Source organism: Zingiber officinale, chromosome 3B (genome assembly GCF_018446385.1).
Source record: "Zingiber officinale cultivar Zhangliang chromosome 3B, Zo_v1.1, whole genome shotgun sequence".
NCBI classification, from domain to species: domain Eukaryota; kingdom Viridiplantae; phylum Streptophyta; class Magnoliopsida; order Zingiberales; family Zingiberaceae; genus Zingiber; species Zingiber officinale.
Genome location: NC_055991.1, coordinates 1,242,738 through 1,314,826, shown reverse-complemented (window position 1 = coordinate 1,314,826; position 72,089 = coordinate 1,242,738). Strand labels below are relative to the sequence as shown.

The 72,089-nt window shown below is 42.2% G+C and overlaps 3 protein-coding genes and 1 pseudogene across 3 annotated transcripts; 3 read left to right on the top strand and 1 right to left on the bottom strand.

Annotated features, from left to right (window-relative positions):
• The first annotated feature begins 10,958 nt into the window (after window positions 1-10,958).
• LOC122055410 (L-type lectin-domain containing receptor kinase IX.1-like) lies at window positions 10,959-13,262 on the top strand. Its single transcript, XM_042616840.1, has one exon. It carries the CDS (start codon window positions 10,972-10,974, stop codon window positions 13,003-13,005), a length of 2,034 nt encoding a protein of 677 aa, XP_042472774.1. The 5' UTR covers window positions 10,959-10,971; the 3' UTR covers window positions 13,006-13,262.
• Window positions 13,263-19,308: 6,046 nt separating this feature from the next.
• Window positions 19,309-21,395, top strand: LOC121967994 (L-type lectin-domain containing receptor kinase IX.1-like). Its single transcript, XM_042518522.1, has one exon. The coding sequence runs from the start codon at window positions 19,333-19,335 to the stop codon at window positions 21,325-21,327; it is 1,995 nt and encodes a 664-aa protein (XP_042374456.1). The 5' UTR covers window positions 19,309-19,332; the 3' UTR covers window positions 21,328-21,395.
• Window positions 21,396-24,599: 3,204 nt separating this feature from the next.
• On the top strand, window positions 24,600-25,103 carry LOC121967940 (agglutinin-2-like). Its single transcript, XM_042518478.1, has one exon. The coding sequence runs from the start codon at window positions 24,600-24,602 to the stop codon at window positions 25,101-25,103; it is 504 nt and encodes a 167-aa protein (XP_042374412.1).
• A 3,727-nt stretch (window positions 25,104-28,830) lies between these two features.
• LOC121967939 lies at window positions 28,831-30,832 on the bottom strand (annotated as a pseudogene).
• Between the last annotated feature and the right edge of the window lie 41,257 nt (window positions 30,833-72,089).

Genomic DNA, 72,089 nt, shown 5'->3' with positions numbered 1-72,089 from the left:
CTTTTTCTCTCCTCCTTGTAGCGTTTCTATTCCTTTTTTTTTCTCTCTGTCGCTTTATTTCCTCTGCCACCGATGCCAAACAATAAGGGTTATTCATTGCCATAGAAGATTTAATTGGTCTTATAATCAAAGAAGATATTAAATTTATCTTAGAGTTGGACATATTGATATTCAACGTCTTAAAAGATTTGACTCAAATTTTATTGGTGGTATTGCAACATTAGAACAACTAACTATTTCACAAAAAGAACCTGCATCTTCAAATTGACCATCACCTTCTTGGTAATCTACAACTCAATCATCTTATTCTAAAACATTCTCACTTTTTTATCTCTTTTAATTTAGTTTCAACGACTCCTGAGAACTCAGGATGATATCCGAATTCTGGAGCAACTCATTATGTTACACCGGAGTATGATATTCTCACAGACGCTTCATTTTATCATGGCCCAATATGGTACAAATAGGTAATAGCTCAAGTTTACATATTACTCACTTTGAAAACACATTCTTCCACTCATGTGGTTAAAATTTTCGTATGCTCAACACTCTTTATGTTCCTTCTATCACCAAAAATTTTGTAAAATACCAGAAATAGGCGAATATTAATAAAGGAATTTTTCGGAATTTTTGGAAATTTTTCAGGAATTTTTCGGAGCTCGTACGAAGGAGTTAACGCGGATGAAAACGGGGCCCGAGAAAAGCCTGTTTAGGCGACCCATTTAAGCGAGGAAATGTTTATAATTACATTTCTTTTTTCTTTTAATTTCTTTATTTGTTTTCTTTTTTTCTTTCCCCGCCGAAGCCCGCGTGCCATTCTCCTCTGTGCGATTCTGTGCCCTAACCGGCGCCGCACGAGTCCTTCTTCCTCCTCTCCCGAGCCTCTTCTCTTCTCCTCCGGCCCTGCCCAAGCGCCGGCGAGCGCAAGCCATTGCCGGAGATCCATCCTCTGCCCTAGACTCACTCCGCACCGCCGCCGAGCCCTAGCATCTCCGCCGACGCCGAGCAGTGCCGGCGACTCATCCTCTGCCTGGACTCACTCAGCACCGCCGGCCTTCTCTACACGCCGAGCTCTGCACAGAGCCACCGCCGACCGAGCCCATTCCTGTCCTCTCCTCCGCGCTGGCTGCGCCCCTTACTCCTCTGCCCTAGAACTCGAGCCGCTGCTGTCGATTGAGACTGTTCTGCCCTAGCGCCGGTTGCCACCACCTCTGTGCCAGCCATTGAGCGCCGACGTCTCTGGACCTAGCACCGAGTTTGCTTCGCCGACGCTGTGCCCTAGCACTGTCGCCGGCCACAGGTTCGATCCATCACAGAGTGTAGGCTCTGTACCCTAGCTTTGATTGAAGTTGGGGTTGTATGATCCGTGATCTTCATTGCTTGAGCTTCTGTTTGATCAGTTTTGTTCCAGCAGCAATTTATCTTTGTTGGCCATAAACAACCCTAGTTGGACAACAAACTTTGTGACTTCCAGTAGCGGCTGACTTGAGGTAAGTTTGGGATTGTTGATTTTGTTAGGAAGAGATGTTTTTGAAGGTTGATTAGGATCTTACCCTAGTGGTCGTTGAGATTTTATTTAGCTATTCATTTAGTTCTAGCTAAATAAATGTATGTGTATCGACTGACGCAGGACTTTGACGCGAGACGAGCATCTCGACGTCGGATTGGACCTTTCTATTTTCGGAGGCGGGTACTTTGACTTATGTCTTTTGATATGCATGATAAAGTGTTTAACATATAGCAAGAATTGTGTTTCCATTTGATTCGGTTGGTCACTACATGATCTGTTACATGTTGTTTGTTTATTTATTATGCACTGCATGTTATTATTTATCTGACCATACATGCTTTCTGTAGTGACCCAACCATGTGATACATCATGTTCAGGACCTAGGGTTTATATGATACCCTATCTGTTTGTGTACCTTCCATCCGATACATTGACTTGTGGTACACCTTTTATTTATGTATGGATCTTGCTATGCTATTCATGAGATTGCCATGCTTAGTATCATGCATCATGTTTGCATGCTGTGCGATTGTCGGTTCCACTATGGTTGAGCCCATCGCCAGTTACATGTACTGCACACACCACCACCACCCATGGGTTAGTGGTATATCAGACAGTGTGTGGCGATTCTTATTGCTCCGTTAGTCCGAGGACTCGCGTGGTAGCCGTGATCGATTCCTCTGTTTGGCTCCGTTGGCATTTAGTGTAGCGGCGTAGGCAGATGGTGGACTCTGTTGGCTCCGTTGGTCGAGACTAGCACGTCGAGATTTTTCCTCCCGTCATTGTGTATGGGAGATGAGAGCATTGAGCTCCCCATTTATGATTTGGGGCCGAGGAGAGTACTCACAAGATTTCCGTCCACTCGACCACCGCTGAGCAGTGATGTCGAGTGCACGGTCACCATATCATTCTGCATTTTATTGTTGTGATTCTGCACTTATATCTGCATTTGTATGGATGCATTTGATTGACATGCATCAGGATTATGATTTCTTGATCCGACGACTGTTACCTTTGTACCTTGATCCTGGTTAGTACAGTTTCGTTTCAGTTGCATTTATTTCTTCTCGTATTCAGGAGTGCGCATGATTAGTGTTGTCTGTATTTGTTTTATTATGCATATCGGTTGTACTGCTGAGTGTTGGACTCACCCGCCTCCATTGTTGATATTTTCGGGTTGAGGCTGTCCGGAGCAGTTCCCATCGCACGTAAAGCCAGTTCTCTACTAGTTCGTTATTTGTTTTATTTTGGCCTTTTTCTATATCAGACTTTGTTTTAGTATTGTCTTTGGATTTTTCCTATGGATATTGTATGGAGTGATACCTTTTGATGGATTTTTGATATGATATTGGATTTCATTCTACTACGTGCCTGCCTGGACGGCAGAAGAGGTGAGTTCGTTGGATTTGAGCTTTACGAGTGTAGTGGAGTAGGGTGGATTTCGAGTCAGAGTCCTATTGTTATTGATTACTATTATTAACTGCGTGGTTGTGACAGCCAGAGGCTGAATATCTTTATAAACTGCGTGGTGTTTGTTTTTTTATTTTTGTTATCATTCCAGCCGCCTGTGGCTGATGTATATGTGATATGTAGAAAGTTCCATATTGTTCGCCGTACAGGGGAGATGCTGCCGAAATTTCTTCGGACAGAGACTCCTCTGGGGCGTGACAAATTTACTTTCTATGCATCAATTTGCTCTTGATAATAATATGTTCTTTAAATTTCATCCGCATCATTATTTCGTGAAAGATCTCACAATAGGAACTATTTTACTCCGAGGAAGCATTAAAGACGATCTCTATCGTCTTCAACTCACTTATACTAATGCTTTTTATTAGAGAACACATTGAAAAATTCTCTTGGCACGCACATCTTGGTCATCCGTCTCTACGTCCTGTTCAAAATATCATTAATTAGTATAGTTTATCAATTTCTTTAATCTCTTCATCTCATTTATGTGAAACTTGCATGAAAGTAAAATCTCATAAATTACCTTTTGTGTTTTCTACTCACACCTCTAGTTTTCCTTTAGAAATTATTCATTCTGATATATGGGGTCCTGCTCCTATTATATCTAATCAAGGTTTTCTTTATTATGTTATTTTTATTAACAATTTTAGCAAGTTTATTTGGATTTTTCCTATGAAAAGAAAGTCTGATCTCTTCGATATTTTTTTGTCATTTTCAAAACCATATTAAGTGTTATTTTGATCGTAAAATATTCTCTTTTCATTCTGATTGGGGAGGAGAGTATCAAGCCCATCACCATTATCTTACCTCCTCTAGCATCCTTCATCGAGTCTCTTGTCCCTATACTTCTGAACAAAATGGATTCGTTGAGAGAAAACATCATCATATAATTGAAACTGTCTTAGCCCTTCTTAATTATTTGCCAAACCTCAATATATCTTATCAATCATTTGCCAACTCAACTACTTCAAAACAAAAGCCTCTTAGAAAGACTTTATAATCGCTCTTCAAATTACTCATAATATGTATCTTTGGTTGCACATGTTATCCTTGTTGGGATATGTCCGATGCGGTGTGTGTTAAAACATATTTCATAAATACGCGCAGCGGAAAATAAAATAATAATAATTTCTAAATTATTACATCACACACACCACACGCATACAAGGATACAACATGCTAAACATGATCGTATAATTAAATTTTTACGAAAGTAAATTTACGCTAAGTGTACCTTACGGATGACCTGTAACGAAAAGGGCATCAACCGTAGTGACGTTATTGAAACTTGCCTCTATTCGTATCCACGCAGAGCTCCTCAAGACAACTCCTTGAGTACAAGCATCTCCTTCGGAAGTTACTAGCCACGAGCGAAGAAGAAGGATCAAGAGGAAAAGGAAGAGAAGCACACAAGGGTGGTGGTCACGGTAATAAGGGGAAAGACTTTCCCTTGTTGGCAGCGGCAAAGAGAGAGGGGAGAGGAAGAGGAGAAGAGAAATTGGGTTAAGATTTTTTAAAAACCTTACAAGCTAATTAATAATCTCATGTGTATAATCTTCTCTTAATCATATCAATATATAGCCCTCATTAATGAGTTGGATTAGAAAGCCAAATCCAACCTATTATCCCTTAACCAAAAATTAGTCCATTAACCACTTGGTTTGGTTCACAACTAAACCAAGTTGGTTCATGACTAATTCATGATTAAATCAAATATGGTCCAACTCTTCCATAAGAGATGTGGCACATCCGCGTTTCCATTGCGATAAATATTCCCATATTTATTTTATGTATGGTCCAACCAAATATTTATCTCTTGATCTAAGAATTCTATTCTTTAACTTATTTTACATATTTTAGAAACTCGTTAGTGCGTGTGACTCAAAAGATTCTCGATTTATCTTGGCCATCCATAATTAACTATTTAATTATAGAACGATCATGAGTGACACCTGGTAGTACATCATGATCTTTAATTAGCCAAAAAATCATAGTTGATCTTAGAATTAATTCTAAACTCTTCGGCAACTACAGTGAGTTGTGTCTCATTCCTTTCACTCGTCTTATACCCATTTGGTTGAGGACATAGTATATGTGCCTTGTCCCCACTAGGCTGATTACGTCACACCTAGCTCAAGTAATACATCCTCGTCCTGCGGATTCAAATTACTCATACATATGTACAAGAATCTAACACTCTTAACATATGATGCTTTGGCCAAAGACTTTGAGTAATAATCCTAACAAGTGGTCATAGGATATACGTATCTTCGCAAGGAGCGGTGAATCCTCTATGGACTATCTAAACACCTTCGGGCACTTCGACTTATACCTAATCATCCCGGGTCCACACCTCAATGAGATGGTTGTTTAAGATGTCAAAGTATAAGTCTCCATGACCAAGATGACTTGTATACCTCAAGTCGAAGGAAATCTGCACTCATGCTGTAGTAAAAACTTCACAGACATATCTATATATGTAGAGAACCATATGAAGTCTTACAGCGAGTCACTCCAATGAACTAGTTACTATAACCAGCATCCACGTTTAACTCTCGACATTCCAATGTCTCCAACCAGTGAGAAAATAGTTGCTTAGCCGAACCAAGGAGTATAACCTGTGATAGTCTTACAGAATTGATGGTGTCTGAATACATCAATTCGACGACTAGAGAAATTTTAATATATTCATAATTACACATGTAGAGATAATCACTGGTTGCGATCCAATCACAAATTTTCTCATGCTATAAATTATATTACAGACATTCAGTAAATAAGTTTAAGACAATCAAACATATAATATGCACTCAAATAGTGAATCTATACTTATCAAATAAATAGAAAAAATCGTAAGACGATTGCCTTAGGACATCCCTCAAATTCTAACAATCCTTGGTTGCGACCTTGCTCTAAACACAAGTTAAACTCTTGGTCTCAATAATGTATTTTCCTTAGTTATAGTAATTTACATCATAGGTATCATTGCGTATATATATCAACTGGGCAGATATATATTTCTCGACATGTTACTTTTGATGAGTCTCTCTTTCCATTTGCAGTTGTTCTCTTAGACACTCCCTTAGATAATCAAGGCACCTTTCTGATTTCCCATAATAGTAAATCAAAACTCTCACAGGTTGATCCATCAAGACATACTCAAAGTTCAAGGGAAGATAGAATTTTAGGCTCTGCTCCATCTCCAACAAATCTTGTAGACTCAACATCTAGCAATGCTCCACTCTCTAGTCTTGATTCCCATCAATCTGACCACTTATCTCTGAGTAGTTCCGACGATGATACTTCTCATTGTATGCTTCCTCTAAGTGAGATTTATGCTTGATGTCTATTAATTTCCACTAATTATCCTCTTCCATGGGCTTTACACAGGCAGTAAAAGACTCGAATTAGCGTGCTGCAATGGTTACAGAGTTTGATGCTCTTCTTTGTAATGAAACATGGACCTTAGTTCCTAATACTCCGTCTATGAATATTGTGGGATCTAAATGGATTTACCGAATCAAGTAAAGCCGTCAATTTGGGTTGGGCCCGTCGGGTTGACCCGCCCCGCCAAATAATTTAAGCGGGTTGGGTTGGAATTTTATCAACCCAAGTCCGCCATGGGCCGACCCGCCTAGGCCCGCGACCCGCGCGGGTCGGCCCGCTCGGGCTTGGGTTGGCCCGCGGGTTGAAAAACACATGTAAGCTAAGTTTTAGGCCAATTTATTATCTTTCTTTGTTATAATTTTGAAATAAAAATAGTACTTTTCATCCAACATAAGTACTCGTTTGTGTTTATTTATATTTAAAAATACATGTTTATGTATACATTTAATTGTAGAAAAATTTTTCGAAGTAAAATGTTGAAGATATGAAATATTTTTTAATTTTTTTAAAAATTTTTATGGGCCCGCGGGTTGGCCCGCCAAACCCGCAACCCGCCTTAGAATGGGTTGAGTTGGAAATTTCCCAACCCGCCAAGTTGGCGGGTTGGCCCGCCCCGTCAAATGATTTGCCCACCACGGGCCGACCCGCCCCGCCACGGGTTGACCTGTCTGACAGCTCTAATCAAGTACCACGCAGATGGATCCATTGAATGCTACAAATCTCGCCCTGTTGTAAAAAGTTTTAGTCAATAGTCAGGTATTAAGTTAACTTCAATGATACCTTTAGTCCAATCGTTAAAATTACAATCATCAGGTTGCTACTATCTATAGCTATTGGCTCCAATTGGCCGATACAATAATTAGATATTTCCAATGCTTTCCTTCACAGTCAACTTGAAGAAACTGTATTCATGGAACAACTACCATATTTCATCCACCCGCAACTTTCAACACATGTTTGTAAACTTCAAAAATCTATACATAGTTTTCGACAAGCACCTCGTGCATGGTTTTATTGTTTATCTAATAGGCTTCACATTCAGATTTTTTGGGTTAAAAATCGACTCTTCATTATTCTATAAATGCAATGAAAAATTTATCATATTTTTTCTAATTTATATGGATGATATTTTAATAATTAACAATGATCAAGAAGACATCACTTCTTTCCTCCATCTTCTTAATCAAGAGTTTTTAATTCAGTACCTCGACAAGACTCATTTTTTCCTTAGCATTGAGTTTTTTTTCACATGCTGAAGGTTGTCTTCTCTCTCAAAGCAAATATATCACTGGATTTCTTCAACGAGCTAAAATGGATGGCATGCGTCCTATCTCCATACCAATCATTGAAGAAGGTTTTAATGCTCCTTTCTTCTCCTTTAATGGACGATCACCAAATCTATTGAAGTATTATTGATGCCCTATAATATGTCATCATTATACGACCTAATATTGCTTTCGTAGTTAATCGTGCCTGTCAATTTATACATTCTCTCACTGATTATCATTGGGAAGGTGTTAAGAGAATTCTTCGTTATCTTAAAAGAATAATTTTATATGGTGTTTTCTTTTATATCGTCAGTCCTCACTCGAGTTGAATGCCTATGGTGATGCAGATGGGACCAGATCTCTTCAAGACGTACACTCGACTAGTGGGTATATGCAATATTTCTTAGACGAAATCTTATTTCTTGGCTCTCAAAGAAGCAACCTATAGTTTCTCGCTCAAGCACTAACGCTGAATACAAAGCTATTGGTAATCCGAAATTTTTGGCTACAATCTCTTCTTTCGGAATTATATTTTCCCCCATCTGCTATGCCCAAAATTTAGTGTGATAATATAGGAGAAACTTATCTTGCGGCAAATCTAGTCTTTCATGCTCATACTAAGCATGTGGAGATTGATTTTCATTTTGTTCGTGAACGTGTGATAACTCAATAACTCTCGGTTTCTTACGTCTTTACAGAAGATCAAATTACTGATATATTCACCAAGATATTATATAGATAATATTTTACCAAGTTAGCAATTAAACTCAATGTTCAGGCACTTCCATTGAGTTTGTCGAGGGTAATGACAACAAAAAAAGCAGTTATGGAAAATAATCTCGAATTGATTTTAATCAATAGAGATTTATCACATTTGACATCATAATCAAATATCAATAGCAAAAGAAAATATTTTCAAGTTTTTTATATTCATTGCTAGATTATTATTATTATTATTATTATTATTGTATATCATATTTAATATTTCTATTATTAGTTAGACAATTTATAAAAATAAACTATTTGACTTCATCAATAAGATCATCTAGAAATAATTATTTTCTATTTTCTTTATTTCTATACGAAGCTCCCCTCTTTTTTTCCTATTACTATCTTTTTATACATTTCCTCCTAGATCTTTTACTTTCCTATTTGACCTTAGTTTTCCGAGGTTTTTCGATTCCTAGTTGCATGCTCCTTTTGCTGACGTGTCGGGCATGGAACATTACTCAGGAATCATCGATTCCCTAAACCAAACAGGGTTTTTGTTGATAACCTTGGATGGATAACCAAGGTTATCAAGGATAACCCCCAATCAAACACACCCTTAATAATATTGTTTTTATCACAAGAGATTTTGTTTTGTCTTCTTTCGAATTTTTATTGAAGCTATTAATGAAATCAAGACAAATGAAAAAGACTATTATGCTAAGCATTTAATGCAAATGATGTCGGTTTATTTGCCTTGACTAGGTAAGATTTTGCATTTTTATATGCCTGAGTGACATCTAGGATAATTTGACCGGTGCTACGACTACCCCAATCAGTACCTCATATTCCTAGGTGGGGTCCTAGATCTTTACCCTATATTCCCAAGCGAGGACCTAGCGCTTTACCAATATTCTATATGATCGAACAGTGGTTGTCGCCTCTCCCGCTATACTGCTCTCTTTATGCCACATGACACTTATTGCAAATCGCCACATCATTGACAATCAAACTCAATGCTCAATATATTCCATTGAATTTATCGAGGGTAATGACAACAAAGATAATAGTTCAGTAGAACCTCTCCGGGCGACTGGAAGCTGATGTGCACCTTTCAATCAAGACATGCCACCTCATCTGGACACGGATTGGATTTTAAGCCATTAGGGCGTTTGGATTCACTTGGAGTGCCTAGACCTCCGGTCGCCTAGATCCTCTTCGAACACTCAAAGTTTTTTGTTTACGACCAACTTTCATTTATAGCTTCTTGCATCATAGTGTTAGCACAAGAAAATAATATCATGATCGACAACTTTCCAACTGTCTAATATGAACTTCAGGTCTCCCACCATCACAGTCGTGCCCGACATTTCTCCCCCTTGTCTCTATCTTCCTCCGTTGATCTCCTATGCATCACTGAAGAGGCGGCGATCAAATTCTTAATCTCTTTTTGCGGCAAAGTTTGGGCCTTGTGGCGAGAGATCTACTACCTATTGGCACAAATTGGGGCCCAACATGTCTTCCCTATAGAAAATTCAAAATCGATTGAAAATATGAGAAAATAAAATTAAAAATTATATCAATTATTTTTTTTTTGCATGGGCATAAACATCAAAATAGATATTAAATATGCTAATATGAGATTTTTTTAAAAAATATTTTTCTAATTTTAGATAATTTTTTTAATTTTTAAGTATTATTAAGCGTTTTCAATATAATAAATGTCCCAAACTCGAAGGCGATTTTTTAATTGAATAACACGGTCACAGGAAACTCAAGGGATTTATCATTTTCAAAACATTAATTCATTCATATTTTCCACAGTAGCGTCAACTGGTTCAGATGTACGATAGCTCGAAGAAATATATAGTCAAATGGTCATAGGACGTCCACTGGCACAACTTGGCAACAAATTGGGGCCCAACATTTCTTCACCGTAAAGAATACGTCAGTCTATCTCTCCTCTATCGAGAAATCTTTTAACAATTTATTTATAAGTCCCACGTTTTTTAAATCTCCATATCATATATCTCTTTTCTAATTAGTATTATATTTAAATTAAAAAATTTATATTTAAATTAAAAAAAGTGAAGAAGTCCTTGTTTGTTTTTTAATAAATATTTAAATAATATTTTAATATAAAATAAATAAAAGGTTAAGAATTGGCTCCATAATGAGAGGGGGGTTTTTCAGTCAATTCACAATGGGAGCTCGATGCTCTAAGTAAAATAAGGAAAAATTAAATTAAAAATTATATCAATTATTATTTTTCAATATAACTTTGGGCATCAAACATCAAAATAAATATTACATATGCTCATCTGAATTTTTTTAAAAACATTTTTCTAATTTTATACAATTTTTTTAATTTCTTTATAGGTATTATTAAATATTTTTAATTGAATATTCTTGGAGCAATTAAGTTGTTGACGTGATCAGATTTAAGTCAAGGGATTTATCATTTTCAAAATAGTGACTCATTCTTATTCTTCTCCGTGACAATGCCTAGTCCATATCGAGTCGCGCAGGTAATAACATAGTTAGTTGACTGACGTAGTTGACGGAAAACATTCCTGTTATTATCCAAGGCATCACTTGGCACAGATTTACTTAAACTGCACCTTCGTTATGTTGTCATTCATCATTTTTCCTCCTCTGCAAATCCTTGGGTCTGCAAAGATGCTTCGGTCTGCAAGGATTTTGATCTCCAGTGCTACATTCGTGATATGTTTCTTAGCTGGCGTCCCTTCCTCAATCTCTCTCTCCTTCAACTTCTCTACCTTCCCAAACGATGTCTTTGTGTCCGATATCCTTCTCCAAGGCGATGCGTTTAACCGCGATGGTGGCATCGAGCTCACCAAGGACACCATAAGCGGAACGGTCACCAGGAGTACGGGCAGAGCGAGCTACAAGAAGGAGCTCTTCCTCCTATGGGACGCGCAAACCAAACAGCTATCAGATTTCACCACCCGTTTTGTCTTCGACATCAGGTCTCAGGTTTATGCCGGCGATGGCCTCGCTTTCTTCTTGTCGGCGCCGATCTTCACTGTTCCCAACAATTCCTTTGGCGGAAGCCTGGGCCTCTTTTCTTGGCCGCCTCATCCTACCAAGTCGCCGGAGAACACAACGGTGGCGGTCGAGTTCGACACGTTTCCAAATCCTGCTTACAATGATCCGGATGGAAACCACGTCGGAATCGACATCAACTCGGTGAACTCGACGGTGACGGCAAGTTGGAGCAATTTTACCGAAAAGACGACCTCGTGGGTCACTTACAATTCCACCACTTATACTTTAAGTGTTTTCTTATCTAGCGGAGATAACCAGCTGGAGCTCAGCGATGCAGTTCTGATCCTCAACTACACCATCGATTTGAGCACTAGGCTGCCGGAAAAAGTAGAAATTGGCTTCTCGGCAGCCACCGGTGCTGGCATCGAAGCACATACTATACTCTCATGGTCGTTCCACTCGACTCTGCAGCTAGGAAAGAAGTTCGAGAGGGCGGTTATTGCCATTTCCATCGCCGGGGCAGTAGTCTTAATCCTGGTGGCTGCTTCGGGCTCGCTATGGTTCCTTAAACGAAGGCGTAGGACGAACGGAAAAGACGAAGACGCCGATTGGATCATGGATGAAGCCATGGATAGTGAGTTTGAAAGAGGGAGTGGACCGAAGAGGTTCCCTTACCTGGAACTTGCCCGCGCCACCGGGGATTTCTCCGACGAGGGCAAGCTTGGAGAAGGAGGGTTCGGGTCGGTCTACAGAGGCGTGTTGAAAGAGGCCAAACTCGAAGTCGCCATCAAAAGGGTCTCCAAGGGTTCAAAACAGGGGAGGAAGGAGTACATGTCGGAGGTCAAAATTATCAGCCGGCTGCGCCACCGCAACTTGGTGCAGCTCGTAGGCTGGTGCCATGACCGCCAGGAATTCCTCCTCGTCTACGAGTTGGTTCCCAATGGCAACCTCGATTCCTACCTCCATGGTGGCTCCACGACAACTTTGGAATGGGAAGTGCGGCTCAGGGTGACGCTGGGCTTGGCCTCGGCTCTGCTTTATCTGCACGAGGAGTGGGAGCAGTGCGTGGTGCACCGGGATGTCAAGCCGAGCAACGTCATGCTGGACTCGGCGTTCAATGCCAAGCTGGGGGACTTCGGTCTCGCGAAACTCCTCGACCACGACGGTGGGCCGCAAACGACGACGGTGTTGGCCGGCACGAGAGGGTACATGGCGCCGGAGTACGTATTCACCGGCAAGGCAAGTAAAGAATCGGACATCTATAGCTTCGGGGTCGTAGTGCTAGAGATAGCATCCGGTAGAAAGTCATTAATGGTAGAGATGAATGGCATGGCCGAACTGGTTCGATTGGTTTGGGAGCTTTACGGGAGGAAGATGATTCTTGAGGCAGCAGATGCGAGGCTACAGGGTGAATTTGATGAGAGACAAATGGAATGCTTAATGGTTGTGGGGTTATGGTGCGCTCATCCTGATCCAAAGGCGCGACCGTCCATGAAGCAAGTTATCAGTGCGCTCAACTTTGAGGCTCCGTTGCCGGAGCTTCCTCCGACGATGCCGGTGCCTACCTTTAGTCCCACGTTGCCGGGACTGTCTTCGGATGCTCAAATGAATTCTATAAATGATACTAGGTTTAGCCTTTCAGGAGGAAGATGATTCTCGAGGCAATAGATACGCTCTCCCTTAATGCTTTCAACAGTTCGGAAAACTTTGATGCTAAACAAACTCGCTACAGTCTACTTTACAAATCTTGTTGTCTACTAGATTGCTTTGTTGGAGTCGGTAGAGTACGTGGAAGAACAATTCTTGAATCCTCAGTGTGTTGTTCCTTTGGAACCTGTTCTGGTGTGTATCTTCTAGGAACGAAACGAACGAGAGAGGGGTGGGTGAATCTTGTTTTACAAATTATTCTTTTTAGTTTTAAAAAACTCGTCTGAAAACTAAATACGCAGTAGAAAAATTAAGTAAGAAAAGCACAACATAAAGTAAGTACACGAGTTGATTTTACTTAGTTCAAAATCTTCGATGACTCATGCTCCAAAGCCCACGATCTCTTGGATTGTATCGATTGGCCAATCGACAAAAATCTCTCCTGAAAAACCTTTGTATAAAGAAGTCGAATACAAAAATAAAGAAAATATGACAACCTACACTCTCTTATGCAAGTACAATATTTACCAAATGAAAATATTATTTTTACCGACACAAATTGTAGTTGAAGATTGAAACTCAATGTCGGTGTCAGTCTGATTATAGAAGTTGGACATAGTTAAGTTGTAGCACATCAATTGGGTGTAATTACCACAACATAATCGACTAGAACGCTCGTATTAATGTTATATGTTGAGATCTAGTCTAATGCTCCTTTTTATACTGGGCACCTCTAATGACCTAGGGGCGTCTCCTGTGAATATTATCTGATCTGATGTAATATCGTATATTATCATCTCGATAATTTTTCTGATCCAAAGTGCCTCTATACTACCTAGGGCATATCCAAACCATCCAGGATGCCTCTAGATTACCGAGAGCGCTTCTAGTCCTTTGGTTCAGCACAACAATCTTTTGGAGGCCATAACTTTTGATTCATGACTCAGAATTAAGCTCTGTCAGTGACCACATGTGCAGAATTCGAAAATCTACGTATATCTCTACAATAAAGAGTTAGAAAAATATATGTATGACTAGTTTATATATTTATTAATTAGATTCTATCTAACAGGACTAAGATCTATTCTTTGTCTCAACTTAAAGTTATGAGTCTTTTTTTTATTAGGATTTCTTTCCTTTCTTTATGAGTTAGGAATTGAGATCTATATATTAAGATTTATTTTCGTCTTTGGATATTATGATCTAGAGTCTATATAAACATATATTTAGCTGGTGTGGAATTAATCCTCTATTACTGAATAATTTTTCTTTTCTTTTAGGAAAACCTTGAGGACAATATTATCTTTTCTTGCCTTCTCCTGAAACCGTCCTTCTCATCAAGCCAACAAGAAAATCACTATCCTATCCGACGGTGCACTTATCCTGATCCAAATCCAAAGGCGCAGCCATTAATGGAACAAGCTATCAGTGCACTCAACTTTAAGGCTATGTTACCCAAGCTTCCTCCAGCGATGTTGGTGCAGCCTGCCTATGGTGTTTGTTGTCAATTTCGGTTAGGCATGTTAGATTGACATATCCCACGAAACCATTTAAATAGGTTGGATTGAAATTTTATTAATCCATTTTGACGTGGGTCTAGAAGAGTTGATCAACCTCGACCCGCAACCTACAAGGGTCAATCCGTAGCTCCCACAAATTGAGAAACACATAAAAATTAAGTTTTCTATCAATTTATTATCTTTCTTTATTATAATTTTCAAATAAAAATAACACTTTTAATAAACACTGAGCGCTCGTTTTATGTTTATTTATATTTAAAATGTATATTTGTAGAATATATTTGATTGAGATTATTTTATGAAAATATATTTAGATGGAAATTGATGTTATCTTTGAAGTAAATCTTTCCGAAGTAAAGCCTTTAAGATATAAATCTTTTTTATTATTTTTTTAATTTTTAATGGCTCGTAGGTTGACCTATTTAACCTGTAATCGGGCTTAGATTTAATTAGACTAGGATTTCCTAATTAGCTAAGATAATAGATCTACCTATCCTACCAAATAACTGGCCTGCCACAAATCGATTCGGACAGGATGGAGCGATCCATCTGACATCTCTAGTTATCAAGACGGCCTTCAATTGCTCAACTGAATTCTATAAATGATACAAGCTTTTTCTTTCACTTCCAGTGCATTTCCCTGGAGTAGAATGGGAAGCAACATTGATGCGTATTTACTAATAACTAGTTGATCAAAAAATATTAATTTAATAGATAAGTGAACAATTTTAATAGGGTCGAAAATTAATCGACGTAAATTAAATTTGTCGACCAAAAATTTTTTTAAAATAAATCTACTTTATGATTTATAACACAATAAGAATGAACAACAGATCTAAAGATGACGATCGAGTCCCGGTAAGTCCTCTTGAAATGGTCTAGTGATTAACACATAAAGTATTATCATCATGAGGTCTGGGATTCAAATCTCGATAAAGTTGAGATAAAATACCTCTTTTATGTACTAGTCACTATTCCAAAGGCTAGTAGTCTGGCTAGTAGCTGTCCGTGATTTACCTCCTTTGTGTTAGTCTTGAGACGGATTAGCGGAGGCACTGGGGGTGAACATATTCACCTTTTACCATCACGATCGAGTCCCAATGAATTAACGGATAATTTTTTTTAATAGTTAGTTCATCAAGAACATTTGACTAATGAATTGTCCGCTGTCAGTGTTTTCTAATATACTCTGATAACTACTAAGTAGAAAAGTAGAAAATTTTTATAGAACTGATTAATCTCATAATTAATTAGTGTAAACTGAGTATTTAATGTCAATTAAAAAAAAATCTAAATTGCTTCAATTAAATTTGAGGTTTGCTATTAAAGAAATAACAACAATATTCACGAAGAAAAGAGAAATTATGTTTCACAACTTGTAGAGTTGACATCCTCCTCCGTATCTTGTTTTTTTTTTCCGTGTGTACATTAATCTGGTAGACCAAGTTCATGGGTCAATATAAACAAGACTAAGCGATGGCTATCACTGCTAATGAGTGTCCATGTGGTTATGGTGTTATAATAGGATATTTAAATTATTATCTAGATATTTACGGTTGGAATCTTAGTTATGATGTATTTGTAGAAATTTTTTCTCTAAATGAGGGATATAATCAAAAGAGGCTAGACTTCTAAACTGACCGTTATATGTATTTCCTAATTTATTCTGAAGAATAGTAAAAAATTCCATAGAACTAAACCGATGAGTTCTAAAAATAGTGGGATAAATATTATAATGGACAGGTGAGAAAGAATTAATCCGCGCGAGGTGATCTATACCGGGGGCTGCCCCCGTGCCACACTATAGGTGTATACGTCCGTCAACTTGTCCTTTCGCATGATTGGTGGTTGGCAAAAAATGTCATCCTGAACGACCCCTTTGAACCATATGTCTGGCACCGGAGGCTGCCCCCGTGCCACACTATAGGTGTATGCGTCCATCGGCTTGTCCCTTCGCATGGTTGGTGGTTGACAAAAAATTTCATCCTGAACGACCCCTTTGAGCCATATGCCTGGCACCGGGGGTTGCCCCCGTGCCACACTATAGGTGTATGCGTCCGACGGCTTCTCCCTTCGCATGGTTTGTGGTTGGCAAAAAATGTCATCCTGAATGAGCCATATGCCTGGCACCGGGGGCTGCCCCCGTGCCACACTATAGGTGTATGCGGGTTCCGTCGGCTTTGTCCCTTCGTAAGGTTGGTCGATGACCAAAAATGTTCCGACATCTAGGGTTGCCCTTGTGTCGGTCTATGGTTGTGTGTGCCTTCGGCTTGTCCCTCGGTAAGGTTGGTCGATCTTGAGCGGCCCCCTTTGAACCAACCATATGTTTGGCACTGGGGGTTGCCCCCGTGCCGCGCCATGGTTGTGTTAAAAATTGATGTTGTTGGACCGCTGGACCGGCTAGAAGGGGGGTTGAATAACCTGTAAAAATAAAAGCACAACCCTTCTCGAACTCTCAACAGAACACTTGCATAAATTATAAATTAAACAGAAAAGCAGAAAAGACGAGGCACACCGGGATTTACTTGGTTACAACCAGGGAGGTTGTTAATCCAAGGAAAGCGTTGCACTAGTATCTCCTTCAGACGGAGAAAGCTTTTACAGCGTTGACGCACAAGAAATAGAAGCTTAACTACAGAGAAAGTATACAAGTGTTGAAAGAATGAATTTCTTGAGTTGTTGAAAAAGCTTTTGGACCAAGGCTATAAATATAGCCTTGGTCGCGGCGCCCCGAATGGTTCCGGGCGCCCTAAGGGGATAAAATTTTATCCCCAATGTTCAGATTACAGTTTGACTACGATTTGGTCAAAATCCAGGTCCGGGCACCCCGAGCTGTTCCAGGCGCTCGGACCCATAAAGTCAATTGGTGTTGACTTTTTCATCCGGGACCTCTGCTCCGGTTCAGTTCGTCTCGGTCAGGGTCTTCTGCTCCAGCTCCGCTCGCTTGGGTGATCTCGGCCATCCGGAAAATGGCTCACCCGAACCCAAGTTCCGGTCTTCTCGAGCAGACTTCCGCTCCGGCTTCTCGTCCCTCAGAATCGTCGCGTGCTTCCTTCTCGTCCACCAAGGTACTCATCCGCAGTCTTCGTCCCTCAGTCGCACCCTGTGCCGACCTTCTCGCTAGTTGCGTCTCATGCTCCCCGAGCAGTCTTCCGCTCCGACTTCTAGTCCCTCAGAACCACCGCACACTTTCTTCTCGTCCGCCGGTGTATTCTTTCACAGCGCCTCGTCACTCGGACGCACCGCGTACAGTCCTTCTCGCTAGCTGCGTCTTCCGCTCGAATCCTTATGCTCCTAAGCTCCTGCACACTTAAACACAAGGTTAAAAACACACAGGACTTAACTTGTTGATCAGACTAAAACAACCTTGGGGTTCCAACAGATGTGTGAGTATCTGATTAACTATGAAACAGTCTTACAATTTTTTTTTCGGTTTACACCGAGTTTAAGGCTTGGTCTCACTCCCTGTACACTTGGTAAACTAGGGAAGCATAGTCGCTCTGGAGTCAGTGGTCACGCTCACGAGAAGTTTGATCGCGGATAGGCGCCCAATTGAAATTGAATTATACTTTATGGATTTCATTAGAGGTGTAAATAAACCAAGCGGCTCATGGGCTTTTCGAACTTCGATTCGATAAAAGCATCCGAGTTGGTATGTGGTGGGATGCTTGCCACATGAGGTCGCGGGATCGAAACTCAGGGTAGTCGGGGCGTAAATCCCCGGTCCCTGTGCAACTCACCCCACCTGCCACATGCTAGCTCAGGATGCTGTGATTTACCTCCCTCGTGATGGCCTTGGGTCGGGTGCGGCGGGGGCGCTGGGGGCGAGCGATTTCACCTTTTTGCCACATATAAACAAATATATTAAATTTATTATAAATTTTAATCAGAATATTATAATTTTTTTAAAATATAGAATTTAAATTTTTAATAAATATTTAAATTTATAATTTATATTTATTAAGTTCGTTTATACCCGATAAACGTTAAAATAAACTCGGGAGTCATGAATATATTTGTTAAATAAAATTTAAGCATGACTCGATTATAAATAAAATAAACTCAAATATTTAAAAATTTGATTCTACTCGATTAGATTACACCCCTAAGTTTCACCATCAAACTTTTATCATCTGCACTGTGTCCTAAGGACTGAAGCGTTTTATGGTTGCACCTTAGTCGACAATCTCGCTGGTATTATTCACATGAAATGAAACTTCTGTTTATGAGGCTAACCTCGCTGGATGAAAATCAAATTAAAATTATATCAATTAAATTTTTTTCGCATACCATCTTTATCCTTTCGAGCATTGACTCATTCCTATTCTTCACGCTAGTTCAGATTTATTTATGATAGTTCATAGAAATATATATATATATATATAAATAAAATGAAAGTTGACTATGTTATTTGAAAAACAGCCAAGGGATTAGGTAACTTCCGCTGTCAGAGAAAAGTCAAAGTAATTTAGTCAAATCATTTTAAAAACATTGGCTCATTCCTTCTTCTCCATGGCATCGGCATCGCCTGGCACAGATCTTATTAAATTGTAACCTTCTTATGTTGTCATTAATCGGGAAGAAGGTTCATCTTTTGGGCATTTTAAATCTTAAGGTGCCTTTTATACCCTTTCAAATTTCGAATGCGCCTTTGGTTAAGGATAAAAAAAATAAGATCTTTTGTTTTTGGTGTGCCTTTTAGACCCTTTCAAATTTTCCATGGCATCGACATCGGCCTCGCTTGGCACAGATCTTACTTATTAAATTGCAACTTTCATATGTTGTCATTCATCACTTCTCCTCCTCTGCAAAGATGCTTCGGTCTGCAAGGATTTTGATCTCCAGTGCTACGTTCGTGATATGTTTCTTCGTTGGCGTTCCTTCCTCAAGCTCTCTCTCCTTCAACTTCTCTACCTTCCCAAACGATGTCTTTGTGTCGGATATCCTTCTCCAAGGCGATGCCTTTAAGCGCGATGGCAGCATCGAGCTCACCAACATCTTAGGCGGAACGAACACCTACAATACGGCCAACTTCAATAAGGGCAGAGCGAGCTACTGGAAGGAACTTTTCCTCCTTTGGGATGCGCAAACCAAGCAGCTATCAGATTTCACCACCCGTTTTGTCTTCGAGATCAGGCGTCAGGTGCCGACGTCTCTCGTCGATGGCCTCGCTTTCTTCATGTCGGCGCCGATGTTCCATGTTCCCGACGATTCCTATGGCGGCAAACTGGGCCTCTTTACTAATAATTCTCAGCTTCCCCCATCGCCAACGGTGGCGATCGAGTTCGACACATTTTCAAATCCGGAGTTTAATGACCCGGATAGACCCCACATCGGAATCGACATCAACTCAGTGAACTCGACGGTGACGGCAAGTTGGAGTAATTTTTCGGAAAATGCGACCTGGACCTCGTGGGTTACTTACAATTCCACCACTCATAATTTAAGTGTTTTCCTAGCTAGCGGAGATAACCAGGAGCTCAGCGATGCAGTTCTGATCCTCAATTACAACATCGAGTTGAGCACAGTGCTGCCGGAAAAAGTAGAAATTGGCTTCTCGGCGGCCACCGGTGATGGCAATGAAGAAAATACTATACACTCATGGTCGTTCCACTCGACTCTGCAGCCAAGAAAGAAGTTCAAGATGGCTGTTATTGCCATTTCCACCGCCGGGGCAGTAGTCTTAATCCTGGTGGCTGCTTTGGGCTCGCTTTCGTTCCTTAAACGAAGGCGTAGGACGAACGGAAAAGACGAAGAAGCCGATTGGATCATGGATGAAGCCATGGATAATGAGTTTGAAAGAGGAAGAGGACCGAAGAGGTTCCCTTACCAGGAGCTTGCCCGCGCCACCGGGGATTTCTCCGACGAGGGCAAGCTTGGCGAAGGAGGGTTCGGGTCGGTCTACAGAGGCGTGTTGAAAGAGCCCGAGCTTGAAGTCGCCATCAAAAGGGTCTCCAAGGGCTCAAAACAGGGGAGAAAGGAGTACATGTCGGAGGTCAAGATCATCAGCCGGCTGCGCCACCGCAACTTGGTGCAGCTCGTAGGCTGGTGCCATGACCGCCAGGAACTCCTCCTCGTCTACGAGCTGGTTCCCAATGGATGCCTCGATTCCTACCTCCATGGCAGCTCCGCGATGACTTTGGAATGGGGAGTGCGGCTCAGGGTGACGCTGGGCTTGGCCTCGGCTCTGCTTTATCTCCACGAGGACTGGGGGCAGTGCGTGGTGCACCGGGACGTCAAGCCGAGCAACGTCATGCTGGACTCGGCGTTCAATGCCAAGCTCGGAGACTTCGGGCTCGCGAGACTCCTCGACCACGATGGCGGAGCACAGACGACGACGGTGTTGGCCGGCACGAGAGGGTACATGGCGCCGGAGTACATTTTCACCGGCAAGGCAAGTAAAGAATCGGACGTCTATAGCTTCGGGGTAGTGGCGCTAGAGATAGCATCTGGTAGAAAGCCGTTATTGGTAGCGATGAATGGCATGGCCGAACTGGTTCAATTGGTTTGGGAGCTTTACGGGAAAAAGATGATTCTTGAAGTGGCAGATGCGAGGCTACAGGGTGAGTTTGATTGGAGACAAATGGAATGCTTGCTGGTTGTGGGGTTATGGTGCGCTCATCCTGATCCAAAGGCGCGGCCGTCCATGAAACAAGTTATCAGTGCGCTCAACTTTGAGGCTCCGTTGCCGGAGCTTCCTCCAGCGATGCCGGTGCCTACCTATAGTCCCACGTTGCTGAGGCTGTCTTCGGATGCTCAAATGAATTCTATAAATGATACTAGGTTTAGCCTTTCAGGAGGAAGATGATTCTTGAGGCGGTAGATGTGAGGCTACATGATGAATTTGATCCGAGACGAATGGAATGCTCGATGGTGGTTGGGTTATGATGTTCATCCTTGTGAGCTTCTTTCCCTGATTTTAAATTCTTATTTTCGCTCCATTTCACATTCTAACATAGGAAATACAAACGATCAGTACTACGAATTGAAAATTTTGATACAAAAGCTTAGTACCACGAATTGGAAATAAATCGAAATGAAGTATAAAGATATAAAATCATAAATTAATTGTGATAGAACTTGAAAAATCTAAACCGTATAGATTCTAAACTGTATTATAACACGATTTGGATTTATTTTTTGTCTTAACTTAGAATTATGAGTAGGATTTCTTTTCTTTCTTGATAAGTTAGGAATTGAGATCTATATATTAAGAATTATTTTATTCTTCGGATATTAGGGTCTAGAGTCAACTATGGTGCTTGTTGTCAATTTCGGCTCAGTTAGCAATGCTTCCTCCAGCTATGCTAGTGCTTATCCATGGTGTTTATTGTCAATTTTGATTGGGCATGTCAGATTGACATATCTCACAAAATAATTTAAATAGATTAGATTGAAATTTTATCAATCTATTTTGAGATGGGTCTAGAAGGGCCGACTAGTTTGGGCCCGCAACTCGCACAGATCAGCCCGCGACTCTCACGAATTAAGAAACACATGTAAATCAAATTTTCTGTCAATTTATTATCTTTCTTTATTACAATCTTAAAATAAAAATAATACTTTCAATAAACACGAGTGCTCGCTATTTATATTTAAAATATATATTTTTGGAATACATTTGATTGAGATTATCTTATGGAAAATATATTTAGATGGAAATTGATGTTATCTTGGAAGTAAACCTTTCTGAAGTAAAGCCTTTAAGGTATGAACCTTTTTTATTGTTTTTTTAATTTTTAATAGCGTTGATCTCGTTTAACCTGTAATCTGTCTTAGATTTGATTAGATTAAGGATTTACTAATTAGCTAAGATAACCGATCTATCTATTCTGGTGGCAAAAGACGAATACGTTCGTCCCCAGCGTTCTCATCAACTCGTCCCAAGATCAACATGGAGACAGATCTATCTATCCTACCAAATAACTGGTCTGCCACAAATCGATTCGTGGCAAGATGGAGCAATCCATCTGACATCTCTAGTTATCAAGACGGCCTTGATACTCAACTGAATTATATAAATCATACGAGCATTTTCTTTCACTTCCAGTGCATTTCCCTGGAGTAGAATGGGAAGCAACTGGAAGCAACATTGGTATACTCTAAAAATGCTATTTTTTGGCCCTCGGGTAATAATGTGGTGACAGAGCCTTTTTGTTTTTGTTTTTATTTTTGTTTAGACATGAGTGCTAGTTTCAACGGATTAATAGATGCATATTTCTTAATAACTAGTTGATCTAAAAATATTAATTTAATAGATAAGTGAACAATTTTAATGCGATCATACTGTTCATTCTAAAATTAATCGACCTAAATTAAATTTTTAGTGTCAACTAAAAAAATTATTTTTTAAATAAATCTACTTTATGATTTATAAGACAATAGTTTTTTTAAATAAATTTACTTTATGATTTATAAGACAATAAGAACGAACAACATATCTAAAGATCCCGATCGAGCCTTGGTAAATTAATGAATAAATTTTTTAATGATTGGTTGATCTAGAACATTTGACTGATGGATATTCATTATAAGTATTTTTCAATTTACTTTAATAATTAATAGAAAATTTTCATAGCACTAATCAATTTCATAATTAGTTAGTGTAAGCTGAGTATTTAATTTCAATTAAAAAATTTTTAAATCGCTTTAATTAAATTAATAACAACAATATTAATGAAGAAAAGAGAAATTATGTTTCGCAACTTGTTGCAAAAATAAGAGTTCACATCCTCCGTATCTAGTCTTTTTTCTTTTTTTCCGTATGTACATTAATCCACCAAGTTCATGGGTCAATATATACACAACTAAGCGATGGCTAGGGCGATAAACAAGTTGAGCGGAGTTAAGTTTTAAAATGTTTAAACTTGTTTGATAAGGTAATTAAGTCGATCCGAGCCGAGCTTAAAATGAACCAAGCTTTTGAAATGAGTATTCAAGCTTGACTTGGTTTATTTTTTATAAGCTTAAGTTTGTTTGAAGCTTGACTTGAGCTTGATTCATTTAAATGTTTTCAAACTCTCAATTCAAACTTGGCTTAAGCTTGGTTCGATCTTGACTTGAGCTTGGTTCATTTATATGTTATCAAGCTTTCAATTCAAGCTTGTTTGATTGTTTGAAACTTTTAGTTGTTTGATTGGTTATTGAATTTGATAATTTAAATTTATTTATTTATTTTATTTTATTATTTATTTAGCATATTGAAAAAAATTTTATTAATGATTATGGTTCGTGAACATTATTCACGAACGTTGTTCACGAACGTTGTTCACGAACGTTAACAAGCTAAACACATATGTGTTCAAGCTTGTTTGTTTAGCTTATCGAACTGTTCAAGATTGTTTGTTTAATTAATCTTATGTATATTGAACGAACATAGATAATCTCTTACCAAGTCGAACACCAAATTTGTTCACGAATGTTTGATTCATTTATAGCCCTAGCAATGACTATCACTGCTAATGAATGCCCCTATGATTATGGTTTACAGTATGATATTCAGATTGTCATCTAGGTATTTACAGTTTGAACCCCATCTATGTCATATTTGTAGGAATTTTTTCTCCAAATGAGGGGCGCACTCAAAGGATATTGGGCTTCTAGACTGACCGCTGTGTGCATTTCTCGATTATCCTGATGGTCATAAAAAATTTCGATAGGACTGAATCGATCACTTCTAAAAATAATAAATAAAATTAACTAGGATTATCAATGTTTTTTTATCACTACTACTGAGTACTTAACATATCAAATATTATAATCAACAGGTGAGAAATTAAGTATTAATCCACGCGAGGTGATCTACATATCATACAGTATACATAGTTAAAAATTGATGAGTGAATATTTGATTAACTATGAAAGAGTCTTACAATTGTTTTTCGGTTTACACCGAGTTTAATTAAGGCTTGGCCTCACTCCCCATACACTTGGTAAACTAGGGAAGCATAGTTGCTCTAGAGATTATAATAAATAAGTGGTGGTATCCTCTATTTTCATCGATGAGACCCTATAATACTAGGAGTTTCATCGCCGATAGGGAGAGACGACCGTCGATGCCGGATCCACCCGTCTGCAAAGATGTATAGGTCAAGGATTTTGATCTCCAGTGCTACGTTCGTGATATGTTTCTCAGCTGGTGTTCCTTCCTCAACCTCTCCCTTCTTCAACTTCTCTACCTTCCCAAACGATGTCTTTGTGTCCGATATCATTCTTCAAGGCAATGCATTTAACCGCAATGGTGGCATCGAGCTCACCAAGTACACCTTAAGCGGAATGGCCACTAGGAGTGCGGGCAGAGCGAGCTACAAGGAGCTTTTCCTCCTTTGGGATGCGCAAACCAAGCAGCTGTCAGATTTCACCATCCGTTTTGTCTTCGACATCAGGCCTCAGTGGCAGAATTTTACAGGCGATGGCCTCGCTTTCTTCTTGTCGGCGCCGATGTACACTGTTCCCAACAATTCCTTTGGTGGAAGCCTGGGCCTCTTTACTTGGCCGTCTCATCTTCCCATATCGCCAGAGAACACAGCGGTGGTGGTCGAGTTCGATACATTCCCGAATGTTAAGATCCTTAATGACCTGTGATTTTGTCCGGAGTCTGAGTCGGATGAAGGCCAGATGAAGTGTCGTTAGCGTTGACGGGGAAGAGACTGTGATGCTGTGGTCGCACGGGCTTCAAAGAACGGACCCCCACATGACCCGGAAGAACTGTTGGGTTTGCGCCGACGGTATCAGACCTCTGTACGCACTCATACAAGCACACGGAACGTTAAAGACCAAGAATAAGGGAAAAAGTCCTCGGAACAGTCCCTCCGACACTCAAGTCAGGTACTTTTTCTCCAGAAGAACAATGTACGAAGAAAGAAGAAAAGTAGACAAGTGTGCGAGTGAGCGTACCTGCGCAAGGGAGAGAACACCCCTTTTTATATGACAATACATATCTTTTGAAGACTGATCCCTGTAAGAGGATGTCGGGTGTCAGGACTTGTCGAGTGGTGGAGGACACGTGACTTTTTCCTATAGACTGGAGGAAGGTTCTACATGCAGATAATCCCAACTGCTGGAATATTTCTTGACATACAGCAGATATTCTCTAACAGGTAGTTATGATTCCTTGACCTGTTGTCGCGTAGTGCCTTCTATCCTGCCCGGGTGCATTTGAAACAATCCTGGTTGGTCTGTTGGGTGCTGATGAACAGACAAGTCAGGCCCCTTCTACCGGCCTTTATGATTCCGACCCCACCGAGAGTGATAAGTTTGCTCACGCGCGTAGTCCAGCTTGACAACCCCTGATCGGTAAAGCCATGTCGGGTTAGATTCTGATCGCGCTTCCTGCCGCAGCCCTGGTTTCCCAACCGATAGACCCCTCTCTGGCTTCATACCCCGGATGGCCTCGGGTGGTCCAACTCCATATACCGGCTGTCACATCTCCTTATCTTCTGCATGCCACGTCCCTTGACTTTTGACTATCACGTCTCATTCACTTTTGACTGTCATGTCCTCTTGACTTTTGACTGTCATGTCCCCTTGACTTCTGACTACCATGTCCTCTTGACTTCTGACTGCCACGTCCTCTTGACCTATGACTGTCACATTCTCTTAACTTCTAACTGCCACGTGCTCTTGACTTCTAACTGCCACATCCCCTTGACCAGGCCCTACTACTATGCACCGTATCACAAGTCTCCTCCCCAAATCTAGTCGAAAGAGGCTCGGGTCCGACTGACTATACCAGAATTCGGTTTCACTTGGCCTCGCTATTACGACGTTAACTACTTCTCCCTTTCCCCAGGCCCTTGGGAATTTACCATGCTCTCAGATGCTGCACCATTTCCCAGATGTTTGTGTTGCTGCATCAATCCCCAGATCTTGGGATGCACACCGTGTCCTTGAATGCGATACCATTTCCTATATGTCGTTGCCTGCCCCGAGGATGACCCTTTACTTCTATCTCTTTAAGAAGAGTTGACCTCTCTCATACCCTTATGCTTTCCTTGTACTCCTTCATGCAATGGAATCCAAAGTGGAGCCTGATGAAATATTATCTTTACACCAACAACTCACTCATCTGACTCAGTTACTTGCCCAAAAGGATGATGCCTTATTGGAGATGACACAGAGTAGGGACCTTCAGTTTTCCCTACATCGAGAGATAGAAGAACTTTGGCTAGCCGCTAAGTCCCGAACTAGAGTTGAGGCGGCCTTGAAACACAAGGCTCATGAAGATTTGGAGAGCCAGACTCACTTTATCGTCTATTTGAAGATAAAACATGATGACTCTCCGACCCTTCTCCAAGAAGAAAGTTGGATAAAAGATGAAATTATCGCCCAGCAACATCGTTCCATTCAATGTATCAAGATAGAACTGATCCAGGTACGAGCCCAGTTGGAGCAAGCAGGTCCCTGCTAATTGAAAGGGAAGTTGACACTACTTGCACTCCTAGTGTGATAATATGCATTTTGAAGAATGCCTTCAGAACTTTATCAAATAAATGTAAATCAGGCTATGTTGTGGGTCTTTGTTCATGTTTTTCTCTTGTGTTTCCTTCTTTTCTTTGGCACTTCTCCTTTTGTGTGATCCCTTGAATTGCTGAATATGAAAATATGCTTACTAGTAGTTTACGTTGAGGCAAGAGTCATAAAACCTAATCGAGAGGTCGCTAATCGTGAGAGCATGCTCACTTATAACTTGCATTGGGGCGAGAGTCTGGAGGCGTGAGAGCAAGCTCACTTATAACTCGCACTGGGGCGAGAGTTTGGAATTCTGACCGAGAGGTCGTTGGTCGTGAGAGCATGCTCACTTATAACTCGCACTTATTTTCGTTGCATACTTATTTTCAAAACAAAAGAAATTAGAGTTTTCAAAACTACGTGATTCATCCCTCCCCTCTCACGTGCGCTACGGTACTGCACCATGTTCCAAACCAGATGTCATGCGGGGTGATCTTGAATGAAGTTGCGGGAGGCCTGGAGTAGCTCAAGGTGACCAAATGTGGATGCCCGCAGAGCGGCTCGGAGTAGGCCAGGATGACCAGATACTCGCGGGGAAGCTCGAAGCAGATTAGGGTGACCAGGATGCTCGGGGGAGGCTCGGAGCAAATTAGGGTGACCAGGATGCTCGAGGGAGGCTCGGAGCAGATCAGGGTGACCGGATGCTTACGGGGGATGCGAATGCTTGCGGGGAGACCCGGAGTAGATTGAGGTAAGGCTCAGAGTAAGTCAGGGTGACTGGATATTCGCAAGGAGGCCGGAAAAAATCAAGGTGACCGAATGTTCACGGGGAGGTACAAAGCAGGTCAAGAGTGACCAGATGCTTGCAGGAAGGTCCGAGCCATAAGAGTAATTGTGTTCCTTCGTTTGAGAGGATGATTGTTGGGATACAATAAAAGTCCCACATTGGAAAAATATTGAAAAAAATCATGGATTTAAAAGAATGTAAGATATCTCTATTGACATGAAGGTCTTTTGGGAAGAGTTCAAAAGCAAAATTATGAGAGTCTGAGTCCAAAGTGGGCAATATCATATAATTGTGAAGATATGTGGATATCCTTTGATCGCAACATTTATTTTGGTCTTGACTTGTCAGTCACATAAGCGTTGCAAGTGCTACAATCATGCCAATGCTAGATCTGTAAGCTTGAAGACAACCAACTTTATCTTCATTCATTCCAGAACTTGCTTATAATTGAAGATTTTGAGATCTCCATATCGATCCTCTCGATCATATGCCTCACAATCTTCATGAATTCGCACCATCTCCTTTATGCGTTGGGATAAATCTGAAACTTGCCTCTATAAATCACATCAGATTAAATCTATGACTTATTTATGTAAATCCTCAATCACGTTTTGGGTGCAACAATGCGAGGCTTGCTCAGTTGGAACTTGCTTGGCACGGCCACAAGCATCACGACAACAACCTTCCATTAGATCTATCGCTTAGATCCGTCACTTGGCTTTCTCAATTGGATACTAACAACTCTAATATCAATTGATGCTAGACTGTAATTACCCTGTATATTTGATGAGAAGAATTTGATGAGAATTCAACTACTAAATATATATATGATCTTAATTCCTATTAAATCCCACCCCAAAAAGACTCCTAATAAAAAAAAATGACAATTCTAAAATCCTTAAACAAATTAAAAATATAAAAAATAAAAATTAATCAAAAATACTACCAAAAACATTCAAAATAATAAAAATAAAATCTAAAAATCACAAAGTTAATAAAAATATATAGATCCTGCATCCCAAAACAACCTCGACCAACGGCCATCTTGTAGCCTCACATTTGCCGCCTCAGGAATCATCTTCCTCCCGTGAGGCTAAACCTAGTGTCATTTATAGAATTCATTTGAGCATCCAAAGACAGCACCAACAAGGTGGGACGATAGGTAGGCACTGGCATCGCTGGAGGAAGCTCCGGCAACGGAGCCTCAAAGTTGAGTGCACTGATAGCTTGTCTCATGGACGGCCGTGCCTTTGGATCAGGATGAGCGCACCATAACCCCACAATCATCATGCATTCCATTTGTCTCCGATCAAATTCATCCTGTAACCTCGCATCTGCCGATTCAAGAATCATTTTCCTCCCGTAAAGCTCCCAAACAATCGAATCAGTTCGGCCATGCCATTCATCTCTACCGTTAATGGCTTTTTACCCGATGCTATCTCTAGTACGACGACCCCGAAGCTATAGACGTCCGATTCTTTACTTGCCTTGCCAGTGAAAATGTACTCCGGCGCCATGTACCCTCTCGTGCCGGCCAACATCGTCGTCGTCTGTGTCCCGCCATCGTGGTCGAGGAGTCTCGCGAGCCCGAAGTCCCCGAGCTTGGCATTGAACGCCGAATCCAGCATGACGTTGCTCGGCTTGACGTCACGGTGCACCACGCACTGCTCCCACTCCTCGTGGAGATAAAGCAGAGCCGAGGCCAAGCCCAGCGTCACCCTGAGCCGCACTCCCCATTCCAAGGTCTTCGCGGAGCCGCCATGGAGGTAGGAATTGAGGCTTCCATTGGGAACCAACTCGTAGACGAGGAGGAGTTCCTGGCGGTCGTGGCACCAGCCTACGAGCTGCACCAAGTTGCGGTGGCGCAGCTGGCTGATGATCTTGACCTCCGACATGTACTCCTTCCTCCCCTGTTTCGAGCCCTTGGAGACCTTTTTGATGGCGACTTCAAGCTTGGGCTCTTTCAACACGCCTCTGTAGACTGACCCGAACCCTCCTTCGCCAAGCTTGCCCTCCTCGGAGAAATCCCCGGTGGCGCGAGCAAGTTCGGCGTAAGGGAACCTCTTCGGTCCTCTCCCTATTTCAAACTCATTATCCATGGCTTCATCCATGATCCAATCGGCGTCTTCGTCTTTTCCGTTCGTCCTACGCCTTCGTTTAAGTAACCATAGCGAGCCCGAAGCAGCCGCCAGGATTAAGACTACTGCTCCGGCGATGGAAATGGCAATAACCGCCATCTTGAACTTCTTTCCTAGCTGCAGAGTCGGCTGCAGAGTCGAGTGGAACGACCATGAGAGTATAGTATGCGCTTCAACGGCAACACCGGTGGCTGCCGAGAAGCCAATTTCTACTTTTTCCGGCAGCCTAGTGCTCAAATCGATGGTGTAGTTGAGGATAGAGCTGCATCGCTGAGCTCCAGCTGGTTATCTCCGCTAGATAAGAAAACACTTAAAGTATAAGTGGTCGAATTGTAAGTGACCCACGAGGTCGTCTTTTCGGTAAAATTGCTCCAACTTGCCGTCACCGTCGAGTTCACTGAGTTGATGTCGATTCCGACGTGCTTTCCATCCGGATCATTGGTCTCAGGATTTGGAAACGTGTCGAACTCGACCGCCACCGTTGTGTTCCCCGGTGATTTTGGAAGATGAGGTGACCAAGTAAAGAGTCCTAAGTTGTAACCGAAGGAATCGATGGGAACAGTGAACATCGGCGCCGACAAGAAGAAAGCGAGTCCATCGCCGGTAAAAGTCTGCCCCTGTGGCCTGATGTCGAAGACAAAACGGGTGGTGAAATCTGATAGCTGCTTGGTTTGCGCGTCCCAAAGGAAGAAAAGTTCCTTCTTGTAGCTCGCTCTGCCCACACTGTTGGTGGCCGTTCCGTTTAAGGCGTCGTTGGTGAGCTCGATGCCACCATCGCGGTTGGCCTCCGCATCGCCTTGGAGAAGGATTTCGGAGCCAAATGCATCGTTTGGGAAGGTAGAGAAGTCGAAGGAGAGAGAGCTTGAGGAAGGAACGTCAGCTAAGAAACATATCACGAATGTAGCACTGGAGATCAAAATTCTTGCAGACCGAAGCATCTTTGCAGACCCAAAGATTTGCAGAGGAGGAGAAGTGATGAATAACAATAAACGGAGGTTGCCATTTAAATAAATATGTGCCAAGTGATGCCTTGGAGAAGAACAAGAATATATTGAGTCAATGTTTTGACTATAAATTCCTTTGACTCTCTCTGATAGCGTAATTTAACGAACCCCTGGCTAAGTTTTTCCATTAATTACGATAAGTGACTTTCATTTTTTTTTTTAGCCGACCGCCGGCAATTGATTGTTATATAAATAATTAATGACATCAGTCGATTTTTAAATTATTAGATATACGTCGGGAAGATGCGAAAGAGATCAAATTTAGTGAGACTTTAGTGTCACATACATTAATAATATGAATAAATATATAGAGAGATTCTTTTGTATACGTGAGTATGTAGGGAGGAGTATAAATTTAGAATTCAAATTTTATTGAACCAAGTTAATTCGTGTGTGAATATGACCTCCTTACGTTGAATGTCGGATCAGTCAGGGTAAAATTTGTCTAAATAGAATAATCAATATTTTGCCACATAAACTTTTTACTACTTATTTAAGGGTGTAACATATATATTAAATTAAAGATTAATACAATGAGTTAAATGTTGGCATTTCACAGTAGGCGAATAATGATCATTAAATGATCATTAACGTTGCCCATTGGTATGAGCTCCTATATAAGGAGGCTACGACTACAGACAAAAGATTACACACACAAAAAGTTGAAGCTCTCCACCTACGTTCTCCTCCTCCACTGTGGTGCATCTCTTGCTCGGTGGAGTACCCGTGATAGCAGTCGGGGTACCTCTCAGTTCGTCATGACCACTAGTGTTTGGGGGAATCATGGTTAACAGTTGTATCTGGGAAATAGACGACCCTAGGAAAATCTCGAAGCACAGCCGGAGGTGAGGCGAATATGTTTCAAGGAAACTGCGACCCTCGCAGTTTCAAGGAAATTGCAAATCTATTTCAAGGAATCTGCCACTCAGCTATTGTGCAATCTGCATTCGACACTTGGTCGAAAATCAGTCTCTGCTGGCAGCGTGAGATTATCAGCTCAAGTCATCTCGACAGATAAGTTGAATTTGATTTAGTGTAGTTTAAATTCAACCAATTCCCCAATATCTCCGGTATCAGATTGTTTTGTCCTGTTAGAGTGTATACTAAAAGTCTAGCTTTTGGTATAAACATTTATCTAGAAATAAGAATCACATTGGCCAAATGACTACATTTATGATAATGTAGTTGTTCAATTAATTTATATTGTAGATAACATGGTGTGTGGTGTCACACACAGAAGATCATGTTATCAGTACCTTATAAATTATAAACAGTAGCTCACGACCAAGATGGAAAGGAACAAACCATTGGAAGGTCGTAGTGTAATTAGGTATTAGTTTATCTTAACTATATAATTACACTAGTACACTTAAAGTGTATTGAGTAGGACCATTTGAGGTCGTTCCTTTTATACTGACTTAATAAAGGAACAAAGACCTCAGTTATTATGGAAGCGTGTGCTCTTAATCCTAATATAATAACAAGCACATATATTTGATATTTATTTCTTTAATTTATCAATGGGTGAGATTTAGTTCGATAAATCAATAAGCCCGATAAGTTGGAAAATAATATCACTTATAGTGTGTGTTGTTGATTATAGAAGGAAACTGTGTCCTAGTGATCTAGGTTGAGAATGTCCCCAAGAGGAGCTCATAAGGATTGTCATGTTAAACCCTGCAGGTGGACTTAGTCCGACATGACGATGAAGTTGAGTGGTACTACTCTTGGAGCTAGATATTAATTAAGCGAGTTGTCAGTAACTTACTTAATTAGTGGACATTTGTTATCTTAAACACAGAGAGACTAACACACTCATGATAAGAAGGAGCCCAAAATGTAATTTGGGATTGGTGCGGTAGTTCAATAATAGTTCTCTAGTGGAATGAATTATTATTGATAAAATTAAGTTGTGTGTTCGGGGCGAGCACGGGATGCTTAATTTTATCGGGAGACCAAAACCAATTCCTCCTCTCGGTCCCTATCGTAGCATCTTAATTATAGAGTACTATACCCACCTATACCCACCTTCTTACCCATCCTATAGGGGTCGGCCAAGCTAGCTTGGAGACCAAGCTAGGGCCGACCATGGGTATTGATCCGGATATGAATGGGGCATAAGAGGAATTAAAGTGAGATCAGAGGACATTTTGGTCATTTGGGAGGGTAAAGCTTTAGGGCTTTTGAGTGCTTTGAAGCGCTGGAGCACAGGAGGAGAAAGAAGGGGGGGGGGCGCCAGGGGAGGAAAGAGGAGGGGGTTCGCTGGGTTTGCTGGGTTCGCCACCGCCTCACCTCTTCTTCCTCCCTCCTCGCCGGCGACGGCGCCCTTTCTCCCCTCCTCATGACTCCGCTGCCAGACTTCTCCTTCTCCTCACTCGAGTGCCATGGATTCTTCATGCTATCGCAGCCGTTGCCGGAAGCATATCGTCGCCGTCGCCTCCAGTGGTCACCGCCGGCGACTCCTGCGGCTACCGCCTCCGGGCAATTGCCATAGCCGTCTCCACGCTTTGCCTCCACCCCCACGCGCTGTGGCCAGCGGGCTTCACCGCCAGCGCCGCTGGCTTTATCCTCTTCTCCTCACACATATCGCCGCTCCGTCCAGCGGTTCTCGCAGCCTCGCCACCGCGTCCAGTGGCTACTGCCACCCTCGGACGCCGCCCTCACCGCTGGCCAACTTATGGCTTTCATGATTCGTGTTGTGCTTTGCGTGTTGTGTGCTGGCCATCGCGCCGTTGAGTTATTGATATTGTTCGGGCTGCGGGCCGTTGCAGTGTTCTGTCCTACAGGCCATGTCTGGGATCCACACCACACTACATTCGGAGTCATCGCTCGCATATCTGGCTCCCCGACTGACCCACATTCATCTGCCTTCTCGGGCCGCGACAGCTCTACCAGCCCCGCAGCCAGCTCATCCATCCATTCGAGGGCGCCCCCCTGGGCCAGGGTAAGTTCTCGTACTCGGTATCTGTTCATTTTATTGATATACTATTATGCGGTTACTTATATATCTGTGGGATTCGCCTCGAGCACCGAGGTACCAGAGGCCAGGGCGACCCGGTCGCTGGATGCAGGTACAGTTGACCGGAGGAGGACTTCTGATGATCTGGTCAACGTAGAGGACAGCTCACCACCGGGTCAAGAGGATGCGGTCAACCTTCCAGACACGTCATACCGGTAGGTTCGTCTTCTCAGCTTCCAGACAGGATCAAAATGACGCCGTCTGTGGGAACGCGCCTGATCTGGAACGTGAAGATGGACGATGCCGGAGAGTTCTGCCATTCTCATGACCCCGGTCAGTTTTCCCGTTGTTTATTCTGTCAGTTATATGATTTGTATTAGTTCCTCGGGAGAAGACCCCCGAGCCGATCGGCCAGGCGGATTATATACGAGCCACACGCTCGATGGCGAAGACCCCCGAGCCGATCGGCCGGGAGGATTATATCCGAGCTGCAGGCTCGATGGTGAAGACCCTCGAGCCGATAGGCCGGGAGGATTATATCCAAGCTGCAGGCTCGATGGTGAAGACCCCCGAGCCGATCGGCCGGGAGGATTATATCCGAGCTGCAGGCTCGATGGTGAAGACCCCCGAGCCGATCGGCCGGGAGGATTATATACGAGCCCGTGGCTGCCACGAGCTCGATGGTGAAGACCCCCGAGCCGATCGGCCGGGTTTGAATTAGCCCTCAGGGTCGTCTAGCCCAGACGTTAAACCGTAGAGTCGAACCGGCGACTATAAAAACCCCGGCTTGAAGACCGTCTAGCCCAGACGTTAAACCGTAGAGTCGAACCGGCGACTATAAAAACCCCGGCTTGAAGACCGTCTAGCCCAGACGTTAAACCGTAGAGTCGAACCGGCGACTATAAAAACCCGGGCTTGAAGGCCGTCTAGCCCAGACGTTAAACCGTAGAGTCGAACCGGCGACTATAAAAACCCCGGCTTGAAGACCGTCTAGCCCAGACGTTAAACCGTAGAGTCGAACCGGCGACTATAAAACCACGGCTTGAAGACCGCTACATGGACTAGTTTATCAGATATTCTATCTCCCCCGTTCGGGGTTGAGCGCATCAGTTATTTCATCTCCCCCGTTCGGGGTCGAGGACCAGCTTCAGATATTCTATCTCCCCCGTTCGGGGTCGAACGATTATCACTGGCCTCGAGCCAGCTTATCAGCATATCGTATTTCCTATCTCCCCCGAGCCGATCGGCCGGGAGGTTTATATCCGAGCCACGGGCTCGAAGCCGAAGGCCCCCGAGCCGATCGGCCGGGAGGTTTATATCCGAGCCAGGGGCTCGAAGCCGAAGGCCCCCGAGCCGATCGGCCGGGGGGGTTATATCCGAGTCCAAGGCCCCCGAGCCGATCGGCCGGGAGGTTTATATCCGAGCCAGGGGCTCGAAGCCGAAGGCCCCCGAGCCGATCGGCCGGGAGGTTTATATCCGAGCCAGGGGCTCGAAGCCGAAGGCCCCCGAGTCGATCGGCCGGGAGGTTTATATCCGAGCCAGGGGCTCGAAGCCGAAGGCCCCCGAGCCAATCGGCCGGGAGGTTTATATCCGAGCCAGGGGCTTGAAGCCGAAGGCCCCCGAGCCGATCGGCCGGGAGGTTTATATCCGAGCCAGGGGCTCGAAGCCGAAGGCCCCCGAGCCGATCGGCCGGGAGGTTTATATTCAAGCCAGGGGCTCGAAGCCGAAGGCCCCCGAGCTGATCGGCCGGGAGGTTTATATTCGAGCCGATCATCACTGGTCTCGGACCAGTTCAGCGGACCAGCACATCATATATCTATATCCCCCGTTCGGGGTTGAGCGGCCTTCACTGGTCACAGACCAGTTTCATGATTATCTATCTCCCCCGTTCGGGGTTGAGCAGTCGTTCGTCCGGCATTTATCCGATCGATCGACGTCATTCCGGTCGCACGCGCGGCATCGTCCGTCCGGCATTTATCCGATCGATCGACGTCATTCCGGTCGTACATGCGGCATCGTTCGCCCGGCATTTATCCGATCGATCGACGTCATTCTGGTCGTACGTGCGGCATCGTCCGCCCGACATTTATCCGATCGATCGACGTCATTCCGGTCGCACGCGCGGCATCGTCCGCCCGACATCTATCCGTCCGATCGACATCATTCCGATCGTCCGTTCAGCATCTCCGAAACCATCTGATCAGTATCACTTGGTCGTTTGCTCGATCGTGCCGATCGCTTTGCTCCACGTCGCCCGAGCGTTTACTCGATATCACTCAGTCTTGCTCGGCGCTTGATCGATTTCTTGACATCCGGTTGGAACCATTTTTCACCGCTCGGTCGGCACTCTCGTAGCCATCTGATTGGTACCGCTTGGTCGTCCATTCGGCCGTACTCTTGAACTAGGGCACACGCTTGACATCACTCGGTCGCTCAGCTTGCTCGGCATCTCACCTGACGTTGCATCGCTCAGCGTCAGATCAATTATCGACTTGATCCGCTCGGCATCGTTGCTATCTCATTCGACACCGCTATTATAGCGACCGCTCGCAGGACAGCGTACATTGTGTTCAGCGATGTGACTTTGGTATCGAAAGCGGTTCAATCCTTTGCGATAGACTGTCCAGTCAGTCGGACTCACGCCTCCTTCGACTAGACTTGAAGGTGAGGCTTGTGATCCGGATATGAATGCGGCATAAGAGGAATTAAAGTGAGGTCAGAGGACATTTTGGTCATTTGGGAGGGTAAAGCTTTAGGGCTTTTGAGTGCTTTTAAGCGCTGGAGCACAGGAGGAGAGGGGGAGGGGGTTCGCTGGGTTTGCTGGGTTCGCGGGGTTCGCCACTGCCTCACATCTTCTTCCTCCCTCCTCGCCGGCGACGGCGCCGGCCGTCGGCTGCCGACCTTTCTCCCCTCCTCATGACTCCGCTGCCAGACTTCTCCTTCTCCTCACTCGAGTGCCATGGATTCTTCATGCTATCGCAGCCGCTGCCGGAAGCATATCGTCGCCGTCGCCTCCAGTGGTCACCGCCGGCGACTCCTGCGGCTACCGCCTCCGGGCAATTGCCATAGCCGTCTCCACGCTTTGCCTCCACCCCCACGCGCTGCGGCCAACGGGCTTCACCGCCAGTGCCGCTGGCTTTATCCTCTTCTCCTCACACATATCGCCACTCCGTCCAGCGGTTCTTGCAGCCTCGCCACCGCGTCCAGTGGCTACTGCCACCCTCGGACGCCGCCCTCACCGCTGGCCAACTTATGGCTTTCATGATTCGTGTTGTGCTTTGCGTGTTGTGTGCTGGCCATTGCGCCGTTGAGTTATTGATATTGTTCGGGCTGCGGGCCGTTGCAGTGTTCTATCCTACAGGCCATGTCTGGGATCCACGCCACACTACATTCGGAGTCATCGCTCGCATATCCGGCTCCCCGACTGACCCGCATTCATCTGCCTTCTCGGGCCGCGACAGCTCTACCAGCCCCACAGCCAGCTCATCCATCCATCCGAGGGCGCCCCCCTGGGCCAGGGTAAGTTCTCGTACTCGGTATCTGTTCATTTTATTGCTATACTATTATGCGGTTACTTATATATCTGTGGGATTCGCCTCGAGCACCGAGGTACCAGAGGCCGGGGCGACCCGGTCGCTGGATGTAGGTACAGTTGACCGGAGGAGGACTTCTGATGATCTAGTCAACGTAGAGGACATCTCACCAACGGGTCAAGAGGATGCGGTCAACCTTCCAGACACGTCATACCGGTAGGTTCGTCTTCTCAGCTTCCAGACAGGATCAGGTATGTTCATGGGTGAATTCATGTGGCCGGCCCTATTAAATAAAAAGGAATTTTAAATTTTAAAAATTTTCTTATGTGGATAATTTAATTTAAAAGAGAGTTTAAAAATTTAAATCCTTCCTTTTATAAGATTCTACAAAAGATTAAGAGAAGAGTTAAAATCTCTTTCCTTATTTGTAGATTAAAAGATTGATTTTAATTTTGGTAAAAACTTTCCTTTTAATTATATTCATGATTTAAAAGAAAGTTTAAAAATTAAAAATTCTCTTTTATTAGTTTCTACAAAAGATTAAGAAAAGATTTAATATCTTTCCTTATTTGTAGATTGAAAGGAGATTTTAATTTTTAGAGATAACTTTTCTTTTTGGAAATTATCCACATGTTTAAAAGAAAGATTTTAATTTATAAAATTTCTTTTTATTAACTAATCATGAAGGGATTAAAATTATTGGAGAAATTTTTATAAATTTCTAGAAACAAATTAGGAAGTTTTAATTTTTGTTTTAATTAAAACTCTCCTTGTTATAATTTGAAAAGAGAAAATTATTTTAATTAAATAAATTTTCCTTTTCAATGGCAAAAGAATTAAGGAAGTTTTTATTAAATTTTCCTTATTTGCCAAGGACAAGGATTATAAAAGAGGGGGTAGAGGAGGCTTCAAGGTGAACGACTCTATTCTATTTTTTCTCTCTTTTCTCCTTGGGTGTGGCCGACCCTTTCTTTCCTCTCCTCTCCTTTGTGTGGCCGAAACCTTCTCATGGTGGAGATAGCTTTGGTGGCCGGATCTAAGAAGGAGAAGAAGGAGAGAAAAGAAGCCTCTTTTCTAGCATCCCTTGGAGCATGGTGGTGGTGGCCGAACCTCTTCATCCTAGGAGAAGTTTTGATGGCTGAAACTTGTAAGGAAGAAGAAGATGCTTGGTGGTTCTCATCTCGGAAGATCGTTGCCCACATAACGTCTGAGGTTAGAAGAGGAATACGGTAGAAGATCAAGAGATCTTTCTAAAAGGTATAACTAGTAATTTTTCTTTCCGCATCATACTAGTTATTTTTGGAAATAATACTAAATACAAGAGGCATACGATTCTAGTGTTTCGAATTTGTTTTCGATATAGTGTTTCTTTGTTTTTTTCCTTGTGATTTGATTGTTCTTTTCGGTTGACCTAAAGTTATTTTAGGAAATTAAATATTAGCTTTCTATAAAAGGTTTTGTCTAATCGGTGGTGGTTGCTCCCATATCCAAGAAGGCCGTGTGCCTCGCCACGTCAGTACTGGGAACCAATTATGGAAATTAATATTTAATGGAATTAATAACTTAAGGTGATTTGGGTCGAACGTGTTAAGTTCTGCAGGAGACCCAAGTCAAAACCTAAAAGAACAAATAGATTAAGTTTTGGATCAAACGTGTTAAGTTCCGTAGGCGATCCAAAATTTAATTTAAAAGAACACATGGTAGCTAGGAAAAAGTTCAGACCTTTGTACAAAATTTTTGTACAGTGGAACCTCTAGGTTTTTCGAGTAGCAACCAACAATTGGTATCAGAGCTAGGGTTTTACCTCTGTGTATTTGGTATTAGTTTAATTATGCACATGTCATACATAATTTAGACAGGATAATAGTAGGATGTGCTAACTTTGTGGATGCAGGATCCAACTATTATGGCTTTTAGTTATTATGTGTGTGATTGGACCCTTGGACATGTCAAGGGCATTTATATGTGTGTGCATGATTGTATTATAAAATACAGCAGGAGCTGTATTTAGTTTTATTAGGATTTTATTTTTGATCTAGATACATGTACATTCCTTTTATGGAATATAGGATCAAAATGTAAAATTCTATTTATGTCATGGATCGAATCTTGCAAAGCGTGGAACCTTCAAAGGACCAGAGGCGCAGCGGAACTAGGAGCAAGATGGAGCTAGACCCGGTGGCGGTGGCCAAATATGGCAGCAGCTTGGGATGACAACACACCGAGGATAACTAGAGATAAAAGCCATAATAGTTGAAAATTAGATTTTCTATTTATTGCTTTTATATTGTGCTGTGTGTGCATGTTGGTTTACATATTTAGTAGGCTAGCATAGTTAAAATTCCTCATTTATAATAACTAAGTGGGAGAGGGATTTTTAAGTAAATCCCATGGTCTCCATTACTGGTTTGTAAGTGATGCAAACAAGCTTGTGCGTTGGCTCTGAGTGCCTTCCTCCATAACGGATGAGCTTGTTTGTGGATCACTAGAACAGACTTCCAATTTTGGATGACTATAGGAAGTTAATTAAGAGCGTGTGATCTTCCCCAACGGAAGGGGCATAATCTTATTAATAGACTTAGTGTCAAGTAATGGTATACACTTAGACACATTTAATAGTATCCTCCCCAACGGAGTCACTACTATCACTTGTGTGACCAAAGGGAAATCAACTATTGATTTGTCATAAAACTAGATTGGCAATATAATAAAATTAATAAACCCCTCTTACAAATGTTTGAATTTGTATACGTCCACACTAACGTGACATACAAGATTCATGGTGTTTGAGGTAATTTTATTTGTCAAAAGTTATATTGACAAGATAGTCAATGGGTAAAACCCTCCTCTTACAAATGATGAATTTGTATACGTCTACACTAACATGGCATGCAAAATTCACGGTGTTTGAGGTGTTGGTGAATTTAAATAATATTGTTTGAGGAATCAATGTTATTTTAAATTCAAAGAGTTTTGACCAAATATTTGATCAAAGACAGATCAACTATTAATTTTATTCATAAAGTAAAGTTGACGAGATAATAAAATTAATGAATAAAATCTCCTCTTCGATTTTGTATACACAAAATTCATGGAGATTTTAAGGAGTTGATCTTGACCAAATATTTTTGTGATTCTTAGGATGTTTGTCAATCCCTAGTAGTCATACTATAGAAAAAGACTTAGTAGTTCCAATTGTAATGATTGGAAATAGGACTTGGACATTAAGGTAGACTGTCTTCTTAGAACTAAGAACAATTTAGGTGTATTTAATTCATTAGTTGAAACATGTCTAGTGGTGTTATCTACCAGAACCTGGAGTGTAGATACAAGATGCCATTAATCATGTCTGCAATTCATTGCAGGGTTCCAGGAAACCCGACAACTAAATGAAAGGTAAATCACCGTCCACATGGGCACTACTGTAAAAGTGGTAGCTGTTGCAGTGGGAGATGTTTATTTTTTGATAAGAATAAAATATGGATTTTAAGTAATTGTCTTTACGTACCAAGTTTAGAAAGAACCTGATTTCAGTTTCTAAACTATTATAGATATTGTGTCTATTTTGATAACAAAGTTGTTATCAAGGAAAATAGGGAAGTTATCTATTCTGGTATGATGGTTGACAATTTATAATCCAATAACTCCCATGATGCAACAATGGAAATTAGTAACACATCTTCTAATTTTAAGAGAAAGCAACCTTTAGAAGTGAACCAATTATATCTTTGGCATCTAAAGCTAGGTTATACTTGAGTAGGATTCATTAGTAGCTGATGAACTTTTGGGTTCATTAGTAGTGGAAATCTTTCCAACCTGCGAGTCTTACTTGGAAGAAAAATAACCAAGAAGCTTTTAAGTCTAAGGGGTAAGGAATCAAAGATATATTGGAATTGGTTCATTCTGATTTGTGTGATCCTATGAGCATCCATGCAAGAGGTTGTTTCAAATATTTCATCTATTTTATAGACAACTATTTGAGATACGGATATATTTACTTGATGTGCCGCAAGTCTAAGTGCTTTGATTAGTTCAAAGAATACGAGGCTAATGTGGAGAAACGACAAAGTAAAAGTATCAAGACACTACGGTAAGATCGTAGTGGTAAGTACCTCTTGGGAGAATTTAGGAGTCATTTATCAGAAGTAGGGATTCAATCCCAACTAACTGCACCTGGTACACCCCAACAGAATGGTGTAGGAAAAGGAAGGTATAGGACTCTTATGGAAATAAGTAGATTGATGAGTTATTAAGAATATTATCAAAATCATTTTAAGGATATACTATGGAAACAGGAGTGAATATAGTACCTTCTAAAGTCAGAACTCTCTACTCATATAGAATTGCTGAATAGGCGTAAGCCTATTTCGAAGCATATTCGGGTAGTCCAGCACATATGCAGAAGAGAGACAATGATAAGTTGGACAGGAATTCACTTGTTTGTGGGTTATCCTAGTGAAATGAAAGTAGGTTTATAGTCTTAAAAATCAGAAGGTCATTGTTAGCATCAATGACCGATTTTTAGAAAAGGACTATGTAATAAACCATGTGCCCATAAGAAAATTTGTTCTTAAGGAAGTAATAAAAGGCATGTCTAATCTAGTACCAACTGTACAAGATGAGATACCACAAGGAAACTGCAACACGTATCACAAATGATACACAATTGAAAAAAATGCCTTGTCATAGTGGGAGGGTTGTTAGGCAACCTAAAAAGATTCATGTTTTGGGAGAGTTTTTGGACTCGATCCCTGGAGGACATGAACCTGATCTCCGGACATATGACGAAACACTTCAAGATAAAGATGCAACATCTTGGCAAAGAGTAATGAATAACAGAATTAGAATATATGTATTCTAATAAAATCTGGAAGCTTGTAGAACCACCAAATGGTGTAAAAGCCTTTGGGTGTAAAAAGGTCAATAATAGGAAAAGAGGAATAGAAAGGAAGGTAGTAACTTTCAAAGCAAGGCTTGATGAAAAAGGAAACTTTTTCACTGGTAGCCATGCTTAGGTCTATCCGGATTCTTTTATCTATTTGGCAAGTGGATGTCAAGACAGCATTCTTTAATGGAAGTCTTGATGAAAGCATCCATATAAAGCAACTAGAAGGGTTCATTGCAAAGGGCTAAGAGTATCTTGTGTGCAAGCACAATCAGTCTATGGACTGAGGTAAAGCTTCAAGGTCTTGGAACATCCGGTTTATCAAAGTAATCCAGACCTATGGATTTATTGAGTAAACGGATAAGTCTTGTGTATACAAAAGGTGTGATGGAAGCGTGGTGGTATTTCTTGTATTATACGTAGATAACATTTTTGGTAGTTGGAAACAATATCAAAATGTTGTCAGAAGTAAGGGTATGGTTGTCCAAATAATTCGATATAAAGGACTTGGGAGAATGTATATATTCTTGAGATCAAAGTAATAAGGGATCGCAAGAAAAGAATATTTTACTTATCCCAAGCTTCATACATCGGAAAAATCCTTGCTCGTTTTAAGCATACAAAACTCCAAGAAAGGTTTCTTACCTTTTCAGGATGGAGTAACTTTATCTAAAGATATGTCTCTGTAGACATCAAAGGAGATAAAGGAAATAAAGGCAGTTCTTTATGCTACGGCTGTTGGAAGCCTAATGTATGCTATGCACGAGATCAGAAATCTGTTTTGCCAAGGGCATAGTTAGCAGATATTAAAGTAACCCTGGACAAGGACAGTGGACTGCAGTAAACCATATATTGTAGTACCTTAGAGGCACTAGAGATTATATGCTAGCTTACAAGGCAGTTAATTTAGTCCTTGTGGGTTGCATGGATTTTGACTTCCAATCAGATAGGGACAATAATAAGTCAACCTCGGGGTTTTGTGTTTACTTTAGAGAGGTAAAGTCATAACTATGGAAGAGTGATAAGCATAGGTGTTTTTCTGGACTCCACCATAGAAGCTTAGTATATGGCAAGCCTCTGAGGTAGCCATAAAAGCTGAATGACTCAATAACCTCAAGATAGACTTAGATATGATTTTTGGTTTGTCCAAAAATTATTACAATTTATTGTAATAATGTTGGTGCAGTAGCAAACTCGAAGAAACCATAAGTCTATAAGGCAAGTAAACACAATAGAGCGCAAGTACCACCCAATACGAGGAATCGTATAAACAAGGAGAAGTTGTTGCCGCCTAGATTGCATCAGGTGATGACCTATAGAACCTTTCACTAAGGACCTTAAGGCAAGAGCTTTTGATGGACATGTTGAAGGGATGGGAATCAGATGTATGGCAGCAGATATGGCAGCTTAGTCTTTTAGTATAAGTGGGAGATTGTTAGAGTGTATACTAAAAGCCTAGCTTTTGGTATAAACATTTATCTAGAAATAAGAATCACATTGGTCAAATGACTACATTTATGATAATGTAGTTGTTCAATTAATTTATATTGTAGATAACATGGTGTGTGGTGTCACACACAGAAGATCATGTTATCAGTACCTTATAAATTATAAACAGTAGCTCACGACCAAGATGGAAAGGAACAAACCATTGGAAGGTCGTAGTGTAATTAGGTATTAGTTTATCTTAACTATATAATTACACTAGTACACTTAAAGTGTATTGAGTAGGACCATTTGAGGTCGTTCCTTTTATACTGACTTAATAAAGGAACAAAGACCTAAGTTATTATGGAAGCGTGTGCTCTTAATCCTAATATAATAACAAGCACATATATTTGATATTTATTTCTTTAATTTATCAATGGGTGAGATTTAGTTCGATAAATCAATAAGCCCGATAAGTTGGGAAATGATATCACTTATAGTGTGTGTTGTTGATTATAGAAGGAAACTGTGTCCTAGTGATCTAGGTTGAGAATGTCCCCAAGAGGAGCTCATAAGGATTGTCATGTTAAACCCTGCAGGTGGACTTAGTCCGACATGACGATGAAGTTGAGTGGTACTACTCTTGGAGCTAGATATTAATTAAGTGAGTTGTCAGTAACTTACTTAATTAGTGGACATTTGTTATCTTAAACACAGGGAGACTAACACACTCATGATAAGAAGGAGCCCAAAATGTAATTTGAGATTGGTGCGGTAGTTCAATAATAGTTCTCTAGTGGAATGAATTATTATTGATAAAATTAAGTTGTGTGTTCGGGGCGAGCACGGGATGCTTAATTTTATCGGGAGACCAAAACCAATTCCTCCTCTCGGTCCCTATCGTAGCCTCTTAATTATAGAGTACTATACCCACCTATACCCACCTTCTTACCCATCCTATAGGGGCCGACCAAGCTAGCTTGGAGACCAAGCTAGGGCCGGCCATGGGTATGTTCATGGGTGAATTCATGTGGCCGACCCTATTAAATAAAAAGGAATTTTAAATTTTAAAATTTTTCTTATGTGGATAATATAATTTAAAAGAGAGTTTAAAAATTTAAATCCTTCCTTTTATAAGATTCTACAAAAGATTAAGAGAAGAGTTAAAATCTCTTTCCTTATTTGTAGATTAAAAGGTTGATTTTAATTTTGGTAAAAACTTTCCTTTTAATTATATTCATGATTTAAAAGAAAGTTTAAAAATTAAAAATTCTCTTTTATTAGTTTCTACAAAAGATTAAGAAAAGATTTAATATCTTTCCTTATTTGTAGATTGAAAGGAGATTTTAATTTTTAGAGATAACTTTTCTTTTTGGAAATTATCCACATGTTTAAAAGAAAGATTTTAATTTATAAAATTTCTTTTTATTAACCAATCATGAAGGGATTAAAATTATTGGAGAAATTTTTATAAATTTCTAGAAACAAATTAGGAAGTTTTAATTTTTGTTTTAATTAAAACTCTCCTTGTTTTGGGGAGAAGAGTGGTCGGCCATTATAATTTGAAAAGAGAAAATTATTTTAATTAAATAAATTTTCCTTTTCAATGGCAAAAGAATTAAGGAAGTTTTTATTAAATTTTCCTTATTTGCCAAGGACAAGGATTATAAAAGAGGGGGTAGAGGAGGCTTCAAGGTGAACGACTCTATTCTATTTTTCCTCTCTTTTCTCCTTGGGTGTGGCCGGCTCTTTCTTTCCTCTCTTCTCCTTTGTGTGGCCGAAACCTTCTCATGGTGGAGATAGCTTTGGTGGCCGGATCTAAGAAGGAGAGAAAAGAAGCCTCTTTTCTAGCATCCCTTGGAGCATGGTGGTGGTGGCCGAACCTCTTCATCCTAGGAGAAGTTTTGATGGCTGAAACTTGTAAGGAAGAAGAAGGTGCTTGGTGGTTCTCATCTCGGAAGATCGTTGCCCACACAACGTCCGAGGTTAGAAAAGGAATACGGTAGAAGATCAAGAGGTCTTTCTAAAAGGTATAACTAGTAATTTTTCTTTCCGCATCATACTAGTTATTTTTGGAAATAATACTAAATACAAGAGGCATACGATTCTAGTGTTTTGAATTTGTTTTCGATATAGTATTTCTTTGTTTTTTTCCTTGTGATTTGATTGTTCTTTTCGGTTGACCTAAAGTTATTTTAGGAAATTAAATATTAGCTTTCTATAAAAGGTTTTGTCTAGTCGGTGGTGGTTGCTCCCATATCCAAGAAGGCCGTGTGCCTCGCCACGTCAGTATTGGGAACCAATTATGGAAATTAATATTTAATGGAATTAATAACTTAAGGTGATTTGGGTCGAACGTGTTAAGTTCCACGGGAGACCCAAGTCAAAACCTAAAAGAACAAATAGATTAAGTTTTGGATCAAACGTGTTAAGTTCCGCAGGCGATCCAAAATTTAATTTAAAAGAACACATGGTAGCTAGGAAAAGGTTCAGACCTTTGTACAAAATTTTTGTACAGTGGAACCTCTAGGTTTTCCGAGTAGCAACCAACATGTCCAACAATCTTGAAACAGATTTAATTCTGTTAAGATGGCTACAGAACAAAAGTGTTGAGGTGCAATAGACTCAACACATGAAGGCCCCCTCCACCATGATTGGAACTGTGTCAATCAATCATAGTGAAAAGCCAGAGAAGTTCAATGGATTGAACTTCAAGAGATGGCGGTAGAAGATGCTCTTCTACTTGATCACGCTCAATCTAGCTCGATTCTTGACCGAGGGCCCTCTCAAGCGTGCTAGGGATGCTGATGCACAGACTATCAGTGCAATGAAAGCAAGGACTCATTATGAGTTCCTTTACTGAAATTATATCCTTAACTACCTTGTTGACTCATTGTACACTGTGTATAGCATGAAGAGAACGGCTAAGGAGCTATGAAAGTCCCTAGACAAGAAGTATAAGACAGAGGATGCAGGGGCCAAGAAGTTCATCATGGGTCGATTCTTAGACTATAAAATGGTTGACTCCAAGACGGTAATCAGCCAAGTCCAAGAGCTTCAAGTGATCTTGCATGAGATCCATTGAGAAGGGATGATTTTGAGTGAAACCTTCCAGGTGGCTGCTATCATTGAGAAACTTCTCCCAAGTTGGAAGGACTTCAAGAACTAACTAAAACACAAGCAGAAGAAGATAAATGTGGAAGAACTCATTGTTAGACTTCGCATCGAAGAGGACAACAAGAGTTTAGAGAGGAAGTTGTTCTCTCAGGCTACTGTGAAAGCTAACGTGGTCGAGCATGGTCAAAACTCGAAACGAAAGAACTCTAAGTCTTCCAAGATAAGACTCAGAGGAGGCATCAACAAAATGAAGTTCTTTGGAAAGTGCTTCAACTGTGACCGAGTCGGTCACAAATCTTCGGAGTGTAGAAAACTGAAGAAGAAGCAAGAGGCCAACCTAAACAAGGGACCAAAAATGGGCGACCTCTGCATTATGGTCTCTGAATTAAACCTAGTCAGTTCAAACCCTCGGCAATGATGGATTGATATTGGAGCCACCAGATATGTCTGCTGCAATAAGGAGCTACTCTACAACTTTGAAGAAGTAATAGAGACAAACTATTCATGGGAAGCTCTGTAACCTCGGACATCATGGGTCAAGGAAAAGTGGTGCCGAAGATGACTTCGGGCAAGGACCTTACTCTGAATAATATGTTGTATGTTTCAGAGATTTGGAAAAATTTAATATCTTGATCACTGTTAAGTAAGCATGCTTTCACATTGTTTTTGAATTAGACATAGTTGTATTGTCCAAGAATGGAATGTTTATAGGAAAGAGCTATATATCTGATGGGCTATTCAAACTCAATATAATGGTCATTAGGCCTAAGATAAATAAAAATAAAAGTTCTTCCATTTATATGCTTGAGTCTTCATGTTTGTGGCATGGTAGACTAGGACATGTTTACTACGATATGTTGCGTAGATTAATAAATATATAAAGCATACCCACATTCCAACTTAACTCGAAACACAAGTGTGAAATTTGAATGACAAAGTCATCCTTTCAACATATTGAAAGAAGTAATGAACCACTTGACCTAGTCCACAATGACATGTGCGACTAAAAGGTATGCCAATACGTGGTGGTAATAAATACTTCATCACTTTTGTAGATGATAACATAAAATACTGTTATGTGTATCTTCTCAAAAGTATGGATGAAAAAAATAGAAAAATTCACTCTCTATAAGAATGAAGTTGAAAATCATCTTAATAGAAAGATTAAGGTGGTTCGAAGTGATTAAGCCGATGAATATATATCAGTGTTCGATGAGTTATGTATTGAAAATGGGATTAGACACAAAACAACAACTCTTTATATACCTCAACAAAATAGAGTTGCTGAGCGAAAGAATCGAACTCTAAAGGAGATGATGAATGCTCTTTTATTGAGCTCTGGGCTACTAGAGTTCATGTGGGGGAAGCTATGTTAACAGCTAATTACCTTTTAAATAAGGTGTCCCAGAATAAAATAGATAAAAATCCTTATGAGTTGTGGTATGGAAGACAACTATCTTACAAATATTTACAAATGTGTGGGTGTCTTGCTAAAGTTTTGGTGCCTAATCTAAAAAGGATTAAAATAGAATCAAAGACTGTTGATTGCATATTTATTGGATATGCACATAATAATAGTGCATATCGGTTTTTTGTGTATGAGTCACAAATACCGGATATACACACGAACTCGATAGTAGAATCAAGAAATGTCTCGTTCTTTGAGCATGTGTTTCCGTATAAAACCTGAGAGGAAGCTAGCTCCTCAAAACGGACATATGAAATACAAGGTGAAGATGATGATGAGCAACCAGTCAAGGTTGAGCTTAGACGAAGTAAAAGAGCTTTGGTAGAAAAATCCTACAGATCGGATTTTATTACTTCCATTTAGAAAGTGAGCCCCGAAATTACACTAGAGAGAGGCAATTACATCTGAGATAGAATCTATCTTATAAAATTACACTTGGGAACTTGTGGTTCTTCCTCTGGGAAGTAAATCACTAGGTTGCAAATAGATCTTCAAGAAAAAATAAAGTCATATGGCACAATTAATAAGTATAAGTTCAGATTGATAATCAAAGGATACCGAAAATGAAAAGACCTTGATTATTTAGATACGTATTCTCCAGTATCGAGAATAACTTCCATAAGAGTATTCTTGCTATTGCTATTCTATGGAATCTTGAAATACATCAAATGAATATAAAGACAACCTTTCTAAATGGGGATTTAGAAGAAAATATCTACATATAGCAACCTGAGGGGTTTTCTGTACCAAGATAGGAAAACAAGGTTTATAGATTGGTGAAGTCATTATATGGCTTGAAACAAACATCAAAGCAGTGACATGAGAAATTTGATAATGCTATGAAGGAATGTGAATTCAAAATCAATGAGTATGATAAATGTGTCTACATGAAAGCCACAGAGAATAACTACGTCATCTTGAGTCTATATGTAGATGACATACTTATTATTAGGAGTAATGATAAGATAATCAAATCCACTAAGGACATGTTGAACTCAAGATTTGACATGAAAGACATGGGCCTAACTGATGTGATTATAGGAATCAAAATTCTTAGAACAATAGGACTTGTTCTTAATCAGTCATATCACGTGGACAAGATTCTTGAGAAATTTACCAAGGATGATACTGTGTTGGCACGAATGTCGATAGTATGAGTAAACATCTATCGAAAAATCGAGATGAAAGTGTGACATCCCTATTTGTTTACATTTTCTTTCATAACAATTTATATAAATATAACTATCGATGCCACTTGCACATACTGCTATAGTGGGTTCTCAATTCAATGAAGTTATATAAATAGTTCTTAAAACATAAAATAGTGCGAAAACTAAACTGGAAAATTTTCGGGTTGCATTGCCATTGCCCCTAGTTGGCTCACTAGTCAATGCCTCTTGTCTCATTCTTCCCATTGTTTGCAAAAAAAGGTTAAAATCTATGAGTTGAGAGACTCAGCATATTCAAAACTGTATTATGCAATAGTTTGTACCTATAATCCAATGTACCAAAAGAAACCACCTTCTAGGTAAATGGGAACCTTCCTACTAACATACTATGAACGTAAGCATAGACATCGACATAAGAATAAGAGCAGAAACATAAGCATGTAAATGAACTTGACATAATAATAGACTTGGTCATGAGCATGTCCATAAGTATCGGCATAAGCATACTTGCATGACATAAACATACACATAAAAATAAACTTAATCATGAGTATGTGTTAGTGAGAGCCCTAGAACCAATCATGTGATAATTGTTGTATGGACTCGATGTATCATATTCCTATACATATAAAGGCATAAAGATATACAGAAGGACTTGACTAGGGAATTGTTTCTCAATGAAGGACTTAGGTGAAGCAGCCTGTATTCTATGCATAAAGATCTATAGAGATAGATCTAAGAGATTGTTTGGCCTAAGTCAGAGTGTATAAATTGACAAGGTATTATTACAGTTTTCCATGCAGAATTCCAATAAAGGATTTCTACCGATGTCACATGGTGTGAGTCTTTCGAAGACTCAAAGTCGCTCTTCTAGAGAGGAGAGAGACCGCATGGATAAGATCCCTTATGCTTTAGCCATAGGGTCTATCGTGTACGCCATGCTATGTACTCGTCCTGATGTTTCGTATGCTTTAAGCATGACGAGCAGATACCAGTCAGATCCAGGTGAGCATCACTGGATAGCGGTCAAGAATATTCTTAAGTACTTAAGAAGGACTAAAGAATATTTCTTGATATATGGAGGTGATGGCGAGGTAGCTGTAAAGGGTTACAGTGATGTCAGCTTCCAAACTGACCAGGATGATTATAGATCGCAGTCTGGGTTCGTGTTTTGCTTGAATGGTGGTGCTGTGAACTAGAAGAGTTCGAAGTAGGACACAGTTGCTGATTCTACAACAGAGACCGAGTATATTGCTGCATCAGAAGCAGCAAAGGAGGCAGTTTGGATCCACAAGTTCATTATTGAGCTTGAGATGGTTCCTAGCATAGCCGATCCTATAGAGCTCTATTATGACAACAATGGAGCAATTGTGCAGGCTAAGGAACCTCACTCACACCAGCGGACCAAACACATACTACGGCGTTTCCATCTCATTCGAGAGATCATCGATAAAGGAGATGTGAAAATTTGCAGAGTACCCACAGAGGCGAACGTCGCTGATCCCTTGACCAATACTTTGGCACAGAGAAAGCATGATGTGTTAGATAGAGCCCTAGAGCCAATTATTTGATGATTGTATTTTGGACTTGTTGTATAATATTTTATATAAATAAAGGCATTTGGTTTTTGGTTATTATACTTACTTGTATTGGTGCCAATAAACTAAGTATAATAACGTCCTTTAGTAGACGGTTCTCACCTATATCAATCGGTTAGTTGAACCGATAGTGAGATGATATAGGGAACACTACTCTTAATCATTCCTAGTCGAGTATTAATATTCAGGGACAATGTTAATGCAATAAGACTAGCACGTAGGTCAACTCGATGACTTGATCTCACAAGTCATGGATATAGAGATATCAAGTTGACACATGGGTATGCATTGGAAAATGTATACTGAATGACCCGCCATGAGAAAGTATCATGGATCGTTATATGAGTGTCATATACTTTCTCATGTGGCTATTAGTATGACTACTAGTCCTTAGACCTGGAGTCACCATGGTTCCCTACATAAGGAGTTATGTACTTTGGTTTCGTCAAACGTCACCTGTAACTGGGTGGACTATAAAGGCGATTACTGGATATATAACGAATTATGCAGAGGGATGTGAGTGATGTAGATGGGATCTATCCCTCCCATATGACGGGAGCGACATCGGTATTCTTGATAAAGTTAGACCACGAAGTGCATGGCCATGCCCAAATGAGTCAACATGAGATGTTGAGCTCATTTGATCGAGTGAGTCTACTTGGAGTTCAAGATTTAGATTGATTAGAGGATGACACGGTCTATGCCTCACATTGATCAATCTAGATGCCTATGATAGAAGGACACTTGTCATATATTGTGAGGAGTCACAATTAATAATCACAAGGTGATGTTGGATCTCAACATTCTTGTAACTTGGGTAGTAATGATGTATTGCTAGATACCGCTCATTACTTATAGTCCTAAATGGGTTTAGGGGCATTGGCAACGTTACAAGAACCTATTGGGTCACACACAAAGAACAAGTGGATGGAGATTAGGTTCATAGGATGAACCAATCGGATTAGGTTCATATGATGCACCAAAGATTGGATTCGGATTAATTCAAATTAGAATTATTGAGTTAGACTCAATTAGATTCAATTGTTGAATGAGTCTAATTTAAATTTGATTCATTGAGTCAATTTATATTAATGAATTGAGATTCATTAAATTAAAATTGACTTGAATCAAAGGTTGGATTTAACTCAACAAGGAAGATAATTGGTCAATTTTGACTTGACTAAATGGAAGTTGAAACATCAAGTTTGACTTGATGTATTGCAACATCATGAAGGTTGACTCATCCTACATGGCATGACTAACCTTGCCACATCATTTCCACCTCATAATGGTGTGCCACCTCATGGAGGTTACACATCTTATACCACTTAATGTGGCCGGCCACATTAAATGAGGAGGTTACATTGTGTGGCCGGCCACACTAATGTGAGGAGGGGTTTTTCATTTGGTGACATTCATGTGTGGTAATTGCTTCTTCTTCTTCCTTGCTTCTTCCTCCTCTTGCTTGTTGTTGCCGTGGGTTTCAAAGGAGGAGAAGGTGGTTGAGTGAATTCCAAGAGCATAAGGAAGAGTGAAGATCACAAAGGAGGATACTACTTCTTGAGTGTATGAGATTCTTTTTGCATTCTCTCTTTTTCTTCCTTTCAAATCCTACCCGAGAGCCCTAGAAAGTGCTAGCACACTTGGGGTGCTCTCTTCTCCATCCTTGAGTGTTAGAGAACACTTCTTGTTTGTGTGGATATCATTAGAGAGTTGTCTACGTTGACAACTTCGAGATCCGGCGTACCTTGGACTTGCGGGATTGCGAAGGGCACGCATCGAAGGTATAAATGTTTTTCCTTTGTAGATCTACTGTAGATCAAAGTTTAAAACTCGTACTCGTATTTTCGAAAGTTTTTCTTCGCACGAGATCCAGTGGCATGGGTGATTCGGGGTTTCCGCGACGCGAAAAGCGGTTTTCGCGGTCCGAAAAATCCAACAGATGGTCACACTAGGTCATTGGGCCTTAGAGCCTACATTGATTAACACTAGTGCTAGTGGGAGATTGTTAGTGAGAGACCTAAAGCCAATCATGTGATGATTGTTGTATGGACTCGATGTATCATATTCCTATACATATAAAGGCATTTCTTTATGGTTATTATACTTACTTGTATTGGTGTTAAATAACTAAGTATAATAGCGTCCTTGAGTAGAAGGTTCTTATCTATATCAATCGATTGGTTGAATTGATAGTGAGATGATATAGAAAACACTACTCTTAAGCATTCCTAATCAAGTATTAACATTCAGGGACAATGTTAATGTGATGAGACTAACATGTAGGTCAACTTGATGACTTGATCTCACAAGTCATGGATATTAGATATCAAGTTGACACATGGGTATGCATTGGAGAATGTATACTGAATGACTCGCCATGAGAAAGTATCATAGATCGTTATATGAGTGTCATATACTTTCTCATGTGACTATTAGTATGACTATTAGTCCTTGGACCTGAAGTCACCATGGTTCCCTACATAAGGAGTTGCATACTTTGGCTTCATCAAACATCACCCGTAAATGAGTGGACTATAAATGCGATTACTGGGTATGTAACAAATTATGCGGAGGGATGTGAGTGATATAGATGGGATCTATCCCTCCTATATGACGAGAGTGACTTCATGATTCATGATAGAGTGAGACTTCTAAATGCATGACCATGCTCAAATGAGTCAATATGAGATATTGAGCTCATTTGATTATAGTGAGTCTACTCGGAGTTCAAGACATAGATTGATTAGAAGATGACACGTTCTATGCCTCAATTGATCAATCTAGATGTCTAGGATAGAAGGACATTGTCATATATTGTGAGAGTCACAATTAGTAGTCACAAAGGTGATGTTGGATCTCAACATTCTTGTAAATTGGGTAGTAATGATGTGTTGCTAGATACCGCTCATTACTTATGCTTCTAAATGGGTTTAGGAGCATTGCCAACGTTACAAGAACCTATAGGGTCACACACAAAGGGCAATTAGATGGAGATTAGGTTCATATGATGGACCAAGAGGATTAGGTTCATTTGATGAATCAAATTAGATTAAAAGTAATCCAAATTATACTAATTGAGTTGGACTCGATTTGATTCATGTCTCGAATGAGTCTAATTTAGATTATGATCATTAAATTAAATTGATTTGAATCAAATGGTTAGATTTGATCAACCATGGGAGATAAGAGGTCAAGTTTGACTTGACTTGAGAGGGAAGATGAAGGATCATGTTTGACTTGAACAAATGCCACCTTATTGTGACTTGACAAGGGCGACCAATGATGATGCTCCACATTATCAAGGCTACATTATTATGTGCCACATGATGAGGAAGACCAAGAGCCATGACTCTTGTTATTACATGGAGGTTTAAAACCCTCCTTTATGTGGCCGGCCACATTAGTGCAAGCATTTGGTGCTTGTTGTAACTTCTTCTTCTTCTTATCTTCTTCTTCTCTCCCTCTCCTCCATTGTCGTGACCACCAAGAGTGCTAGCACACTCTAAGTGGTTTTTCTCCACCTTTTGTCCGTGTGGATACATGTAGAGGAGTGTACGTTTGACACTCTACGAGATCCGGCAACTCTTTGGACGAGCAGGATAAGCGAAGGGCTTCGCTACAAGGGCAACGCTCTTTTCATGTAGATCTAAGGTAGATCTAGTATAGACAAACATGTACTTGAAAGTTTTATATTTATCTTCGCACGGATCCGTGGCTAGCTTCGGGGTTTCTGCAACACATGTACTTGAAAGCGATTTTTGCGGCTCGAATTGCTAACAGTATGTACATAATGTAGGATTGAGATGTGCTAGAGGAGGGTGAATAGTGCTCGCGGCTTTTTCACACTTTTCAGAAAGCATAGAGTAACGAAGCGGAAGATAGAAATAGAGCGGAAGCAAAACAACACAAGCGCTAACACTTTTCTTTTATTTGGTTTGGAGCCTGTGGCAAATCCTACTCCAAGGCCCGCATATGAGAGTGCTTTCGATGGGCAATCCACTAATCAATCTGTAAATTATAAATACAATAATTAAAGTACAATTGAAAGTATACCGACAACTAAGAACAAGGAATTTTGGACTTCCGGTTGTCGGAGTCGCGTTACGGCTTCATCGGATCATCTTTTAAGCAGCGCGTGGTAGAAAGAATGCAAAGATCAAGTGTATTTCAACACCTACTCGAGACTGGCTTAAATATCCTGTTGAAGGCACCTTCAGCCTCTATAGAAGGCGCCTCTAGCAGGGATTTTATCCCTTCCGCGTAGGAGATGATAGCTTCCGAAGCCTGCATTGTTTATCCATCCGAAGGCACCTTCAAGCTCCATGGAAGACGCCTTCCATCCAACATCCAAGGCACCTTCAAGCTCCTTCTAGGTGCTCGGAAGGGATCCAGGCGCCTAGAGCTACCTGATCCGGCGGTTAGAACACGGGACCCCACAGCGAGGGGTCAATGCCACGCGGGAGTCAAAAGGCCAGGTGGCCGATCGGAGAAGGATGGGACGACCTCCCGGCCGGCCGACCGGTGAATAGCCGATGGCAAAAGTCGCCCCGACAGAAGTCGGGGTTCCGACGCTCAATTGAACAGTAGCAAAGAGCCGAGTGGAATGCCTAAGAGAAGGTTACATACTGCTAAATAGTCCCTACATAGCACCCTACCAAAAATATCCCCAGCATATCGATGCCAACGGCAGGCCGGACGGGATGTGAGTGCCGTCCGGCCAGCGCTTAAGATGAGGGCTGGCCGGACGGACTCCCCGTCCAGCCGGCTTGCCGGACGCCCCGGCCTGTGATCGGTAGAGAAGGACAAGAACATCTTATGACAGCTGTCAAGTCCTATGGCTAGGCCATACTCCACGTCTGACAACGAGGTGTTCTGTTGTCCCATCGAAGACATGCTTGGACTGTAGCAGTATGGCGTCAGGTAAGCTTTCTGACAGACACATACCGAGGTATGGGCTGAGGACACGTATGCGCCTCGGTGGACGTGCAGGAGCTCTTTCACCGCTCTATATAAAGAGCCTCATATTTCACCGGAGGTACGCGTTGGATACCTTTGGAGCCACTTTTTTCATCTGCTTGCCTGACTTGAGCGTCGGAGGATCGCCGCCGGAAACCCCTTCCTGGCCCGACTTCTGTGCAGGTTCGCCGGAGGTTCGTGCAACCAGTCGAAGATCTACGTCAGCCACCGGAGAGCGCCACATGCCCAGCGTCCGTTGATTTAGCATTCGGACAGGATCAAATTGGCGCCGTCTGTGGGAACGCTCCTGCATCCGAACGGAAACAATGGACGAGACTGGACGACAACACACGGTGACGCTTTCCACGGAGGAACTCGACGCTCTGATCGAGTTGAGGGTCGCCAAGCTTGTGGAGCAAAAACAGAAAGCAACAGCCGAGCGGCCGGAGCAGCAAGCAACGTCAGCGTCTGGTGGTCGAGCGGAAGCACCACCTGCCACCGTTGCATTTCATCGGACCCTATTCCGCACCCCCGAAGCCGCAGCAGCTCATAGAGATCGGGGATCTTCTTCGGATGAAATGCCGAGACGAGATGACAGAAAAGGAAAAGCCCCTCGAGCGGACTCATCGCCCGAGCGGATTAACCGCCAATTTTCAGAGGCTATTCTATGAGACCCTCTACCCAAGCACTACGTGCCTCCGACGATCAGCGAGTACAATGGAACCACCGACCCGGATGATCATTTGGGCAAGTTTGATAACACGGCAACCCTACATCAATACACAGATGGGGTGAAGTGTCGAGTTTCCTCACCACCCTATCCGGATCGGCTCAACGTTGGTTTTGGAGGCTGCCGGACGGATCCATCACAAGCTTCAAGGACTTCCGGACGACCTTCCTCCACCACTTTGCAAGCAGTCGGCGCTATCAAAAAACCAACGTTAGTCTGTTCGCCATCAAACAAGAAGCCCGTGAATCACTCCGAGCTTACATCCAGCGATTCAACAAGGTGGCAATGGATATTCCAACGGCCACCTCGGAGACCATGATGAATGCCTTCACACAAGGCCTCGTGGATGGGGATTTCTTCCGATCGCTCATTCGGAAGCCGCCCCGAGACTATGATCACATGCTACACCGGGCCAACGAATACATTAACGTGGAGGAAGTGCAAGCGGCCCGGAAAAAAGAAACTCCAGCCGAGCGGGCTCCTCCTGCCGAACGGAAGTCGCATGTTACTCATCAGCCGCCCAGAGGACCGAGGGCCGAAGCAATCCGCTCCCCCCATGCCAGGTCTCACGTGCAAGAGGTAGCTGCCGCCCAGCCCAAGCCAAAGAAGAAATGGACCCCGATGTTCTGCTCCTTCCACCGGATGGATACGCACAACACAAGGGATTGTCGAAGTCTTCCCTTAATTGCTCATCCCGTTCCCCGGAATGGCGATCGACGATCTCCCTCAGTCGACAAGCGACAGAGAACTCATGAAGCCGATCGGACGCAGGCCGACAGGCGACAACAACAGACTCCCGATCGGCATCGCTCTCCGAGGCTGGAGAATCGCCGAATGTCAAGAGAACGGTCCCGACCATCCGCTCGGGAAGAAGAAAATAGAAGCAATACTTCCCGAGGCGAAATCAGCATCATAGCTGGTGGGCCGACCGGAGGAGACTCCAACCGAGCAAGAAAGGCATGCGTCCGGCAGCTCCAGATCCATGCAGTCGGCTGCAGCCGAGAGCGGGCGAGTGGACCCGAAATCAGTTTTGGGCCTGGGGACTTGGAAGGAGTTGAAGTGCCCCACGACGACGCTCTGCTCATCAAAGCGGTAATAGCCAACTACACTATTCACTGCGTTTTTATTGACACAGGAAGCTCGGTCAACATAATATTCAAAAAGGCGTTTGATCAACTACAAATTGACCGTGCCAAGCTGCTGCCCATGACAACCCCCCTCTACGGGTTTACGGGCAATGAAGTCCTACCGGTCGGACAAATCCGGATGGCTATTACCGCTCAGGAGGACGTGTACATCAAACTTCGTGGTGGTCGACTCTCCCTCATCATACAACGTCATTTTGGGACGACCGGCGCTCAGCGAGTTCCAGGCGGCCGTCTCCACCTTCCACCAGAAGATCAAGTTCCCCGTCGAAGACAAAGTGGGAGAAGTACGGGGAGATCAACTGGCAGCTCGGCGATGCTACGTCGAAATGGTCCGAGCAGAAGCAAATTCAGCTCGGAAGTCGCCACGGATCGAGGTGAATGATATAACTGAAAAGCCTCCCTCTTTAGTTTACGAAGAAAAAGAGGAAGTGCAAATACACCCGACCCGATCGGAGGCCACGACATTCATCGCATCCGATCTAGAGGCAAATCAGAAAGAGGAGGTGATCCAATGCCTCCGAAGAAACCATGATGTCTTCGTCTGGTCGACACATGAGCTGCCCGGAATTTCGCCGAGTATAGCGCAGCACGAGTTAGATGTCCGACCGGATGCTCGGCCGGTAAAACAGAGAAAAAGAGATTTCAGCGCCGAGCAGAATGTCATCATCCGGGCGGCAGGCCATATACGCGAGGTGCAGTTCCCGAGCTGGCTGGCGAACGTAGTATTAGTCTCCAAGCCGGGCAACAAGTGGAGAGTATGCATAGATTTTCGGGATCTCAACAAAGCTTGCCCGAAAGACTTTTATCCTCTGCCCCGGATAGATCAGCTAGTGGACTCTACGGCCGACTGCGAATTAATATGTATGCTCGACGCTTACCAAGGCTATCATCAAGTGCCGCTCGCCCATGAAGATCGAGAAAAAGTCAGCTTCGTGACGGCCGACGGCACCTATTGCTATAATGTGATGCCGTTCGGATTGAAGAATGCGGGAGCCACATATCAGCGTTTGATGAATAAAGTATTCAGAGAGCAGATCAGGCGTCTGGAAGTGTACGTGGACGACATTCTCATCAAGTTCGTCCGAGCGGCCGATCTCTGTTCGGAGCAAAAGGAGGGCGTTTCTTGAACATAGTGACCGAGAGGGCATCGAAGCAAATCCCAGCAAGGTGAAAGCTCTACAAGACATGTCGCCTCCAAGAAATACAAGGGAAGTGCAGCGTTTAACCGGACGGATAACTGCTCTGTCCAGATTCATTTCCAAAACTGCCGACCGGAGCCATTCTTTTTTCAAAATCTTGCGCAAGGCTACTAAGTTTCACTGGGACGAAGAATGTGATCGGGCGTTCGATGATTTGAAGGCATATCTGAACTCTCTCCCGGTATTAGCCAAGCCGACCGCGGGTGAGCCACTTTGTATGTACTTGTCTTCAACCGAGCGAGCAATTGGCTCGGCATTAGTGAGGGCAAGTGGAGAAGAGCCTGTGTATTTTCTTAGTCATATTTTAAAAGATGTTGAATCTCGCTACACTGGGCTCGAGAAGCTGGCTTTCGCTCTGGTCCTCGCCGCTCGGCGCCTTCGTCCACACTTCCTGGCGCATACCATCATTGTCAAAACCAATAGCCCGCTCGGGCGTGTATTACTAAATCCAGAAGCTTCCGGGCGGCTCATCAAATGGACGACGGAGTTAAGTGAATTTGACATCCAATACCAGCCCCGCTCGGCAATCAAAGCGCAGGCCTTGGCAGATTTTGTGACTGAGGTGTAGAATTCAGAGCCGGAAGCTATGTGGAAAATATTTGTGGACGGATCATCCACTCGGCTCGAAAGCGGGATTGGAATACTGTTGCTCTCTCCTCAAGAGGAAAAGATGCACTTATCCGTCCGGCTGGATTATAAAGCTACAAACAATGAAGCAGAGTATGAGGCCCTCATGGCTGCGGGCGACGACATGTGGGTCTTGGGTCAGATGCAACTTCATTTGGATTCCCAGTTGGCTACTCAGCAGCTCTCTGGTACCTTCGAAATCAACAGTGCTCGGCTCAAGCTCTACGCTGAAGCCTTTGAGAGGCTTAAAGCCAATTTTAGAGAAGTCATTGTCCAGAAGATACCTAGAGCAGAAAATCAAGCGGCCGATGAGTTAGCCAAACTCGCGAGCTCAATAACGTCGATCGCCATTCAGCAGCCAATTGAACAAGTATTGTTGGTGGCGCACGTCGACTGTATGGAAGGCCTTACGTTTCCGAGCGACTGGAGGACACCCATCACGGTGTTTCTGCGCTCGGGCGCCACACTGTCCGATCAGAATGAAGCCCAGCTGCTAAGGAGGAGAGCCGGTCGGTTCACACTCATCGGCGATCAGCTTTACAAGAAGGCTTTCTCACGCCCGCTGTTGAAATGCGTGAGCTTGGAAGACTCGACTTACATCCTCCAAGAAGTACATCAAGGATCATGCGGAGGACATTAGGGCGGACGATCGCTGGCTAAGAAGATCCTGTTGGCCGGGTACTTCTGGCCAACCTTACAAGCAGACGCCGCTCGGACCGTGTCGACGTGCCTTTCGTGCAAGAAGTACCATAACTCCTACCACCGACCGGCAGAGGAAATGAATGCATCAACAGTTTCATGTCCGTTCGATCAGTGGGGAATGAATATCGTTGGTCCATTTCCTATGGCGACCGGACAGCGAAAATTTCTGCTAGTGGCGGTCGATTATTTTTCCAAGTGGGTGGAGGCCGAGCCGCTAGCCAGGATCACCGAACAAATGGTCAAAAAGTTCATATGGCAGCACATCATCTGTCGGTTCGGCATCCCTCGCCGACTGATTTCCGACAACGGGCGGCAATTCAAAGGAAAGTTGCTCGAAGATTGGTGCCAAAGCTATGGCATCGAGCAACACTTTACGTCCGTAGCATACCCCCAAAGCAATGGTCAAGCTGAAGTAGCTAATCGAGAAATTCTTCGTATTTTGCGTGCTCGGCTCGACCATTTGGGAGGAAGTTGGGTGGATGAAGTGCCGGGCGTCTTATGGGCCATCCGAACAACTCCAAAAGAAGGGACGGGCGTCGCGCCTTTCCACCTGGTGTACGGCGACGAAGCGGTCATTCCTGTTGAGGTTGGCGTCGAGTCCGTCCGGATCCAGAGCTATGATGATGGCAACGCCGAACGGAGGAACATGGAGTTGGATTTGGTCGACGAGGAGCGAGCCAAGGCGTCCGTTCGGCTGATGGCGTATCGGCAGCGGATGAAGCAAAACTACAACCGCCGCGTAATACCCAGATCGTTCCAGGTCGGCGACCTTGTCTGGAAGAAAGTCAAGCCGGTCGGCGACGTCAGCAAGCTGGAAGCTCCCTGGGCGGGCCCCTTCAAGGTTATCGAAAAGCTCCGCTCGGGCGCTTACTATTTGGAGGATGAAGACGGACGGCAGCTGGATCGGCCATGGAGCACGAATCATCTCCAACCTTATCGAGCTGGATGAGAGGTGCACCGATGTAACTCATTTTTGTGTATATGCTAGTCGCCTATATCCTTGTAATGCAGGAAGCAAAAAGATAAAAACACATTGAGCATTATCCGCCGAACGGCCTACTGCGTGAAGACCCCGTGTCGTTCGGCCGGGCGTATAATTATACGAGCCAAATGCTCGAAGGCAAAGACCCCATGCCGTTCGGCCTGGCATATAAATTACACGAGTCGAAGGCTCGATGGCAAAGACCCCGTACCGTTCGGGCGGGGTGTATATTATTCGAAACAAGATCAAGGTCAAAGATCCCGCGCCGTTCGGCCGGGAGTATGTTAGACGAGTCGGAGGCTCAATAACGAAGACCCCATGCCGTTCGGGAGTATATAATAAAAATTAGCCTTAATAGGCCGTCGAGCTCCGACGTTAAATATCGAGAGACGAGCCGGCGTCTATAAACGTCCTAGCGGAAGACCGTCGAGCTTCGACGTTAAATATCGAGAGACGAGCCGGCGTCTATAAACGTCCGAGCGGAAGACCGTCGAGCTCCGACGTTAAATATCGAGAGACGAGCCGGCGTCTATAAACGTCCGAGCGGAAGACCGTCGAACTCCGATGTTAAATATCGAGAGACGAGCATAAACGCCCGGCGGAAGACCGTTGAGCTCCGACCTTAAATATCGAGACGACGGCTATAAACGCTCCGGCGGAAGACCGTCGAGCTCCGACGTTAAATATCGAGGACGAGGCGGCGTAAAACCGTCGGCGGAAGACCGCCGAGCTCAGGCGTTAAATATCGAGAGACGAGCCGGCGTCTAAACGCTCTCGGCGGAAGACCGTCGAGCTCCGGCGTTAAATATCGAGACGAACCGGCGTCTATAAACGTCCGAGCGGAAGATCGTCGAGCTCCGATGTTAAATATCGAGAGACGAGCCGGCGTAACGTCCGAGCGGATAGCCATCCACGTGATACATTCCGGCGGTAAGAGCCGCTTTAAGGCCAACATACGGCCGAGCGGCTCGCTTAGCAAAAATATATGGAAACCCCCTTTAAGGTAAGGTGCAAAGTAAAAGATAGTTAATAAGAATAAAAGATGTGAGCACGTGAACGAATGATGTTCGCGCGCCGAGCGGCCATGCAGTCGAATGGCGAAAGACGTTTTTTGAAGACAATCGGCTTGAGCTCATATTAGAGTATGAAGCCGAGCGGAGGAGTTTTAAAAGAACACTTTAAACATGATGAAAGAAAAATTTCTTGCCAAAACAAAAGTTGCAGGAACGGAAAGATGATCTATTTACGCCAAACACTGGGCAAACAAAAGAAGTTACAGCAAAAATAAGTTTTGCCGAACGGCGAAGATACAAAAAAGTTGATAAAAACACTCCTCACGCGTCAAAATCAAAAAGAGCATCAGGAATGGTGCCCATCACGGTAGCCAGATCCTCTGGGGGGATGGTCAGCTCGGCGGGAAGGTGACCTTTGGTCTTCAAGTAATCCACCGCCGCCTTAATCGCCTCTTCGAAAGTGAGGGAAATCTTGTCGGTGAATTTTTCTCCGAAGTCGTCCGAGCGGACAAATGTCTTCCTCACTTCGTCAGAGCGAGCCGACTCCCCCTCCTGATACTCTTTGAGCGCGGCGCGGGAAGCATCATCGGCGGCACGGAGATCCTTCAAGTCTCCCTCAAATTTAAGAAGATCGGCCGAGCAGCTCTCCTTCTCGGTGGCCAGAAGGGCATCCAGATCCTTGATGCGTTGCTCTAGCCCTCTGATCTCCACCTTCATTAGGTCCATGTCATCGATGGCATTGCGCTTCCGAGTGGTCGCCGTCTTGATCTCTTTATCCCGTTGTTTGACCACAGCTTCAAGCCGAGCGACCTCGCTCGCCAGATCGGAAGCTCGTCTCCGTTCGGCTTCCAAAATCTTTTTGCTTTTCTCCAAAGCAGTCGTGGATTGCCCTTGGTTTGCCTCCGAAAGTTTGAGTTTTTTCTTTTCTTCCTCCAGCTCAGCCAGTCGATTGCTGACTGCGATATGCTCTACCCAACTCTGCGAATAAAGGCAGTTAAGTTAAAAACTAAAATAAAAGATATCAGTAAAGCAAAAAGGCATACCCCGGTCGCCTGCTGCAGGTTACTGTCCCCTAACTGACTGGGGGACATGAGCACGACGCGTACGCGCGCATCCTCCCAAACTTTGGCGAGCGGACCGGTGAGGGTGATCTGTTGTTCGGGAATCGATGGTCGATCGACGGCCAGTAAGTATTCCTCCGAGGGAAATCTGAGGACAGTTTTAATCACCCTCGGGCCGCTCGAGTCATCTTGAGACGCAGCAGCATGGCCAGAGGACTTGCCGATCGGGACCGGACGGTCGCCCAGACGCCTAAGACGACGTAGAGTTTGAGAGGTGGAAGGTTGCGCCTCTGCGATGGTCGGCGGCAAGTCAAGCTGAGTCGGAGTGTGCTCCGAGGAGACCGCCTCAAAAACCACTTGAGCATCATCGCTCCACTCGGAAAGCTGCTCTCCTGGTGGAGGTTGTTGAGCGGCTTGCTCTAGCTGACGGCGTTTATGAGTTACCAAAGGTACCTCGTCAGCCGACCGACCTTCCTCCTCGGCCTGGGCAGATGTTGTGATATTGGCCGCGGCCTCGTCAGTGGAGACGCGGGCGGCCGAAGTCTCGGGAGCAACTTGAGTTCCCTCGCTCCCTTCAGTTGTATGGCCGGTCAGGACCAGCCCCCGTTCGGCCGCTTCCTTGTCCTTCACCGCCTCAATATGAGCGGCTTTCAGCTTGAGCTTTTCGGTTGCCTTTGCACGCCACATAACTTCAGCTGCAGAAACAAAGAATAAATCAGTTAGAACAAAGGAAAAAGGGGAGATGAGTGTTGGTGCGGGAAGCATCCGACGATTAAACCCGAGTTTTGATAATGGCAAAGGATTCAAAGTTAAGGGGTTTTTGTGATCTGACAGCTTTGTTGAGTGTTTCAGGAAAGTCCTAACTGCGGTTAGGCAGGTGAAAACCCTAGGGGGTGGTAACCCTAGGTCCTAGGGGGTGGTAACCCTAGGTGGAGAAAAGTCCTAGCTGCGGTTAGGCAAAGGGAAAACCCTAGGGGGCGGTAACCCTAGGTCATAGGGGGTGGTAACCCTATGCGGAAAGTCTTGGCAGGTCGGTGGCTTCAGGCAAAAGTCCTAGGGGGTGGTAACCCTAGGTGGAAAGTCCTGGTGTCGCGAACCAGGTGAAAGACTGGACTAGCCGGAAAGCGGATGTCCAGCAGAAAGTCCGGAAGCGTCGAGTGCTGAGCAAAAGTCCAGTCGATCTGGAGGATCGCACTGGCAACAGGTAAATCTCCTGAGTGGAGTAGGTGAGGACGTGTTCCCCGTAGAGGGAACAGTAGGCGTCGGGTCGACCTAGGGTTTCCGGGGGGAAACCTGAAGTCAGACCCGGACAGTTCGAATGCTGTCAAAACTTTCATTATTATCATTCATTATGTTTCTGTGCTAACTTTGTTTTGCAGGGTATGTGTTTGGGACTAACACATTTTGCAGGAACAAAGGAGCAAGTTACAACTCGGATGAACAGTGTCTGAGGTGCCTCCATGGAGCTTGGAGGCGCCTCGGGTGCGAACCAGGAAAAGTCAGCGCAGAAGGTTGGAGGCGCCTTAGATGAAGTTCAAGGCGCCTTGGGTCAAAGGTTGAAGGCGCCTTGGGTAGGCTGAAGGCGCCTTGAACTGGATGAAATTCGACCAAGTTTGTGCTGATCTCCGCGGGTGACTCGGCCTGTTTAAGGCGCCTTGAAGGGCTTCAAGGCGCCTTGAACACCCTTTATAAGGGGTCTCGAGCAGCAGCACCAGAAAAACAAATACCAAGTAATCTCTCGTCAACGTACTGCTCCAGAAAACATTCCGAAGTGTTGCTACAAGTGCCCGACGACCCGAAGCTTCAAATTTAGCATTTCTTGTTGTCGGTATAATACTTATAGCCTTTAATTGTACTCATAATTGTAATCATTTAACGAGCTTATAGTTGTTGCCCACGGAAAGCGATCAAGGATCGCGGGCCTTCGAGTAGGAGTCGCCTTAGGCTCCGAACGAAGTAAAATCTCTCGTGTCTCTCTGTGTGTATTTGTTCTTTATTCCGCTGCGTCTTTTTAAACTCTGATAGTTCTTCGATTTAACAGAACGATTTAGCCACGAGTGCTATTCACCCCCCTCTAGCACGTCTCGATCCAACAATTGGTATCAGAGCGGGGTCGCTTTGAACTGGTGCAACCACCATTCAAGCATTTTTTTGTGGCTTTGTCGTGTTTATAGGGTAAAAATTATTTTCGAAAAATACATTTTCATCCTTTCACGATTTATTAGTATTGATAAAATATTGAATTTGACAAAATTTGAAATAATATTTTTAAATATTTTTTTAATAATATTTTATTATTATTTTATTATTTTTTCTTGAAACTCGTAAATTTCTTTTTCTATCCTTCTACCACACTACTAATCCAGGATTAAGTCCTGGGACAAGTTTTTTGCTCATTTTTTCGTGCAAGATTCAATGGCTCTCCAAGAAGACTATAGCACCACTCGACCACCGCTCTTCTCCGGCGAAGACTTCGGCTACTGGAAAGGCCGAATGGAGTCGTACCTACAAACCGAGTTCGATGTCTGGATGATCACCAAGACCGGGCTCGAAATATCAACTGACGGCGCCGGCATGCCACTACCGTTCGAGAAGTGGGACGCGAACCTTATCAAAAGGGTAGAAGCAAACGCAAAAGCAACGTATACACTTCAGTGTGGCTTAACGAATGAGGAGCTGAATCGCGTCAGCCCATTCTCAAGCGCCAGGGAGCTGTGGGAGAATCTGATTCAGTTACACGAAGGTACCCAAGTAAGTAAGCATAATTTAATAGATGATTTATTTGAATTAGATTAACAGTATGATACTACTTCAGTCGAGGAAGGTATTACATTGGTTGCAGGTACAAGCAAGACAGAGGAAGCTAGAAAGAAAAAGACGAAGAAAGTGTTAAAGGCAACATGGTCCGAGTCATCAGACGAATCTGAATCTGATGAAGAAGAACAAGCAAGCCTCCTCGCTCTACCAGTACTAGCACATGTTGTTGAAACAGAGTCCGAGTTCGAGTCCGATTCAGAAATCGAGAGTGAATCAGACACCGAGTCTGAGCGAAGCCACGGATCCGTATCCGTTTCAGAAGGACCCAAAACCACTGTAAGTGCTTTAATGTCTAGTATTAACTTAGATGACTCGCAAAATTTAATTTTATACTTGCTTAAGAAGTTGGCTAAATCCAACGTCCGGGTTAAGTCGCTCCAAAAGGAGGTAACAACCCTTAAGGAAGTGACTGACTCGAGTTCTTTAACTGAGTCAGTTCAAATTGGAAGTTCAACTCAAGTCCAACAACTTGAGGAAGAAAATTCCAATCTGAAAGCTCAAATTAAAGAACTCAAGAACACGTTGGAACGGTTCACCTTGGGTTCCAAGAATCTGGATCTGATTCTTGGAAAACAGCGAGCCGTTTACAACAAAGCCGGACTTGGATTTAAGACCAAAAAGCAATACAAATCGTATTTATCATTAGTTAATAGAAATAATATAAAGGTAGTCCAAGCATGGGTCCCCAAGTCCAAATTGATCAATCAAGTTGGACTTGGCAAATACTGGGTTCCGAAGGATCAAATACACTACCTCGATAGACCATATCGATACTATGATCCAGGGGGAGCAAAAAGAAAAACGATATTAATCAAACCAAATTAAATTCAAAATTTAAATTATAAATTATAAATTCGAAATTAAATTAAAATTCAAAATTCAAAATTCAAATTACAAATTCTAAATTCGAAATTAAAATAAAATTCAAAAATCAAATTACAAATTCTAAATTCGAAATTAAATTAAACTTCAAAAATTCAAAATTCAAAATTCAAATTATAAATTCAAAATTTAAAATTAAAATTCAAAAATTCAAAAGTCAATAGAAGAAGGATCCAGAATAGTTGGCACCCCCAACTAAATTACCCGACTGGGTAACCGAACTTAATCTACCCGAAATGGGTAAACAAGAGTAGATTACCCGGCAGGGTAATTAAGGTTAGATAAATGGGCGAGGTTTAACTTGACCCACGGTACTTGTGAAGTTTTTGGATGATAGTACGTTAGGGAAGCTTGGGCATCGCATGTCTAGGAAGATATGGCTTCGACCTGGTGCATTTGGCCAAGTGGAACTGACTGAAGCTACCCTTAAATGGATCCTAACTAGTTAGACCAGGGGTTTAGTATTAAGCTTAATGGGTAGGACTATTTGGGAAACCTCGAAGGTATGGTTACTTTAATGAGTTCCTTGTGACTCACCATAGCCCAGAAGTTTATCCAAAGAATGCTTACTTGTTGAACCCAAAGCTAAACCTGAATCTAACACAAAGTTAAACCTTACCTCAAAATTCAACCATAATTCATCTCACCACAATTATAGGGTTCCCTGATTGACAATTTAGATCGAGTGAGATGACTAAGGAATTAAAAGTTCAAATTCAAAATTAAATTTGTAATTAATATCATGTTTTTTTTAATGAAATCAATTTAAAATTTATTTGAAAAATCTTTTTAAAAATCATTTCAAAATCTTTTAAAATTTATTTGTAAATTCTTTTAAATTTTATTTGAAAAATCTTTTTAAAAATCATTTCAAAATCTTTTAAAATTTATTTGTAAATTCTTTTAAAATTTATTTGAAAAATCTTTTTCAAAATATTTTAAAATCTATTTCAAAAATCTTTCAAAATCATTTCAAAATCATTTTAAAATTATTTCAAAATCTTTTAAAAATCTATTTCAAAAATCTTTCAAAATTATTTCAAAATCTTTTAAAAATCTATTTCAAAAATCTTTCAAAATAAAAATCTATTTCAAAAATCTTTCAAAATTATTTCAAAATCTTTTAAAAATCTATTTCAAAAATCTTTCAAAATTATTTCAAAATCTTTTAAAAATCTATTTCAAAAATCTTTCAAAATTATTTAAAATCTTTTAAAAATCTATTTCAAAAATCTTTCAAAATTATTTCAAAATCAATTTAAAATCTTTCAAAATCAATTTAAAATCTTTTCAAAATTATTTTAAAAATCTTTTCAAAATCATTTCAAAAATCTTTCAAAATCATTTTAAAATTATTTCAAAATCTTTGAAAAATCATTCCAAAATCATTTAAACTTTTTCAAAATATTAATCAATTAATTTCAGAATATTATTCAATTAATCTCAAAATATTAAAAGAGTTTAAAAATCTTTTCTTCTCAAATCATAATATGACTGCAAATGTTAAACTCCAATTAATTTTCACTATAGTCTTCAAGTTTAATATTTACTAATTTGAAATTCAAACTTATATTTTCAATAATCTTAATTGACAAAGTTTATTTTATCTGACACTTACTCATACGCCAAACATGCCTGAAAACCTAGAATGAGTGAGATGAAAAATTCAACAAAATATAAAAGACCCATTATATTTTTGGACTCTAGGACTCTAGGACTCATTATAGGGATTCATGTTTGCATTAGTTAAGGGGGAGTGAACGGAGTCAAACTAATTATCTAGTTTCTATTGAAGAGCTTTTCAAATTTAATTAAATATCTTTTGAAAAAACTTTTCAAATAGAAATATTTAGATTTAGCATGCTTGTAATTTAGTGCTCTGATACCTAATCAAATCAAATTTAAAATTTAATTAACTTGACTCATACTTGGACTTAACGACAAACTGAATTTAACTTAACTAAACATTTAGCTACTCCCTCTTTGCTAACAAAAGACTTTAAACTAAATATCTTTCAAACTTGAGAATGTTTTTAAGCTAAAATACTTAAAACTTTAGCTACATTTTCTAACTTTTACATCTTTTCAAAATCACCCTTGAAGACTCCTTCAAAAGTCAAGTTTGCAAAAGGCTTAGCTAAGTGATTTCTATAACAATGAAAATTAAAAGCTAAGTCAATGTTTCAAAAGAAAAATTCTTATTTTTTAATTTTTATTTCACTTAGCAAAAAGTTAAACAATGAAAATTAATTATAACAAAGCTAAGTGTTATAAAAGCTATTTCAAATTTTTCTAAGTATTACTAGTGTTTAAAAATTTCAGATTTTTTTAAAAAGGTGAAAAATTTTCAAATCTTGTCTACTCTTATCCCTCTTTAAAAAGTTAAGCATCAAACTAACTTGCTCTTCTGAAAAATTCAGACTTCTTTCACACTGGTATATTTTGATATATGGCAAAGGGGGAGAGTAGGAAAATTCAAAAAACAAAAAGGAGGGCCTTTATTAAGGGGGAGTTTAGTATTACCAAGTTAAAAGTTTCCAGCTTAACTGTGCTTGCATTTAAAGTTTACTTACTTAAGCTTGATGCATCTATTTGTTATCGCATGTTTTTTTCTTAACTTTGAATTTCTTGTTGCCATAATCAAAAAGGGGGAGATTGTTGGTGCGGGAAGCATTCGACGATTAAACCCGAGTTTTGATAATGGCAAAGGATTCAAAGTTAAGGGGTTTTTGTGATCTGACAGCTTTGTTGAGTGTTTCAGGAAAGTCCTAACTGCGGTTAGGCAGGTGAAAACCCTAGGGGGTGGTAACCCTAGGTGGAGAAAAGTCCTAGCTGCGGTTAGGCAAAGGGAAAACCCTAGGGGGCGGTAACCCTAGGTCATAGGGGGTGGTAACCCTATGCGGAAAGTCTTGGCAGGTCGGTGGCTTCAGGCAAAAGTCCTAGGGGGTGGTAACCCTAGGTGGAAAGTCCTGGTGTCGCGAACCAGGTGAAAAGGCGGGCAAAGTCCATCGATCGGAGGATCATGCGGCAACAAGTAAATCTCACAGTGGAGTAGGTGAGACGTGTTCCCCGGTAGGAACAATGGCGTCGGGTCGACCTAGGGTTTGGAGGAAATCCGACCCGGACAGTTCGAATCTTGTCAAAACTTTCATTATTATCATTCATTATGTTTACGTACTAACTTTGTTTTGCGGGGTATGTGTTTGGGACTAACACATTTTGCGAGAACAAAGGCGAGGGTGGACAGCGAACAGTGTCCGAGGCGCCTCCATGGAGCTTGAGGCGCCTGTGAACCAGGAAAAGCCAGCGCAGAAGGTTGGAGGCGCCTTAGATGAAGTTCAAGACGCCTTGGGTCGAAGGTTGAAGGCGCCTTGGGTCGAAGGCGCCTTGAACTGGATGAAGTTCGACCAAGTATCTTTGATCTCCATGGGTGACTCGGCTGTTTAAAGGCGCCTTGAAGGGCTTCAGGCGCCTTCCCTTTATAAGGGGTCTCGAGCAGCAGCACCAGAAAAACAAATACCAAGTAATCTCTCGTCAACGTGCTGCTCCAGAAAACATTCCGAAGTGTTGCTACAAGTGCCCGACGACCCGAAGCTTCAAATTTAGCATTTCTTGTTGTCGGTATAATACTTATAGCCTTTAATTGTACTCATAATTGTAATCATTTAACGAGCTTATAGTTGTTGCCCATGGAAGCGATCAAGGATCGCGGGCCTTGAAGTAGGCTTCGAACGAAGTAAAATCTCTCGTGTCTCTGTGTGTATTTGTTCTTTATTCCGTTGCGTGTTTTAAACTCGTAGTTTTTCGATTTAAGTGAAGTAGCCACAGTGCTATTCACCCCCTCTAGCACGTCTCGATCCAATAATGAGAATGCCACTCATGCTACAAGGCGGATCGGCTTGGATGGGAGACAAGTGAATATATACATTACTCGGGAAGGAGCAACATCGATATCGTAACGTTGGCGACCGGTGGTTGGCCGCATGAAGATACGCCGGATGGCTCTTGAATTTGCCAAGACCCGGTTGATTCGGCACCGCCGTCTGCCACTTCGTTCGGAAGGCCGGCCGTTCGGGGAGACGCATAAAAAAGAAATGCTCCTTCCAATGCTTATTGGAGCTCGGCATATTGGTAAATAGGACAAAACTCGACCTAGATTGAAATATGAAGGTCCCCCACTCAGATTATTTTGGGTAGAAGAAATAGTGAAAGATTTGGGGGTCCAAGGGGATATCGTTCAACTTGAAAAGGACTATCACCCCGCTCAGCAACCTAATCGAGTTCGGGACTAATTGTCCGAGCGGGAGGCGAAAGTGGTTGCATATTTGGATGATGAACGGATGTGGAGGAAAGCGCAGCCCGGCGAAAAATTGATCACGGAAGAAGCAAATGGTGCCAGGCGGCGGATCATTAGGCCGATCGGAAGGACTAGCCACAACTATCTCATGGTCAGCCAGAACTTCATACGTTCGAATAAGACGCAGTGCGTCTTCTTCATCGAATCAGCTCTCCATAGTCGTATACCAGAGACCAGGAGCGCCGACTGTAGGCGTAGAAGTACTCGCCATGGTCGAAACAAAAGAGATATTAACAGAAAAACTGGAAGAAAATGCCGACAGAATGAAAAAGAAAGCAATACAGGAGGAGGGGAGTTGAAAAGGAAGGCTTACGGGTACGAAAAAGATCGAAGAAAGGAAGAAGATGGCAAGCGCACCAAACAGGCGGGGAATAAGGATCGCCAGAGCAAAAACAGCAGCGGGGAATAAGTATTGCCGGAGCAGAAACAGCAGCGTGAGGGCGAAGTCGATGAAACAAGAAGGCGGCGGAGAGAAGTGGCCGCGAGATTTATAACGTTAGCGTGAACGGCCATGGCCGTCCGATTCAGGTCACGAAGAACGAGGTCATCATCCAGCC

What these genes read in the sequence shown, in the direction of transcription:
- LOC122055410 (XM_042616840.1), top strand. Translation starts at nt 10,972, where the DNA reads ATGTTGTCATTCATCATTTTTCCTCCTCTGCAAATCCTTGGGTCTGCA.
- LOC121967994 (XM_042518522.1), top strand. Translation starts at nt 19,333, where the DNA reads ATGCTTCGGTCTGCAAGGATTTTGATCTCCAGTGCTACGTTCGTGATA.
- LOC121967940 (XM_042518478.1), top strand. Translation starts at nt 24,600, where the DNA reads ATGTATAGGTCAAGGATTTTGATCTCCAGTGCTACGTTCGTGATATGT.